We start from the raw sequence: 72,089 nt of genomic DNA, 5'->3' as shown, positions 1-72,089 counted from the left end.
TTCTGATTTCGCTACCATTCTGGTTCTCCGCCCTTGCTCTTGCGCAGTTCATTAATTATGGAGCGGTTGCTCCCTTAATCTGCTTGTTCTCCTTTCTGACATAATTTCTGCAGCAGTAACGAGTAGGAGGCTGCGTCGATCCTTTCCTCTCCGACCTTTTTGCACATATCTGCACATATGACACTGAAAAACAAATGCATGAAGGTGAAATAAAGGCTAAGGTGCAGGGTGGGAACTAGCTAAAGATGAGCTAGCCACTCAGGATCAGCAAGATTTATAAAAAGGATAAGAAGTCCTGAGTGTGTTCTCGTTTCCCTGATCTAATGCCCATAACAAGAAGAATTTCAGTCAAGATTAGGTTCAAGTAAGGTGGAGTTAAGTCTACCCAGTGTAACCTGATCGGCTGAGAACTTCTGGAGAATCAAGTGAGATATGTCAGGGTGTTCCAGGTCCACATGTGTGTCTTTCGCCACTGCTAAGGTCACTGAATAAGATAACTAAAGCACGAGGTGGTCAGTGATCAACACAGAATAAGGTCCTAATTCCCACAAATTTTTGACTGACTCAATAAAAACTGACTCAAATTGACCCAAAAGAAAAACAAAAGAAAGAAACGAGTTAGTAAACGACGAAAACCCTCCCCCAGACTTACTTCACAACGTCCCTGGTGTGAAAATAAATCAGAGAGAAGGAGAAAACGAGAATAATTTTTTTTTTTTTTCGAGATACTTACCTGGCGCGGAGCAGCCTGACAGAGCAAGACGCGGTTGCTCCGGTAAAGGATGCTCTGGAATGAGAGCAGCCAGCTGCTTGCTCCAGTCAAGGATCTCGGATTTTCTGATTTATGACCTGAGACTCAACAAACTAAAAACAAAAATAAGTAAAAAAGAAAATCCTAATGTTAATGACACTCACCAGTGGGTTACCTCCCACCAAGCGCTTGGTTTAAGTCTCTAGCTTGACTTGGTGACTGGGATCAGTTGGGTTGAGCAGGAGGGCTTGTTCCAAAACAAGCTCCACAATCAGACATGTTCAGCTCCAGAACTCTGCTCAACAACCCTTTCACAGCAGCTTTCCCCTTCTCCTTCAGCTCATGTGTGAGAATGGCTTTGACTTTAGAGAACGGTTTAGAGGTACCCTTGCACTTTACCTCATACTCAATGGAGTTCCCATCACACTTGAGAGGTATCAAAGTCATTGTAGGATCCCCCTTAACCCTTTTCTTCTGGACTTTCTGTTTCACCCTTGAATTCCCTCTGGATTTAGTAGGATCAGTGCATGTTGATCTTCATCAGATAACAGCCTGCTCTCACCCTTATCACCATGCTCCTTCTCTGGAACAACCTTCGGCTTTTCTACATCAAACACTGAGATGCAAGAGGCGTGTGATGAGGAAGATCTGGTGGGTACAGCCTTGTAGAAAACTTTCTTGTTGATGTTGGAGAAGCAGAATCTCTTGTTGGGCATATCGATGGTTGCTCCAACAGTAGCCATGAATGTCCTTCCAAATATCAAAGGCATCTCATGATCCTTGTTCATCTCAACAACTTGAAACTCAGCAGGAACAATGCATTCCCCTACTTGAACATGAAGGCTGCGGATGGTTCCATATGGGACTGCTCTGGAAGAGTTTGCAAAGGTCAGGGTCAGCTGAGAACGCTCAACATCAGCAATACCCAAATCGTCTACAATAGCCTTTGAGATGAGATTCACACAAGAACCAGAGTCACAAAGAGCGTCCTTGAAGGTTGTTCCTGCGATGGAACATGGGAAAACAAACTTTCCAGGATCATCAACCTTAGGCAATACCTTCAGTGCTGGTGTAGACAGTGCTCTGGTATAGGGGACCTTGATCTCTTCTTGAGTCTCTCTACAGTTTTTAAAGAACTGGAGCAATGGACGAATCTGCAGAGCATCTTCGAATGCAAGTTCTTTAGGAAGCCTTCTCACCATCTTGTTAAAACCTATCAGCTGCTCTTCACTAATGGGATCCATCAGATGTCTATGTGGAATTGGATAGGGAACCTTAGGAACATAGACTCGGACTGGTGGAGTTTCAGCAGGTTCGCTAGGAGCAATCACTTCAGAGCTAGCAGACTGCTCTGTGTTCTCTTCTGCGACTAGAACAGCCTCAGCGAATGGCTGCTCTACTGCATTACAGTGCTCAGTCCTAGGATTTTTATCAGTTCTTCCAGGGAGCGTCTCTTGTTGCCTCTTGACACTCTCAACTGTTTGAGCAAGTTGAACATCGATCTTTCTTATATGGATCGCAAGATTGTCATACTTGTTATTCAGCTCAGTGAACATGTTACCCATCCTGGTGTCAATTTATGTGGTTACCTGATTCAACACCTTGGCCTGAACCTGCTGACCCTGCAACAGCTGTTGCATCATCATACCCAGACTTTGCAGCTCATCTGGTTGACAGTTCTCGTTAGCTGGAACAGCTTGCTGATTGCTCTGCGGTTGTCGCTTGTTCTGGTTCTGAATCTGCCCGGCTGTAGCTTGCTCCATGTTGAAGACGTGCCCTTGGTTGTTTTTCAGTAGCTGACCAACCTTGGCAGTCAGCTCATTTATTTTCTGGGTATCAGAACTGTTCCCTTTCTTGGAGCAATCACTCTCCTCTTTCTTATTAGCTGAGCTAGCAGCCATGTTTCAATCAGCTTAAACGCTCCATCAGTGGTTTGAGTCATGAAGTCTCCATTGCTCGCAGAGTTTAGAGCACCTTGGTATTTCCAGTCCACTCCATCATAAAAATGTCCAGGAGGTAATCATCATCAAATCCATGGTGAGGACATTCTCTGCGATAGTCATTGAAGCGCTCCCATGCGTCGCAGAAAGGCTCATCAGTGAGCTGTCTGAAGGAGGTGATCTTGTTCCTCAATGCAGCTGTTCTCGCCTTAGAGTAGAAATGGCTGAGGAACGCTGATCGGACCTGTTCCCATGAAGTGAGAGAGCCGGTAGGGAGAGAGTTCAACCACCGTGCAGCTTTTCCATCAAGAGAGAATGGGAATAACATGCACCTGATGTAATCTGGTGGAACACCATTCGCGCGAGTGAAACTGCAGACTTTTTCGAAGCTCTCAATATGCTCCATTGGAATTTCTGTAGAGAGACCAGAGAACACCTTTCGCTGTACTAGACCAATCAAAGCAGGCTTGATCTCGAAGTCCTGCCTGGTACAGGGTGGAGGAACAATGGCAGAGCGCGTAGTAGGAATGTTACGCGGAAGGTTTCTCTGCCCGATTGGAACAGTCTGCGCCTGTTGTTCCTGCTGCGCGAGAGCAGCCTGTTCAGCAGCATCCTGCTGAGCTTGGATGGTCTGCTGCATTTGTTGCATCTGCTGCTGCATGAGTGCCATAGCCGCAGCGAGATCATCCTGATTGGCGTGATCACCCATAGTGGTGTCGGTTTGCCTTGGTTGTTGACGATTTGTTCTTTCTAACCTTGCTAGCTCCTGGTTGGTAAATGTAACTAACTCTCCTTGTGCGTTTCTCCGAGTATGTTTACTGGTCATGCACCTGGAACATTAGCTGCAACAAAAAGGATAAGGCAAGTTAGAGGTCTTAGACTAAATAAATAACCGAAAAATAGAGGTAAAAAGATGGTCCCCGGCAACGGCGACAAATTTGATATTACGTGTATACGCACACCAATTAACCTAATGTGCACACTACCACAATCGAATGGTATGTCGATGTAGCACTTTAAGATCGAATCCACAGAGACCAACTATTACACTTTATCTTTATGGGATCAATATCAAGCTAAAACAATATGGGGGTTTTAAAGTTGAGGTTTCGTAACAAGCAAGTAATAAGATTAATTAAAGAGTTCAGATGATTAAAATGCTAGCCTAGGGTGGTTTGGTCGGGTGTTAAACAGGTGTGAGCCAAACAATTATTCAAGTTTAATTAAGAGCAAGTCTAGAACTCGGATCACTCAAGTAGAACAGCCCACTGTCGTGGAACTGCCCCCTATGCTGATCGATCTTGATACCTAAACTCTCGTTTGGATCAAGATGCGACAGCAAGCAATAGAGATCAAGTCCGATATGTTCACAAAACACCCTAATATCTACTTTCGCTGATTAGGGATGCAATGCTCATTCAAGTTATGTCTAGCAACCTATAACACTTTTGATGAATAGATTAAACTTAGAATCAGGCACTAAGTGGTTAACTTGATGCAAGCCTTAAGAACAACAGTGAATGAAGACAATCGATTTATAACTTATTTATGTCAAGCTCACAGATCTAACACCCTAACACCCTAGACTAAGCAAGCTGACTACTCAGCCATAGCTACAGAGAACACAGAGATAACAGATGAAGAAAACATGCTGAATATCAATTAAATAAAAGAGATAGGGTTCAAGATTCTTCTCAAGAGTGTAGAGATCCTTCTCCCTTTACAATAAGCAAATGCAACAATGGAGTTTTTGGGTCTGGTTCCTCTCTGTAAACTAGCGTCCAATGATAAGGAAAAATAGAAAAGAAGATATATCAAAGCCACAGGCGGCTGGGAGAGAAAATAGAGAGATTAGGGCAAATCCCGAAATAGGTTGTAGTTTCCTTAAAAATCTCTGCCGCTGGAACACTCACTCAAAACAGTCACTCGGGTTGCTCCGCTATCCGGAACAGTCATCAAGACTGTTCTGCGTGAAAATCACCAAATTGCACTGTTTGCTGCCTCTTTTGTTCCAGCTGGTCCATCTCCCATCCAATGCAACTCCAGACCTGTAATGACTCGAAAAGGACTAGGAAGACTCGATAAAGACTTGAAAACCAATTGAAAAGCATATATACAAGATGTATAAAACACCATATATCATAGCGTAATTAACTGATTTGAAATTTCAGGAAATAAGGGCAACGAAGGGTGGGGAGGGTGCACAGCCAAAAGAAAACAAGTCTGTGGCTGCCCGCATGACACCAACGGCGGGGATTGGCTTTGCGCAGGTGGTGTGCATTTTATTATTGGTGTACACATGTACATATTATTTCTGGTGTACACCTGTTGACATAGGTTACTGACTCCATCTAGAAAACGAGTGGCGACAACGGTGGTGAGTTCGTTGAGGAGGATCCTGACGGTGGTGAAGAAGCGAGGACGGCAGACAAACAGCCCCAATCTGTTGACTCCGTTGAAACATCAAATATGGAGTTTCCAAAGCCTGTGGAGGCGGTTGGAAAAGTTGCTCCTCCCAAAGTGGGTGGTGAGGCAAGTGTTAAGGAGATCAACGCGGAATTACAGGAGACGGAGGACGAAGAGAGATATGACAGTTGTAAAGACGACATGTCCACTGATAGCTAGATACAAGAGAACCCACATGATCTGTGTGGTGAAACAGATGCGGACTCTGAAGATATGGGCAGTGGTGGTAAACGGCATCGCATGAGATCCAGCAAGATTTCTGGAGTGTACACCCTTGACCCAAGGGTGAAAAAGTTGTTTAAGAGCGAGGAGAAGGTTGAGTATAAGCTCATTGCCAAAACGAATCGAACACAGTTTAAGAAGTTTGCCAAAATTTTGAGGGAAAAACCCGAGCAGTAAGTTTATAACTCTTTTTAAGGTTATATACATACGCTCGTGCATAAGTTCCTGATTGTTGGTTAAATTTGCAGGATGTGGGATATCGCTACTGGTCACTCTGTGTGTAATCACTTCTTCCTTGAAATTGCTGAACCGGGGAAATGGATGTCTGACGAGGTACTATTAAGCTCTGCATCGTCGTCACATTATACCTTTAACAGTCACCTTATGTAACTAATATTTGTTACATATTTTTTTGGGACAGCACATGCATGTGCTAATGAACATGTTGTGGAGGCGTCGCGGGATTTATCTACAGAAGGAGAGGATGGTGATCTTGGATCAGTACTTTATAAAGACCATTCAGTCAAACTGAAGTGCCTTAAGCGCAAACAATGATAAGTTGCAGTTCGAATGGGGGAAAAACGTAGCACAGTATGTGACAGGAAAGAGCAAGGGGCAGAAAATGAAGTTGTGACTTGGCCGCGATGTCGACACCGTGTACACCCCGATGAATTGGGGTGGAGATCACTGGGTTGGTCTCTGCATTAAGCTGACTGAAGGTCATGTGACGGTATTTGATTCCTATGTTCCTCATACTGAGATCGAGGTTGCGGAAGGACATATGTGTTCGGTTGTACAGTCGTTGCCTTATATATTAGAAAAATATGTGGGGCATAAATGCTATAAGGTGAAGGAAGGTCTTCGAATTTACTCTTGGAGCCGCGCAAAAGGCATTTATCACAACAAAAGGGGTGGCGACTGTGGGCCATGTGCTGCCAAGTTCATAGAGATGCATGATGCCGGCTTAACGGAGGAAATGAGTCGGATTACCGACAAATATGTTGACAGATTTCAAGAGCAGTATGCAATGGACTGCTATGAAGAATTCGTGGGCGATGCTAAAGTAAACAATGAGTAAACTTGAAGTTGTTTTCTTTGTCAGAATGTTGTTCGAACCCAATGGTACTTATGTTTGTGTGAACGAAATGGAACTTAATGGTATATTTATGGTGTGTTTGTGTGATTATGCGTTTATGATCATCGAGAAACAAAAAAGTTTATCGGTATTGACTTTGGTATTTCTAGATATGTACACCTGAGTTAAAACGCTGCACACCAACTACATGTGTTGACTTTGGTAGACCTTGTAACCCTCGTACACCGTTGCTGTAATGTTGTTGTAACTACGTGAAGGTATACATCATTGAACAAAATGATTGCGAATGTTATTGTGTTATAATTAGAATTATTCGTGATGTTTGATTGTATTATATAAAGTCACATCATTGAACAAAATGAAGTACATGTATTGTCGGTGGTAGACCTTGTAACGTTTGGTGTACAATATAAAGTGAAACGTTTTGTTTGGTCTTTAAAAATCGTACACCATTGGCGTAATGATGCACACCAAGTCTGACATTTCACATAAACCATATGTATTGACTTTCTTTGACCTTGTAACGGTTGTTGTATTATATTATGTAAAACGCATTGTTTGGTTTATAAATCGTGTACACCGTTGTTTTAATTTTGTACACCGAGCCTTATCTTTTCATGATAACTGTATGAGTAAAGAAACGATAAACTGATGTTGGAGTTTGTCTCCTAGCTTTGATGGTATACGTCACTTTCCAAAATAACAGCTAATGTTATACTCGAGAACGGAATTAGAACAATGCTTAATGTGGTAAATGCATTACCACAAATAATAATTACTGCCAACTGTCGAAGGGCGGAAAACTCGTGGCGCAACGAAAATCCCGGAGGAAAAAACCAACCTCTTTTATCCAGAAGCATCGGTTACACATGTCTTCAGTCTTGCTTAACTCCATCTGCCACAGATCCCAATCAAAATCCAACGTAGGTGCACAGGGGCAATTATAAAACAAAGGTCGATCTGTTGACATGAACATGAACTTCTTTGTTAAGAACCCCTCGTTAACGACCGGCACCCACGGAACATCATCCATTCTAACAAGCCATCCAATTGTACCAACTGCTTCTCTCGTAAAACTAGCAAAGTATTCCTCATCATCCCATTAGAGTTTGCGAGTCATTGCATAGGTATACAACGCTCGTTCGTATCCAGCATCCGCTGCTCTCTTCATCAAAGCAAGACCTTTTTCGTGGCGTTGTAGGGCGTAGAAATACTCAACACCCTTGATGTAAAGAGTACTTGGGTTTCCGACATCGTAGCATCTTCTCAACAACGTATCACGCAAGCCTGTCCACCAAGGGTATCTATACAGATCAAACGAAGAATAGACGTCAGGCGTGTTTTCAGCGTTGTGCAAATGATGTCCAAAATTCAGTAATTATAGTGAGCGGACGGCGGCAAGCGAAAGGTTGTCTATTTACGATGGTCACGCCCGTATAAGTCATTATATCGAGGAGACGCATTGAACCTATACCGAGACAAACGAAATAATAGATTTTTTATTGACCTTTTAAAACATGATTTGACAGTGTTAGGTTTCAAATGTAGGTGGGACAATAAATTCTCGTATTAACCTCACACGTTTTCTCTACAAACCTGTCTATTAAATTTCTATAATCCCTCTCATACCAACCATAAAACAGACCACAAAAAAACTCCAACAAGTGACCCCAATAGTATGGAAGCTCACGTACTCCCAAATCTTCCCCAGGAAATTGTGTGCAAAATCATTGAGCTTGTCGGAGAGGAATCATTTTACAATCTTGGCCCTTTTTTGCGGGCTGGAAAACGTGGTTACGCCCTCGCACACGAGCCTTCAGTCTTGAAGAAGTGCGATGTTAGTGAAATGGAGGACGGGTTCGTCACATGTCAAATACGCCAAGGTTGTCAGTTCCGTGAGTTTCATCTCAAATGTGTCAGTGCTGGCAACAAAAAGGCAATCTACTATGAAGGTCTCCTTACAGCACAGAGCATAGGACTTGAGGAGAGAATTAAAATATTGGAACCAAATGTCCCAATGCATGGATTCTCAACCCTAGCTGTCGCCATATTCAATGCTTGTCTTGGCAACGACAAGGAAGCGAGCAAAGTGTTTCAGCTGTTCGCAGCATATCACCATGACCTTCGATCGGATAATACTTGTGAAATGGGAGAATCCATAGAGCCTTTGGAGCGGAAGACCTGAACTGCAACAAATATGGGGAATCTTTCAAGTTCCCGGATGATGGCGTTATCAAGACACCCAGGTGCGTGTATGGCCATGATTACGCAGACAACTTAGAATGTGATTGCAAAAACTGCAGGCTATTTTGGATTTGCGTCAACATTGCAAACATCCTTTAAATATTATTGACAGGGAAATCTCTCTGGTTTTCTCCTATGTCATTTATGTTTTAACATCTGCTGTTTCCTCCCAAATATAGTTCCTCGATCCCAATACTACATATAATTTCTGTTGGAAGAATACCTTTGCAAATTTAAATAACTAATTCATAACTAATTCATAGGTTATAACACGTTTACAGCAGATGTTGAGATACCAAAATACAAGCTTGCATGACAAATTAAACATCTCTTCACATATTTAGAAACCCGTTAATGATGTCTTCCTCTATTTCTGCATTTTTGCCCAAATCACTCTGGAGGTGTGAGATGGTCTTCTTCAATTCCATGATAGTCCGCTTTTGTTCAGAAATTTCGTCTCTAGCTTCAATCAGAGCTTTCTTTTGCCATCTGAAAGGTTCTTCCTCATCGATCCATTGGAAAAACCCACAATCAAGTGGACTCTACAAGATAAACGAAATGAAAACCCCTTCGATAAATAACAACACAATACTACTATTCTACCTTCCAGCGTTCACACCCGTAGAACCTCCGACCAGGATTTTTGTCTGTCCAAGATTTACATTTCTTCGCCGGCAACGCACAGAAACAACGCACATCGGTTTCATTACCCTTTCCCTTTCCCTTTCCCTTATAGCTCGATCTGCCACCGAATTCCATTTCTCTTCCCAGTTGGAGAACAATAATGAACACCAAAAAAGGACTGAAATCGAATTGGAGAAAAGAATTTTGGAAAAAATGTAAATGGGTCGGGTTTAGGGTTTGGACTGGGCCGGATTTTTGGGCAACCCGGACCGAAATTTGAATTTACTTTAATTTAAATTTTGAAATAAAGTGCACAGTGACGAGCACTTTCTCCAACTTCGACCTAATAATATCTCCCTTTCTCCTTTCTCCAACTTCGACCTAATAACATCTCCCTTTCTCCTTTACCAGCAAAATTCCCTCGATGTCGACTTCCAGCAGCTCGGATGGTGCCTCGTATGTGGACATGCTTTAGGCTGTGAACGACTCCAACTTTGGAATCCCGGATCGTTGTCCTTGCGGAAGCGCAATTATCATTCAGATCTCTACAGAAGCGGCAGCCATTCCGAAGAAATACTTTGTATGCAAAGATTTCAAGGTGAGTTGTAATCTTTTATGTAATTGTTGGCTTTGCTTCCAAAGATTTAAAGGTAAGTTGTAATCCTATTTCCAGAATGACGGGTTGCACAGAAAGCAAGAATGGACCGCCGCTATCGAAGACGAAACCCGATGTTTGAAGAAAACAGTTGACGACCACGAATCCAGGATACGTAGCTTAGGTCGTGTTGAATATCGGATCGATCGAATTGACGAAGATGCCCAAAAAAACGACGGTGAGATTGCAAACCTTGGTTATCAGATCCACGAGATGGAGAAAGTCTTGAAGAAAAACACTGAGGAGATTGCATTACTCAAGGAAATTATTGAGAAACTTTAATATAATATATTGTTGCATCTATTTTGTAGTATCTATTCCGGCAGACATATGGTGTGCAACTTTTATATATGGTGTGCAAGTTTTTTATTGACGTAATTGTATCCAACGTTTCAATTGACATAATAGTATCCTAAATTTCAATTGACATAATAGTATTCTCTTCGAAGGATTAGAAATATTTGTCGGTGTGCAATAATTTAACAACGGTGTACGTAGGATAGAGTAGTGTGCATGAAGATTACCACCATCCAACAAGTCTTAACGCCACGTTTCAAAGTTTGGATGATCGGTGGATGCCTTGAAGTCGCGTAGAAAAAGACCAACCTCTTTTATCCAGAAGCACCGGTTACACATGTCTTCTGCCTTCCTATTGTCGATGTCCCATAATGCCCAATGTCCCTCCAATAGAGGAGAACAAGGACAGCTGTAAAATATCGGTGCGACTGTTGATATAAAGACGTGCCTCCTTATGTGGAAGTAGTCGTTATGGTCCCAATTCCACAATCCAGCCAAGGATCTTACCAGTAGTCCGATCTTAGCGACGTAGTCTCTTGAAAATCCCCTGAAGTGGTCGCCATCATCATCCCATAATTTGCTTGTCATGGCGTAGGTATACGAGGCTCGCTCGAATCCAGCATCGGCTGCTCTCTTCATCAAATCAAGACCCTCAACGTACATATTTCGCCTGTAAAAATACTCAACGCCCTTGATGTAAAGTGTACTTGGGTTTCCCTGGGCATAGCATCTTCTCAATAGGTAACGGAGCCTAAAACCGTTAAGCGTCCACGGGTATTTAAACAAATCGAACGAAGCGTAGACGTCTTCATCGTCTGCCAACGAACGCATAGCCTTGCAAGTAGCGCGGAGTCTGAAAAGATCTTCGAAGGAGTTATGTGCCACGCGTTTAACGACTAACCCCTGGACCTCAGGCGGGAGGCTGAGTATAGGGAATTGTTCCATTTTTAGGAGATTTCTGTTTATACGTTACGACAAGAATGTGTCACCGCTTCCAAAAATTGAATAGGGTCAACCCAATTTATAATCGAGGTTTGCATAACAAACAGAGATGAAATGATGTGACTAGCGAAGGAGTATCATAGGGATGAAACGAAATGATGCAAGATAAAAATACTTAACCGTTTAACGGGTATGAGGACAGTTAACCGTTTAACGGGTATGACAATTGTTTACACCAACTTTCGTTCTTCGATACCACTTACATTGGGCCGATTGATGCATCGGTCTTACAACAGAAAAGTACAGATACATTATTGTGGACTAAAACTGTGTTTCCGTTTGACTTTCGTATTAAAGTGTATCCATATATACCACGTACTATAAATAACTAAACGTGTACAACTTATTCTAAAGGGTGTACAACTCATTGTGTAGCTAAATTGCAGACACTATTTTTTTGTGTTTATATATTATATTTATTCCACTATATGGTTAATTTTGATAGAGGTACGTTATGATCGGCTATGAGCAGCAGGTGTACGGGTTTATGATTGAAATCTATGCAGGTATACCCATCTCGGTAATATGCTTAATTATGATTGATTTTAAAATCTTTAGTTAATTATGATTGCTTTTAAAATCTATGCAGGTATACCCATCTCGGTAATATGTAATACATAAATTTAGTTCATATTATCAAAGGTGTACATTTTTTTGTTGTTAAAGTGTAGAACATATTGTAGCACACATATAAATCTAATACATAAATTAAGTTGATATAAATCAAATATATATAAATCTATTGCCATATTTCTGATCACTTGGATTCTCGACTTGACTCGGACTCGCTCATGTGATGTTTCTCAAGGTACTCCTTATAGTCTTCAAGATCAACCTTACTATCGGATTCCTCATCGCTCCCTCCAACCCCCTTCAGAACAGACCCGTCACTGTCGTTAAAAGCATCATTGTCATCCGCCTGGCCGGGATCTTCTTCCTCTCCGTCTAAGTTCTCAAGGAAATCTTCTCCGGTTCGGGCTTTCTTCTTCGGCCGGTTCCCCGATTCGTCAGATTCGGTTGTAGAGCCATCGGTACCACCCAACGTCTCACATTCTCCGCTTCGGGATTTCTCTTTCGACCGGTTGCCTGATTCATCAAATTCATCACCCTCTTCAACATCTAAAGCTGCCTGCATTATGTCGTCAATGGTTGAGAACACGTGAACCCCAAGCTCTGCCCGTATCTCCTCGCGTAAACCATCTCGATACATCATTACCAAGGTCTCCTGTTGGTGTATTTCAAGGAGTCCGGATTTTAGGAACAATGTATTGTACTCTCTAACTGTAGAATCCCCTTGCTTCATTTTAAGGTTGTGTGTTCATAAACAACCGAACCATTCGTTCTATTTATATGTTTGTGGGAAATAAGTTAAACATAGTTAGGCACTGTTTCGTGTTATACAACCGTTGTATATTGGATCCCACATACATTACAAATCACCCACCGTAAATGACACAATTGTTCCGATAAACGACCCCACATACATTACAAAAGATATATTATATAACATTACATCAAATTGAAGATAAGATTCGATCAGCGACCCCTCATCAGTAAATTCTTAAGCTCTTGGATATCCTTACGCATTTCCTCAACCTCAAATTGCAGCCTACGGTGGAGCAAGACCTCCTCGCGAAATTTACTTTTCATCACATCAAACTCTTCCTCGATTGCGTCATGGCAGGCACGTCGGATGTGCAAACCATCGTCCTAGAAGGAAAATAATATTTATGTGATTGATTACCGTTTAATAATTTCGAACTATTGATTAGCGTAACAACCATTCTAACCTCAAAAACTTTGCATACATAGTAGTTTCTTCCTCTCTCGTCAGTTTCGACCGTTATAGCACCACCACACGTACATTTCTTAGGAATGCAGTAGTTGGCATACATGCAAGCAAAGAGCCAGTCAGCATCCCGTTTGTGCTGCTTCATCTCCGCATAGTAAGGATCCGCCATATCCGTCATTTTTCCAATCGGTCACTTAGTTTGTGGATATTAAAAATATTTTGAGAAAGTTCCTAGTAGAGTGCGAGGGAGGCACAGCTCCTTAAATAGGAATTAATTCAAACCGTTATAATCTGTTCCAACCCATATACAACGGCTATATTCGTTTAAAATGACTAACAACGGCTATATTGACAAGTATATTGACTTTTACAATTTAGTTACAACGGCATCTTTCCAATGAAAATACATTTAATCATTATATACTATAAAAATCTTACTTTCCATTTATCATTGTACACCGGTGCTTTAATCAACCCCGGTTGCTGGATTAAGTTTTGGGCCTAACTTAATTTGGGAGTTAAACACGTATGGCCCAAAGATTATGTTTTCGTTGTGTTGGTGGTCCCTTCATCCACCTTTTTCATTAATGAGGAAGACAGACCGACTTGACAGGTGCGCTGCTCGAAATCCACTATCTCCTCTCGGAAACTGTATTTGTTTATCCTTCGTACTCATCTTCTAGATCCAATTTGAGAAAAAAAATTGAAACCCTCAAAATGTCGACTTCGTCATCTGCCTCCACCCATCGCAGCCGTCGTGAATACAGCACCACAAGTTCAGATTACCGCTCAAGTTCCTCACCTGAGCCGGCCGAGGAAGAACCTCGTTTTATGACATTTGAAGCGCGGCTACAAGCCAGTCGGGGGTTCTTTATTGCCGGCCCACCGGTGCCAAACCCATGGTCTAATCGTCATTTAACTGAAGTAAGCTTCCGTAAGTATCAACAACTTTGCTTACGAGGGTTTTTAGTCCAGGGGATGTTAGTGTTAGATGATCCGGGATTTGCTGAGGCTCGCTCAATAGTAGAAAATGTTGGGTGGATGTACACTGTTTTGCATGTGCGGCCTTTCTGTCCAAGGGTGGTTAGAGAATGCATCTCTAACCTATACGGTTCGGACGCGGGCGTTTATATCAGGGGATGCCGTTTCATTTTCGACCCCGTTGTGATTAATCAACTATTTATGACTCCAATTGTGGAACAACCTCACACATGGGAGGATGGTGATCTGTCGCAGGCAATTGCGTTCCTCACCGGTGGTCGCTGTACTCACTGGGAGCCTTTCTCCCTAACACAGCTCCTCCCACAGTATCTTTGCCTCTACAAACTGTGTGAGTTAAACTGGCTACCTGGATTCCATGTAGATGCAATTCTAAAAAAGCGTCTTCGTTTTCTCTTCGCGTTTGTAAGAGAAAAGCCGATAGACTTTGGTCGATTGGCTTATGACCAGATCATCGAAATGTCTCGTCAGTCTGATGCGGACAAGAAAATTGTTCTCCCCAACTTGATCTATCAGACTCTCAATCTTCAAAGGGACATTTTGGCTCTTCCAGGTGATGAACCCCTAATTGGTCAGCCTCAAAATGTTAGCGGACTCGAGGCGGATCTTTCACTACGTAGGGGGAGAAGAGGTCGTATCCATTCCGATGATTGATAACTATAATTACATGTAATAGCTTCGGTTTCTGTCTGCAGTTTTTTGACAAACTCTATACTACTCCAAGTTCTGTTTTCGGCTAGTACACTAAGTACTTTTTTCCCTCTGTGTTGTTACTTTATTCGGATATAATATCTACTTTTGTTATTAGTGTTATGCATCTATTTATCAACTATAGGTGTACAACAAACATGTGCTACAACCATAATATATTTAGTACAAAAATCTCGTACACCTCAACACTAGTTCCGTACACCATATCCAAACAAACACAGGTTCATCGGTGTTCTACAATACAATACATTCCAAAATGAGGTTGGTCGTTTTTATCAAAATACAGACTTTCTACATCCTCTATTCAGGGCTTAACTTCCTTGCAAGTGATCTTCTTGTGACATTATTCGAATATAATATCTACTTTTTTTATTAATGTTATGCATCTATTTATCAACTATAGGTGTACAACAAATATGTGCTACAATCATAATATATTTAGTACGAAAAGCCCGTACACCTCAACACTAGTTCCGTACACCATATCCAATCAAACACAGGTTCATCGGTGATCTACAATAAAAATACATTCCAAAATGAGGTTGGTCGTTTTTATCAAAATACCGACTTTCTAGATCCTCTATTCAGGGCTTAACTTCCTTGAAAGTGGTCTTCTTGTGACCTTCCTTAAAACAGTTTGAGCACTTGTTCGGCTTATGTTTTTTGCTCCCCCCCTGATGTAAACAATAAAGTTGGTATAATTGGAGAATTTACTATACGTTACTGAAATTATTGTTCAAAGTCAACACCACAGTCTTACCGGTATCTCTCCTGCTGACAGTTTACGTTTGATTCCTGGTCTTCCCTTCGTTCGTTTGGTCGTTGGTGGATAAAGATCAACCGTTAGTATTTCGGCTGGCACTTCAACATCCTTTGGATCCGGAACCGGAAGTATGATACCCCTAACTGTTTCAGCCCATGTCTCTTTGAGATGGTGTTTGCAAACAAACATGGGGTACTGCATATTACGACAAGAAGCAGCAGCAATGGCATATCGGCATGGCAAACCAAGATTTTGGAATTCGAGGCAAGTGCAAGTTCGTTTATCCAGATCAACCGTGAAACCAAAATTAGTTGGCCTGTGCGTAACTTCGAATAACCAAGTCGAACATGGCATAACTAGAAGGCCCGTTGACAGCACCAGCTGTTCGACCAGTATCTTTTGAATATTATCTGGAACATTTCCCTTCATCTTACTGATCTCGGTGCGTCTTCTTAAATACCATGTACACAGCTTCCGGCGAATAAACTCGAACAATGCCATTATAGGACTATCACGAGCGGGCAGAAGAGCATTATTCAACGATTCAGCAGCGTTAGAAGTCATCACGTTAAATCTCTCCCCTTTGAAATGTGAACGTGTCCATAGCTTCTTGTCGATCTTCTCCAAATAATCCCAGCATCTCCAATCCGTCAGTTTAATAAGCTCCATTATCTCCTTAAACTCTGAAACTCTGAACGCATCCCCAGCTCTGCCAACCATTGCTTTCTGTTGCAGCCCCTTAAACTTATCATTAACGTTACGCTGGAGGTGTACGAGACAAATACCATGGTGTGCACGTGGGTACCATTTATCTTTCGCTGCGAAAATTGCTGCGCATCTATCTGATATTATACTTAATTCAGAAGCATCCTCTACAATAGTAGATAACCTCTCGAAAAACCATGTCCAAGATTATGTGTTCTCGCTTTCCACTACTGCGAAAGCAATCGGGAATACGCGGCTGTTAGCATCTTGTCCGCTGGCACTTAGCAAAACACCTTTGTACTTTCCAAACATGTGGGTGCCGTCCACCACTAGCACCTTCTCAGGTACTTCCATCCATCGATGCATGCTTTCAGGGACATGAACGCATACTTAAACCTTGTTTTTCCTTCTTTGTCTTTTTCTGTTTTAATATCGGTGATTGTTCCAAGATTTGCTAGCTTGAGTACATGGAAGTACTGTGGTAGCATCTTGTATGAATCCTCCTCTGTTCCTTGCGCAGATGCAATCGCTAGTTCTTTCGCTTTCCAAGCTTTCCAGTATGAGCATGTATAGTTGAATTCTGTTCGCAACATTTCCGGAAGTTCCATAGCACGCGGCCCAGAGTAGAGCCTCTCGTATTTTGAACGCAATAGAGCTGCAAGCACTTTGGCTGTACCATGTTTTTTATACTTCCCTCTAACGTCGGCTACGCATACATGATTCAGAATTGCCTTTTTAACCAGATAAGTTGGAGAATCACCGAGTTGAACAGCCACTACTCTCCACTTGCATTCTTTTTCGTAGCATTTCGCCGTCAGTCGGCGTTTGCAATGCCTGAGCTTAAACGTGCACACCTTAGCAATTGCGTAGATAGCCAACGTCAACTTGCACTCCGCTTTGTGCTTGAACGTCCTTCCCACGTATATGTCAGAGTCCTCCTTGCTGAAGTCAATGTCAAGAGGGTTGCAGCTGCTTCCATCCATTTCATTATACACACCATCTATATCATTATATCCATACATATCTGGTACTTGTATGCCTTTCATGAATGCTTCTCCACCCTGAACTTGTCTAGTTGCGGTGACAGGAGGATCAACATCGTCCTCATCTTCGAGCTCACGGTTGTGCGTGTTATATTGTTTTGGGGGAGTTTCGAGACATATGTCACCACTTTCAACGGCCTCTGTTGCTTGATTGGGCGCACAACCAACGTCTGTAGGAGTACCACCACATTATCTCCGGCTTTCGTCAATACTTCTTCACCCTGAAATGCGGCCGGCTGGGGAATAGGAGTGTCAACAACAGCATGATCATCATTATCTTCAGTCACCCGGGTGTGTTTGTTTTTAGATTGAGGGGGCGTCACAAGAACAACATCAACACCTACCTCGGTCTCTGTTACTTTTGTGTCCAATCTAGAGGGTGATCCAAGATCTCTTGCTAGATCGGTGATTTCCACAGAAGAATCGTTATTTTTGGATATATATCCATCTCCACGTGATCGTTGCTTCTTACCATACGCCGATTTTGCAGCCCATGTGCCACCAATACCGCCAGGACGCCGAATACCCTTCCCACCAGACTGTCCACCACTTCTTCCTTTGCCTGGACCTTCTACAAAATCGTCGTCGTCGTCCGTCACGCAATCGTTTCTACAATAATCATGCCAGCCATTGTAGTCGTAATCGCTATCATCGCCTTCATCTTCTGCAGCAACATCTTCGTGAGCTCCTCTATTATTTCCATTCTCCACTGAGACCTGTTCAACACTTAGCGTTCTCGTATCTTCTATGAGAAAGATTTGTTGAGGCAGATTATCTGGCGCCGTTTTTACTGCGCCTCCTTCTTCGACTTTGCCTTCCTTATTCTCTCTATCATCCACTGCCAAGTCATCTCCACAAACATTCCCCTTTTCTTGCTCGCAATTCTCTGAATTAGCCCCATTCCCGTCGTCAAGAGTTTCTCCGCTTTTGTCTTGGTCCTTTGACGTCGCAACCATGCCGCCAGACTGAGAGTTGCGTTTGTAGCGTTCTTCGATTTGCTGAACTTCCATCAAAAAAGCAACATCTTCATCAGGAGGTCGAACAGGTGCATTCATTTGGACCCGTATTACTCGTTCCGACCTTAGAAATCTCATTTCTCCTCCGACACTTTCTCTTAACGTTACGAAGAGATTGACGGATTTGTCTGCCCGGTGAAGCGCCTTGAAAATCCTGAAATCTTTGTCCGTTGCTATCTCGACGGGAGAAGCCACTAGGCCCACCATTTCACTCTCTCCATCATTCAGCCAATACGACATCTCGGCTAACACTTCCCTTCCCAAAAGCCCATACGCAGCTACAATACACGTTTTTAACTCCTCAGCACCTCTAATTCTGGACGAATCGACGGCTCTACCCATTCTATCATTGTCTATCTTGAAATCCCAAGCTCCATCGTCAAACATTATCCACCTCCCAGCCATAACCACAATGCAAGAATTACACAGACCTACGGTCCAAGCATGAGCACCCGTTAGTGTCATTTGCCAAATAGAGGAAGCACACAATTGTAAAAACAAATACAGAAACTTCGAGCTCAAACTCTGTACCTTCGCCGGCGTTGGTCCTGATTTCCTTACTACCTGTGCCACCACTACTTGACCCGACGTTCCGACCACCGCTAATTGTTTCCATCCTTTTCAGTTATGGTGGATAAGCATCGACGGCCTCAGAGGATGGGAATATCTTCTTATCGTAGGGTTGCTTCTTTTAGTTGTACACCAGTTCTTAGTTGCTTCTCACCATTACCCAGTTAGCGTTTTATAACATATTAGTTTAATTAATATTACCACAAATATCAGAAAACAGTGAACGGCGGGAAAAGGAATGGTTAATATTACCTTTAACCTTTGCTACCGGTCACCCAAAAAAATAAAATAAATAAATCTCGAACTCACACGTGCGGAAACTTCTGGGCCGCTTGGGTCGCTAAGTCTTAGGGTCGTTTCGTCTGGGTCACTTTCAAGAGTTTCATGGGTCACGGCCCAGAACATTACGGGTCATAAGGCCAAATTCGTCACCGATTTATTTCTCTCCCCCCTAGCGGCCCGTTTCGACAGTAAAAACTTCCAGCGACCCACTTGGCCAATTAAAAACTTGAAGTGACCCTATGTCACAAGCGACTCAAGTTCTTCTATTAAACATTGCCGTTTTCATTAAAAACGTAAAAATACATTAAGATTTAAACATCTATCTTAAAAAATAAAATATAGATATTAACTAAATATAAAGTATAAGAAAGAGAAATACTCAATATATAGAAAAATAAATAATAAGTAAATATTATAAATATATAAATATATGAATTATATATACAATAATAAGTAAATGCACAATTTTAAAAAATGGAAAGAGTACATTAAATATTAAACATCTATCTTAAAATGTAAAATATAGATATTAAGTAAATAGAAAGTATAAGAAAAAGAAATACACAACTTAAAAACAATGGAAAAATTATATTAAGATTTAAACATCTATCTTAAAATATAAAATATATATATTACGCAAATAGAAAGTATAAGAAAAGGAAATACACAATTTAAAAAAAATGGAAAAAGTACATTAGTATTTAAACATCTATCTTAAAATGTAAATTCATCTTAAATTATAAAATTATTAGTAAATAGAAAGTATAAGAAATAGAAATACACAATATAAAGAACAATAAATAATAAGTAAATATATATTATAAGAAACCAGAAGAATGACCAGCTTTTGCAAGTTATTTGGAGGATATCAAGAATTTGAAAGAGAGTTTCATACGATCAGAGATTATTCATGTGCCAAGAACGCAAAATACGAAGGCGGATAGCCTAGCACGCAGTGTCAGGATTCAGCTGTCTTTCGTCGTTTACATGGATCAACATCTCTCAGCTTGGTTTACAGGGTCAATATGAGTCTGTAATGTTGTCGACAAAAAAAAAATAAAAATATAAAAATAAAAAATGGAAAATTACATTAAGATTTAAAAATATATCTTAAAATTTAAAATATAGATATTACGTAAATAGAAAGTATAACAAATGGAAATATACAATTTAAAAAAAGGGAAAACGTACATTAAGATTTAAACATCTATCTTAAAATGTAAAATAGAGATATTAAGTAAATAAAAAGTACAAGAAATAGAAATACATATACAGGAAAATAAATAATAAGTAAATAATATAAATATATAATATATGAATTATATATATAATAATAAGTAAATACACAATTTTTTTTAAAAAATGGAAAAAGTTCATTAAGCATTAAACATCTATCTTAAAATGTAAAATATATGATAAAATTAAATACACAATTTAAAAAAATAGAAAAAGTACATTAAGATTTAAATATCTATTTTAAAATAAAAAATATAGATATTACGTAAATAAAAAATATAAGAAATGGAAATAAACATTTTAAAAAATTTAAAAACTACATTAAGATTTAAACATCGATCTTAAAATCTACATCTATCTTAAAATGGTAGTAAATTATATAAAAATAGAAATACCACATTAAACAAAAAAAATAAAAATGTATAGTTTTACATCAAGAAAGTCCCTATAAAACTCATTATTCCATCAACATCAACCTCACACTATCAAAGAAAACTTCAAAGCACTCGAGCAAAAAAATGGTTTCACCATCAACTCTTGCCGTCCCAAAAATCTTTAATGACCTTGAAGGAGATTTTTTATAACAACGAACTTTTTGTTAGGTGGATTCATTGTTGGGAAACCCGCAACTTTCAAAAACCAAATTTATTCATGGGAATTGAATTGCTTTTCATAGACTCAAAGGTATTCTTACAAATTTAAATTAATCTAATCCATAATTTTATTGTTAATATTCGTACTAACTCTTTTATGATCAAACCATTACAGTTAATAATCATTCAAGCGTTTATCCCGAAACACTTCCTTCTTCGCCGAATCAGGTATTGGTTCATGTTGGTTTAGTATTGTTTTTGGTTTATTAACCGGTTTAGGATGGTCCTATTGTAAATATAATTTAAGTTGGTTTAGCATATATTATGCTTAAAATAACTTAAATTAAATAATAGTAATATTATGCTTAAAATATAATTTTAGAGAGTTTTCAAATATAGTTTACAGAACATTATAGGTGATGAATTTAATTTATTAAATTTGTTTATTACTTAAAACTAAGTTTTTTTAAAAACATACTGAGTTATAAATATGAGTATAACATGAAGACAAAAATATAAATATTTGATTTTCAAGATAAGAAATTTAGCTTTTATTCAGTTACTCAATATATAATATCTTAAAAAACAATTTTAAATATACATAATTTATATATATAGATTAATCTTCCAAACTTAAACTAATATATTATATATGAATAATGTTTTTAAATAAAAATAATTTCTGATTTTAAGAAAATAAAAACAACAAATGGTTATTTTCAAATAATGGATGTAATTTACATTATACTATCATTTAACAAGTATTAGATATTTTTTGATATATCATTATTTTCTATTTCCAGAAAACAATAAATTGTTAAACATCAACACAAATTCAAACATCACAAAAAATATTTACATAAACATTATAATATAATAATTTAATCAAAAAATACAATTAAAAAAACAATATTCAAAAGAATAGTTACATACTTAATATTTGAAAATCAAAGATATTTTTGCTAAAATTGTACTTACCTGGCCAAGGAGATCGACCATCTTTTTACGGATCGATAGATTGTTGAGCATGTGGTCGATCCGAAAATACTCTGCAGTTTAATTAAACATCTAAAACATTTATTCAAATACTTAACATATAGTTTTGCTAAATATGATAACTAGATAGCCAACAAAATTACAAAAAAATATTTAAATAGTAAAAAATATGTTACTTTAACGTGTTATAATAAAAATAAATTTTAATTATGACATGCATCTTAACATTTATATAAATATATATCATAACCTAAATATAAATAATTTAACAACTTAAATTAGAAAAAAAAATTAGAAAAAATAAAAATCCCGGGCATAGCCCGGGTTAATCCCTAGTCTTATTATATCTCTATAATATTATTTGACAAGTCAGTTTCCTATGTGTCGCTCTCGCGTTAATTCTTACGGCGGTTGATTACAGAGATACCCTTAATAAACTAAAAATATTATATCTAATTGCCATTATTAAATTTTTATTTATTTTTAATTTAGTTTTCCTTTCCTTTATTATCATTCCAAATAATATATATAATAAAAGTAAGCATTAATTAAACTATAAATTTTTAAAAATGAAATATGTATCAAGAATAATTTGATTTCATAAAGAAGGAAAGTTCACAATAAAAAAAAAGGAAAAATAAATATTTTAAAAACGAAAATATATCACATACAAAATTTGATTTCATAAAAAAGGAAAGTTCACAAAAATAATCATAATATTAGAAATATATTTCTTTTAAAACATAATCTTAAATAACATAATATATATTTTAAAAGTAATAAAAATCTAATTATAAGAATAATTTTAGTAATAACAACAAAAAAGTAGATGTAATATAATATACCCAAATAATAATCAAACCGACTAGACACTGTATATCTAAAATCACATGTCTAATTAAAATAACATAATATTATTTATACAAGATCATACATATAAATTATAAAATAAAATAGTAATCAATATTGTAATATATTTATATGTTGATATTTATATCCGTGTATGAGCACGGAAAAATCACCTAGTAAAGTAGTGTTCTCTCTTTTCTCTTTCGAGATACGTCAGATTCCACGTAGGAAAGTCGAGTTACCCCAGCACGACACCTGTCATGGAAGATCGAAACGCACAGTTTCATTTAAAATTGATAGTGAGTTAATGATATTTGGGTCCGAAACCAGAAAAAATAGGCCCATAATGCCTTCAACTCTTCCCGACATACAATTTAGGGTTAATCGGCTCTCGAACTCTCGGATTCTGTATACAAACAATGGCGGTTCTGATATTGCCTAAGACTCGATGATTCATCGTTAATCTTCCCGTTGGACTCTGATCATGTCGTTTTAGTCTCCCTGATTCACCTCAGAACCATTACAAGTCGCATTGATTCAAATCATTAACCAAAACTTAACTCTTCCTTTTCATTACAACCACAATCTTGAATTCAATGAGTCTTATCCATCTTGCATGCGACGATTCTCCCCTATAAAAAGGGTAGGCTTCATTCATGGCTGCCTCATCTGTCATGATCTCTGATTTGAGGCTGACTGTTGATCTTCTAAGGTGGAGGTGTGGGTGGCTGCCGTAGAGTTTTCAAATATGGTTTACAAATTTTTTTTTTTGTAATCTGGTTAAATTAAGGGACGTTAAGAGGGGGAAATCCGGGAGAGGTGGGGGAATCTTGCCATTGAGGAGTATCGTAGCTTGAAGAATCACACGAAAATGAAGACTTTTTAATCAAAGAGATGGACATGAGGAGATGCAAGAGGAAGAACATGGAGATTGGGAGGCGGTGGTCTTCCTCTCCACAATCTTGCTAACTTGAAGTCAAATAACGGTCACAAAAATGCTTTCATAAGAGACTCTTACTACATAGTTGTTAGCTACTCTTTTCTGATGCGAGGATTGGGAGGAACCCTTGCTTTAAGATGATGATATGATTGCTACAGTGTGTATGTAGTAATTTTTTATGTATCTAATATGTGTATGTAGTATGTAAGATGATTAGAAGAAAGTAGAGCATATCCTAATTAGTAACTGACTATGTCAATGGTGTTTAGAATCAGAAGAAGACTATTTTGGAGCTCCTTATGATGAGAATCTGACTAAAAGCTTGAAGTAAAGATTGAAGGAGTTTTGTTTCTTTTGCGATGATCTCTTAACTTTTCTCTTTCCAGAAAATAAATATGAGTTCTACAAGAATGCCAAGTATCTGAGCAAGTTTAGGAAGTCAACGAATCAGAACATTTTTTGTGAGAAGGATGAGATGAAGCAGTGGTACTTTTAAGCAGATGATCATAGTAAACAACTTTTGTGTAGTTTTATCCTAAAAAAAACACGAAACGGTACTGAAGCATACCATGGACTTTATAATTTACACATGCTTTTACATTTTATGTCTTTTCGTTCTCCTTAGAAGATCAAGAGCAAAACAAAAGATGGCTTTTTCTCTAATCTGGTTACGTAAAAACTTAATGTTAACAACAGTTTTATAATTAATCTAGCTCTCAGATTATTGTTTTTATCAATCTCAAAAAAATTATTATATTTTTTCTCTGTTTTTCAATAAATGTTGAGAGCTCTGCGAATCTGTAGAGATCAATTAGCAGTTGTAAAGAAGAGTCATCTTATTCACGTTTGATATCGTGACATCACTTATATGTAACGACATGGAGTGATTGGTTGTGATTTATCTTACTTTAGTTTTATTTATTTTTAAATCACTAATTTTTACCAATCATGATGTAGTTTTACTTTTAAAAATTAAAGTCTACATCAAGTTTTCTTTTAATTTTACCAATCATGCTTTAGCTTTATTTTTAAAGCTACGATAAAAAAAATAAAGCAAAAATTTTCCTTATGTATTTTAGGCAAAAATGCTACATCATCTTTTTATAAGCTGTAAAATCTGTAAAATAAAAAAATATCTATAATATCAAATAAATTATATAATCATAATAAAACTTTTATAAATATTTTTATTTTGAATTTGAGTGTTTTTTTAATTATTAAGATATTTAAATAATATCACATTTTAAATTACAATAAATTTTGATAATTTATAAAAAAATATTAATATAAATTATTTTAATTCAAATAAAATAATAATTTTATATATACAACACATATTTAATATATTTTATTTTAAAATATCTACAGCCTATAGCTTACAGCTACAACAAATTTAACTACAGCAAAGTCTCTGCAGAAAAAGTCTACAGTAACAATTTTACAGCTACAACCAATTTATCTACATCTACCACTAAATTTTTAAAGCCACAGTCAAACCAATCATCACAAGTATGTAACCTACAGCTATACACACTAAGTTACAGAACATAGCCGACCTATATATGGCCAAATACTTCTTCAAGGTTACTAACATCCAACTTGAATAGAAAAACACTTAACTCAAGATTTGTATATATAAAAATTTGTAAACCGCTTTTAATTCAAACCAGTTTTCATTTATAAACCAGCTTCTGCTAACAAATTCATGCTAAAGCACAAGATGCATCATGTAAAGTTCGAAAACAAGATGCATCATGTGTCGTTATTCGATTGTTTCTTATAAACTTCGAGATCTGATATTAAATATGTAGTGTACATATTAAATAGGATAATAAGTACTTTTTTTGTTAAAATGTGTGAAAATAATAAAAAAAAACATATATAATTGTGGGATTATATTGACAATGTTGAATGTGTCATTATAATTTTAAAAATAAATAATAAAATACATAGATAAAATTGATGTAAAACAAACATGAGCCTAATACTATTTTAGTTAAATTAAATTAAAGATTTAAAATAAAATTTTAATATTAGTTTATTTACGTGTCCGCCCATAGGACGGGTTTACCCTAGTACTTTTGATTTGATATACGGTATTAGAGGTAATAGCAATACATCTATAATAACATAATCTAATACTTTCTTAGAGTTTTGTTTGATATATAAATGTAATGTTCATGTATCCCATAGAATATGTAAATTTATTCGTGTATACTTGATTAAAATTGATTTTTATATATCTTCATCCCAGATTCAATTTTAAATATTTATTAAAATACTCTCAAATCTAATATTTAGGATATTCAAGTTAGTTATGTTTTTTAATACTTTAATTATTTTATACGATGAAATAGTAATGATTTAAACCCTATCTAAAAACTAACAAACCTTCAAAACTCAGTATATGTAACGAATATATATTTAATTAGTTGATACACACTTACAAATATCCAACAAAAGATTTTTCTGAACCAAATCTAATATACTCAGTATATATTGTACTCTAAATATATACACAAAATAATTAAAGTTATAATTTTTTCTTTGAACAAGAAGTTGGACGATTGTGACTAAATACACTAATCGCATTAATTTATTTAACCGATCATCACTCACTTATCTTTCCCGTTAATTCTTAGATGAATCGCCTAGCCAAGACTAAACTAAAATCACAATGGGGTGATTGGTTGGGTTGTAAATGTAGAAAATTTACTTTATCATTTTGTCTGTAGGATTTTTGATTTAGCTTTAAGTGATGTAGCTTTAAAATTTCCTACATCTAAAAAAATTGGGCTTTAGAAAATAAGATGTTTACAGCCATTTTTTGTGTGTTTTTGCTGTAGCTTTAATTTTTTGGTTGTACCTTTAAAAACTAAGATAAAGCATGATTGGTAGTATTTAAAGTTGTAGATGAAAATTAAAGCTAAAGTCACTTCCTACAGCCCAACCAATCACCCCCAATGACTTTTTCCTAAAGGAATTACTTTTCTAAAAAATCTCAAACAAAACTTGATGGCCAATTGAGTTTAAAGTAATACATAATTATATAGTACATTTATGGACTCAAAATTCATTTTCAGAAGAGATTTTTTTACAATTTAGAAATACACATTCAACATATATTGACAAATATATAACACTAAATGTTAAACTACATATTCAATCAATTTATCAAGTAAAGAATTTTTATTACTATATAAATGAAATATAACCGCGCTTAGTGCGGATTCTAATCTAGTTTGGTATTACAAATTAATTAAATAATATAAAATAAAATAAATAATACTAATCAATTTTTAATGGCAGACAAAAATTGAAATTAAAATAAAATAAATAATACTTAATTATACTTTGTAAATAAAACATGAATTTCTGATATTATCTTATATTTTCAATAGTAATAATATTCTATTAATCTATAATTATGTATTACAATTTATTAATCTATTGATTTGTGATTTAACCACAATTGATCCGATGACCCAGTATGATCTGGTTTAGTGTTTGGGTCAGAGCTACTTTGGTCGGACGCAAAGATGCTGATGATCTTAAGGGTTATAAATTCTCTTCAATGATTATTTCAGAAATTTGAATATATTCTTTGTGATACAAATCCACTTTTATCAAGCATTTACTCCACAGCTTATTTATCTGTTAAGTATAACAGAGTAACAAAACTATTTGTCTGAAATTGCTAACAACTGCAGTTTATATTTGTAATATTGACATAAAATCACAATGGGAAACCGAAAACAAACTTTGTTCCAATAGAGATATTATTATACTGACCAAACCTGAAAACAGAAACGGAGGACTTTACCAATACTGGTACTAACAAACTTGAATGTCAAAGTGCAGAGAGAGAGAGAGAGGGGTCAAATCATTGATATCAATCTCTAAACCAAGGCTCACCGAACAACCATCTTGATGATGTATGTTATCTGCACGTTAGGTTATAAACAACCAAAAAATCTGCTTTGAGACAAAACAGATGCATATATATAATCATATAACCAATGGTGTACAAGATAACAAATTCAAAGCGTACCTGATGGAATACATTCTCTCTCTCTCTCTCTCTCAAACAGCTTTTGGCTATTGGGTACAATACAAACTAAAGAGGAAAATGCTCCATATCCATCGAAGGAAAATCTGTTTGCGCCATTCTGATCCCTCTCAGTAAGCTCTTTGCCTTTTCTTTCTCCTGTAAACAATGAATGCCGCCATCTCGTCACTAATTAAGTGTAATAATAGTAAGTATATACTCTTTCCATTAAAAGCACTTACAGGGCCACTGTAATCGAGAAGACGAGTGCAATACACTTCTGCTTCGTCAAACTTCTTGTTGGTCTTCAAATGTGTAGCAAGGAAAACCAAAGCCTCAAACATGTTAGGTCCTTCTAATCCCTCAGCATCCATTCTCTCTAAATCCTTCTCGAAGTAAAATGCAGCTTCTTCATTACGTCCAAGCTTCTGGTGAAGCTTCGCCAGCTGGTTAAGAGCTATTCCTTCCGTGTCACCACAGTTCACAGCTCTTTTGTAACACTTGATGGCTTCTTCTAGCATGTGAAGCTGTTCGCTTTGATAACATTTAGCCATCGCTATCCACAGCCTAGAATCGTTCGGAAGAAAGAATATGGATTTGCGGAAATAGTGGAGCGCATAGAAAGGCATCCCCATCATCTCGTACGCTTGTCCTAACCCATACCAAGCTCGGTAATCACAAGGGTTTACATCAACGGCTCTTCGATATGCATCAACGGCAGCAGAAGTGTTCTTCATCTCAACGTATTCATGGCCCATAAGAGTCCACGCAGACAAGTACTTCTTGTTCAGCTTCAAAGCTCTCCGGAAGTACATTACTGCTTTCTCATGCTGCCCCTTTAAACTGTAGTAATTGCCAACGATGCAGCAAGACTCAGGTCTGTATTTATCAGTCAAAAACACCTTGTGTGCAAGGAAACTCAGTGCAGCGCATGCCTCTTTTGCATACAGAACATTGGAATACAAGTCCATATCTTCCACACGATAGGGGTCGTTTCTCAGAAGGTCTTCGAACATGATTTCAACCTGGTCAAACTCCCTAAGGCTATACTGAGCTTTTGCAGTTTGAGCTTGGATGTAATTGCTGAAACTGAAAATGCCTTGCAGGTATTCGTACTTGGCCAAGGACTCACCGTGCATTCTGAGTTCTTGATAAGCACTGCCTAGAAAAAACTCCTTCATCCAGTGACTGTTCAGATTAAGGCTGTTCAAGATCTCGATCGACGTACACAGAGACTGAAGCTCAGACCAGGCACTCCAGTTCCATGGATAGCTGTTCACAGACTCCACGAGGCTGGCACGGGCAAGACTTTCATTCCCTTTTTCTTTAAGAACCACACCATACAAGTATAATCCAAAAGAATCAATCGCTCCAGTCCTCTTCAGGGCTGACAGTTCCCTCTCCAAAGATACCAGCTCACGGTTTATGGCATCACTCTTACCCAAGGGGCCTTCAAGCTCTATCATTTCTTCCTCTTTCCGTTTTTCTCCAGCCTTCATTGGAAACCATAACAAAGTGAATGACATGTTATATACAGTACAATTGGTTTCAACGTAAATAGTATAATAAATTCATAAACATTTGCAAAATGTCAGAACAACTCTGTTGCATACCCTAAGATCCCTTATATTCGTACAACATACTAGTGACTGGTTGGTTTATCAAGGGGAGTTTATAGTATAAGCAGCCTACAAGGAACACTCACAAAACATTGGATAGAGCATAGTACCAGATAAAGGGCATAGCAACGCAAGAAAAGAGACTTGTTGCTCATCTGATCACGAAGGACATGTGAAGCACGCCTGTACTCTCGACAATCGAAGTAGGACTTGGCTAAAAGGTAAAGGTCACCATCAATCACCTCGTCTTCTTCTTGGGGTAGAGGAGTAGCTGGTGGTTGAGAGAAGCCAGCGGAAGGTTGTGGGGTTGAAATGGTGCTGAACCTTCTCCGGATGCTAGAGCTTCCTCGCTGGAACCTCGTATTGGAAGGTGTAAAGTTAGATGGGTCTTGCTCTATCCCCACGAGCTGCTCTCCTGCCCTGCAACGCTAACCAAGGAGATGTCGGACCCCAATGAATTACAATTTTGAGTAGTGAAGATCGAAACTTTAACTCACAATATCAAGCACACATCTAAATTAGGGTTTTGAAGAGAGGAACCATTTAGCGGCGGAGTATAGGCAACGGTCACTAAGCTGTCGAATAGCCGCACGGATCTCGTTGCGACAACTCTCTTTCGAGACCATACTGGAAGCTGTGTTCAGTTGTAAGTATTAGAAAAGGAAAGAATCGAAGAATCTGGTCTTCTACGTCCCCATCCCAATCATATTTTGAAATCAGAGAGAGAGATGTTTACTGGCCCGATTGATTCAAATTTCGGCTTCAAAGTAGAAAGGCCCATTAGTTGAAATAAGCATGAAAGTAACGCGTTTTACAAAATGGTTCATTTACATAATTAATAATTGTGATTTCAGTGTATCCGCATCATATCGAAAATTTTGGTTGGAAGACTTAAAAGGGATTTTATCGGAGTTAGTATCAGAGAATCAAGCTGCATATATCCCTGGTCGACATATTACTGATAACGTAGTTCTTGCATATGAAGCCTTCCATGCCGAAAGTACAAAAGAGATGCTCAACAAATTTACACGGCGGTCAAAACAGATGTTTGTAAATCTTATGATGGCCTGCAATGGAAGTTTGTTGAAGAGGTTCGACGTAAAAAGGGCTTCTCTGAATGGGAGTCCTTACGGTAACTTCACAGGTTCACGTGGTATACGTCAAGGTGATCCTCTGTTTATTCTGTGTGCGGATGTCCTGTCCTCACTCATTCATCAAGCAAAAGTTGATAGAATCATTACACCATTACGGCTATCCATTGGAGGACCGGCTATATCACATCTGCTTTTCGCTATGATTCACTCTTTTTTCTCAAAGCAGATCTAAATAATGCTGAAGCACTCCTCAAGATATTCCAAGTATACGAACGAGGATCAGTTTAACTCATAAACCTTAATAATCAACTATAAAGTTTGGTTCGAAGATTTTTGATCATACACGTTCAAGTATTCAAGCCATGTTGAATATTCCAAATATTGGAGGTGGAGGAAAGTATTTAGGTCTCTCCGAACAATTTAATGGTCGGAAAAGTGAGACTTTCAAATACATTAAAGACAATGTGCATACAAAAATTCATGGGTGGCAGACAAGATTTTTATCGACGGCTGGGAAAGAAATATTACTAAAAGCTGTTGCTTTTGCAATGCCAATTTTCTCGATGAATGTTTTTGAACTTCCGATGCAAGTAGGTTTTGAACTTGATAGCATGATATCAGGATATTGGTGGGGATCAACAGAAAATCAAAGGAAACTTGCTTGGGTATCTTGGAAGAAGATGACCTTCTCTAAACAGGACGGTGGAATGGGTTTTAGGGAACTACATAAATTTAATCAAGCGTTACTTGCTAATCAAGTTTAGAAAATTATGCATCGTCCAAATAGTTTGGTTTTCAGAGCACTAAAACACCGTTATTTTAGAAGAACTGAGATGTTACAGGCGGGGAGAGGTTGCCAACCTTCTTTTGGATGGCAGTCATTATTATTTGGAAAAGAACTTCTTGTAAAAGGAGTACAACATTGTATATAGAATGGAGTCAACACTGTAATCTCTGATAACTGGATTCCTACGAATCCACCAAGATCTCCATTCTGCTCCCATACACGAATTCGATATTACCGGTACAAGTTCTTATTGATCAAGAAACTAAACAATGGAATCAACAGGAGCTTATGGATCTAATTGCTCAAGAGGACCATCATTTGATAAATAAGATATGTCTACCTAGTGACAATCTTCATGATTTAATTGTCTGGCCTTATACAAGAAATGGTGTATACTATGTGCGCTCAGGATATAGGTATGCTAAGGGATCATTAACATCTAATAATCAACTAATTCCCCCTTTATATCCTCATCCTGATATATCTAAAGCAATATGGAGTGCCGATACAACACCTAAGATCAAACACTTTTTTTGGAGACTTCTTTCTAAGGCTTTGGCAGTTAAAGAAAATCTCAGTTTCCGGCATATCTCGGTTGATCTTACATGTAGTCGGTGTTGTCAACATGTGGAGTCCACTGACCATTTATTTTTTCAATGCTACTACGCACAGAGAATCTGGAGGAGAATATGTATTTCGACATCAGTCCTTTGTAATACAACAACAACGGTAGAAGATAAATTGTGATTCATTTTTGACGTGTAAAGTGATGATTTCATTGATAGAGTGACCCGACTAACTCCTATTTGGACGCTGTGGCGACTATGGAAAAGTCGTAATGGACTCACCAACTCTTCTAAGAATATATCTGAAACACAGTTGGTTGATTTGATTGCTAGTGATACATATGAATGGAATGAAAGAACCTTGATTACTTCTGATCGAGCTAATGTAATAGCTTGGATTCAACGATGACAGCGTGAAAAATGGAACCCTCCACCTAGAGAATGGGTGAAGTGTAACTATGATGTGTCTCATCATGAAGGTAATACAAACTCCGGAATGGGATGGATCATTCGAAATAGTACAGGTTTGTGTCTTGACTGTGGAATGGGACAATTTCAAGGAAGATCTAACATCATGGAAGCAGAGGGTTCTGCTCTAATATGGGCTATGCAAGCATGTTGGTCTCTAGGATACAAAAATGTTATTTTCGAAGGTGATAATTTCAACTTGAATCAGCTCCTTGATTCGACAGAAACCAACCTAATGATTAAAGTAACAATCAGGACGATACAACAGTGGAGGATGCAATTTCAAGCTGCAGTATTTTGATATAGTCCTCGACAAACAAATGAATGTGCTGATACATTTGGCTAAACATGCCTTCTTTTCTTCTTCTTTATGGTCTGTATTTATTAATTGTCCAAGGTTTTTAGAATCTTGCGTAATGATACTATATTTACTTATTAGAAAATGCATTATAATTTAAAGACTATTATGATAAGTTTATACCTTATATCAAATTACTTCTATATGACAAATTTTTCATCAAGATACATATATTATAAATATTTTTAAAAATCTCTTTAACACACCACAATCATTAATAATAAATAAATCTAATAATAATTCTTTGAGATCACTGAAAATTTTATTTTTAGTTTGTAAATTTATACGTGATTAATATTTGATTATGCATATTTCAGTTTTTTTTTTTATAACTGAGAAATATTTTTGGATAACCACACAATATATAACAATTATCCTTTTTATTTTAAAAATAAGTTTTCTTTTTGATTTTTACTCTATTAATTTTTAATTAGTTATATAATATATAATAAGTAAACTAGATTTTGACCCGCGCTTTAAAAGCGCGGGATAATTTTTATTTAATTTTTTAATAGAAAACTTCAAATATATATATATGAAGTTATCAATTTAAAGTGTATTAAAATGTTGGGCATTTACCTATATCCGAATCTGAACCTGAGCCCGGTCGGAAAAGCCCTAACTGAAATTCGAATCGAAGTAGCAAAATATCTGCGGATATTGAATTAAAAAAGATTGAATATTCAAACCGAACAGGTAATATCCAAGCTCAAACGGATTTCCGAAAATAACAGAGCATATGTATATTTAACCTTGTATTTTTAGTTTACTTCTCTTATTTTATTCAAAAATTTATATTAATTATGTAAATGGCTAAAAATCATATAATATACATATAATTGCGAACAAAGTGATTTGCTATTCATTTAAAATGCATGTTAAGCTTCTTGTTTCATTCATTAACAAAAGTTGCATTCAAATTATCAAAAAAAAAAAACTAAATTAGTATTTTTCTATTTTCAAACTTTTGTTGCCAAACTTGATACACGTTCAACCTATTAAAATTTTAAATAATCAGCTAAGTTACCTGTAATTTTTTAAGTATAAGCAGTAAGAGTGATGAATAATTTGATTATTTTTTTCAAAATCTAAAATATTCGAACTCAATCCAAAATAACTGAACCCAAACTAAAAATACCCGAACAAATATCTAAAAATACCTAAACGGATTCTAAACGCATGTACCGAAGTATCCCAAAATCTAAAATACTCAATCAGAACTCGAACGGGTATCCAAACGCTCATGCCTAAAAACATTATGGTCCCCCATATACTATTTTAATTAAAATAATTGAAATTAGTTAAAATTTTAATTTAATTTTTTATAACTTTCAAGTTTAACTTTTTATCCTAAATTTATGAATAAATATGCAATTTTATTTTGTGATGTATATCGTTTATGTTTGTGGAAAATAATTTTAAATATAACTGCCAAACTGTATTTATATTTCTAGGTCTTAGCCCGTATGACTGAAACTGTTATAATATTCTTTTTAAATATATATATATATATATATATATTTGATACTATTAAATTAATTTATATTTTTAATATTATAAAACTGAATATGATGATATATTTTCACCTTTTTTGCACTGCTCTATTTTATAATAAATTTATTATAAATTTGATTTGATATGTTTGTTTAGCCTATTTGTATTTGATTAATATTTTGTTTCTTATTTGATAGAATAATTATAAAATATGCATGCAGATTTGTATGTAGTGGTGATAACTTTCAAAAATTTAATCCAAGAGATTCTACTTGTCTTGCTATGGTGGTGACGTGATTCGATTATAAAATGCAAATCTGCATGCATGTTTTATGTGTTTTAAAATATTTGTAACATAATGACATGTTTGATCATATTAATTTTGTATGTTTTTAAATAACATGAATTTTGGAGATGAAGTTTTCGAAAATGAGATATTTTTGTTCATAGAAATCTAATTTAAAAATGTTATTAATAATTTTTACTTCTATAAATTAAAGCTTATAACTTTAAGAAACTATTAAATTTATAATATATTAGTCTTATTTTTCATTAAAAATATATGTTCATATATCATTATTATTCATTAACTAATAAATACTAATATCATTATATATCTTATATTAACTAATAACTTTTTTAATTTAAGGAGATTAAATTGCTTATAATGTGCTATTATCAGATGCTATTAATACCCACTTTTCAGAAGAAAAAAAAGTCAAAAAATTGGTTATAATGTATTTTTATAATTTGCGCTTTGATCAAATGATTATCTTATGAGTAATGGGGGCAGTGAAATGTTATTTAGTAATTTTGTTTTCTTCTTAACCCATTTGTATTTTTTGACGTCAAACGGTTGATATATTACTCAAACTTGAAGTGGTCTAGGGAATCAGATCGGAATAGAAAAACCATTTATTTTAGATTGTTACAAAATTTATGGATTCAATCTGGGCCATAAAATCTTTCGAAATATTTCAAAATGCCTAAAAGGTCTAATAATAAAAACTTCTGAAAGTTAGTGTCTCGGATTTTTTTGATATAAATCATATTTGATAAGGTTAATGCATTTTCATAATCATATCTCATAAATTTAAGATTTGTTAACATATATTTGAACATAGAAAATCCCAAAAACAATTGATAGTTAAGATTTTACAAACGAATATTTTTGTTTGCAAAATATTTTTTTTGTTTCCTTTTACTATTCACATTTTCTGTATAATTATAATTTGAAGGAAATAAATTTACATAATCAAATGTGTGGCAATTTATTGGGATTGTTGTTAAAACTGGTGGAGAAAAATTCTATCACATATTTAATTTCTAAATTATTTCTTTTGTGGATATATTAAGAATATATTCTAAAATAATAACTTATGAACAAATGTGTTAACATAAATATTATAAAAAAATTACACATATATATATGATGCATATTTTGATGGGGTTGGTATATATTTAATGTTTCAAGAACATTAAATATGGTTTAAGAGGCATTTTACTTACCCAGTTTTAGTGGTTATCGACAATATAAAAAACTGAATGGTTTTGATTTTTTTTGTATAGAAAACTGAATGGTTTTTTATTTTATTGTTATGATTCTTGATTTTCAAAGTGATATCTCACTCTGTGGTTCGTATTAACTGTATTCAAAATATGTTCTATGCTATGCAAACTAAATTTAATAAATTGTTATGATACAAATACGCAAAACTAAAGTATAGCTAACCTGTACGTAATGTACTAACATATACCGTCATATATTATGCAAAAATTTAATCAATGAAATAAATATAACATGCATCAATTCAACCATCACCATAAGTTCAACATGGTCTTCAACAATGGAATGTCTAATCATTCAACCATCACGATGGAATGTCTAATCATTCAACCATTCAACATATAACGTTCACGTTGTAAACTGATATATATCGATTTCAATTAGACCAGAATTAGTTAATGATTTATACGGTTCCAATCAAATAAAACAAAAACGTACAAACCAGAAGCAAAGTAATAAACCTCAGTTAAGCGGATTCGTCAGCCGTCTCCTAACACCCATAACCGCAATCTTTCAAGCTACCTCCCTCCAGCCAGCGTTGTGATTCATTCTCAGCTCGTTCTCAATCGGTCACTCCGGCGGCGATAGCTTACGAAAGCGTTGGGGTTGTGGAATCCACCGATCGAAAACCACAACCACGACGGAGCAAGAAACTACCCAACTTCGCAAAACTCTGATTTAGCCTTCTCCTCGACTTCTCGCTGTCCTCAACAGAATCCTCACATGAGAATAAGAAAAATAAGATCAAACCCGCCTCTGAAAGATGTCTAAACTTCATCTCAACCAATTCACCTCACCTCACCTCACCATGGTCGTAAAAGAAGAGCAAAGGGAGATCGAGCGAGCCAAAACACCACACCAAACTCGATCTATGATGGTTAAGATATGCTTTAGTGATTTGATTGAAAAGGATAGAGAAATAAGGTAATATTGTTGGAGAGGAAAACCTTTTTATCGATGAAAGGGAGAGATAATAGGGCAAATACATATTTTGTTGGAATAAAAGGGAAAACAGAATTTAATAAAAATCATAGCTTTAAAATATTTCAGTGGCATGACTCTGTAAATACTGTTGAAACAGGAGGGTACCTCAAAAAAGGGCCTTTTGTTTTAATAGTATTGACTAGATATTGACCCGCGCTTTAAAAGCGCGGAATTTGTTTGATGTTAAATTTATATATCAAACAATGTATACTTCGGTTGTATATAGTAAAAACATATTATGATGCGTAATACTATTTCATAGTTACATATTTGAGATTTTACTTTATGTTTTGAGTAAGTGACATCAATTCTCATTAGTTTAATAGTATATATATATATATATATATATATATATATATATATATATATATAAATTATTTTATTTTTAACTAAAACACCAAGATAGATAATCATCTATATGCACTTTCAAAATTTTAAATATGCAAAAAATATATAGTACATATATCATATTTATGTTTTTAAGTATAACTTAGGAATAAAAGTGAGATTATAGATTTTTTTTATAACGTTATAGGACAACATATTTTTATCTTAACCTTAAAATTGCTCATATTTTGTTTATAATATGTATATAGCATTAATTTAAAATGTTTAGATTTTTTTTAAAAAAAATTATACTATATGAATTAATTTATTAAGAATGGACTAAACAATAGGCCAGAAAAATATTTGTCAATATTTTTATCAATATAAACCAAGATGAGGTGTTATTAAGGATCCAACCGCTTTAGAACAGTCCAAAAACGAAATTGGCCCAAACCGATATCACTGTTTTGATCTTCATCGATCGGAAGACTAATTGCTTTCTTCCTTTGTCATTTTCAGACAAATTCATCGGTTAATAGAAAATAAAAAATAAAAAATAACCTTCATATGGAGATTAAAGAAACCAATCGGCTCTTCCACGATTCAACTCAAGAGGCATCTCCAAGGTAAATCCGTTCCTGTAATTCCTTCATTGTTGATACTCAGTTGAACTCAAAGCCCCAAGTTTTTTTTTTGATTTATTTTGCATGTCCTCTAGGATGGCTTAAATGGAATGAAATAGGATGAAATAGATTCCGATCTGAAAAATTAACAGTCAGACATTAGTGAGCTCTATCGATTTGGTATTGAAATGAGCAAATCTCCAAAGGTTTGCCTTTGTCCTAGAGTAAATTGTTTCAGATACCAATTTTAAAGTTTTTTTTCTCTTGCAAGGATTAATGAAGTTAATATTACTTGTCTTATTTTTAAAATATATAATTGTTTTTAAATATTAATGTCTTACTTTTAAAATATATAATTTTTTTATTAAAACAAAATGTATAATTGTTTAAAAAGGTATATATTTATAATTTAAATATAGTCATATTTATCCGTATCAAATTTATTAGCCCGTTTTTATTTTTAGTTAACAAAATTCGCGGTTTCCTGTTTTGATTGGTTTCTTATTGATATGTTGAAGATACGATGAATTTAAATGATTGGTTGTATTCCATATTGTTATGTAAATATCTATTTCAGAAGATATTACTTATTTTTTAAATAAGTTTCTTTAATATCCAAGTATATTCCATATTGTTGTGTATAGATGCTCTTCAACGTGGTTTTATTTGCGGATTTTTATATATATATATATATATATATAATTGCAATTAATAAAAGATTTGAAAATACATTTGGCGAGAAAAAGAGTATATTTGTATACAAATCTATGACTTCTGATAAAATTATTTATATAACTGTTTGAAATTATTTACAAACCTAACGTGTTTAGCCATAACAGGATTCTTATGTTGTGTTTTATTTTACAGTTTGGATGTACTGCAAATAATTCAAGAATCAAGATCTATAAAAGAGGAATAACATAGATGCCATGCTACATGATACTTTAAAAAATAAGTTAAGTAAGGACTATTCAATCACCTAATATTAGAACTGAATTAGTAATAACTTTCCATTCACCATCTCGACAGTGTCTCGAGGTGTTGCAACAATGATTATTTGCAACTGGCATGGATTTTCACACCCTAAAACATGTAAAAAAAAAGGCTGAGGTGCATATATTATAAATATATAATAGACGATAGTTCCATAATCATAGGGCTTACATTTTCGTCTATTAGAACCATCTGAAGAGAAGAACCAAATTGGGGATTGCATGACTTCCACGTATGAAGCACTTTCACATGAACTCTCTATGCAGATTTGAAAGGCTTAACATCACTTAGATTGCTGGTTTTGATTATGGAACCCATAAGTATAGATCACGGTAGACAGTTTGGAGGTTTAGAATGGTTATATTTGTTGTGTTTGAAAGGCTATTTATATACTTCATTATTTGGCTTCTAGAAGTGTGAATGCTCTCAAAAAACTTAACTCATAGACAGCAAGCTATCCTTGATCATATATTCAGAATACACGCAGAAATATGTATTAGAAAGCATGTAAATTTGGCTAACAACTTATAAAAGGTTAGATGTCAGGAATAAAACACTAAAAATAACCAAAATACCTACTTGTTTCCAGCCAAATATCCAAATACCCAATTTTCATGTTAGTGTTAGGTATTTAGTTTTACATTATTTAAATTTATGTATTGTATATTATTTTTAGTTTTGGATTTTAAATATTAAATATTATATTTGGATTTTTAATTTTTATATAATTCAAATGAGAACTTAACCCGTAATGATCTGAACCGAATTTTAACTAAAATTTATAAATATTCAAATCGGGTATAAATCTCTATTAAAATACCAATATCCGAATACTCTGATTCGAACCCAAACGTTTACCTTCAGCTTTAAACATACTTAATTAATTATTCATAGCATGATTAATTGGACCGTGTTAATTCTTTTAACCTATGCTATTTAATTAAGCATATACTTAAGATCAAACAGTCATATAAGAAAATAAAAACATCATATATGACAAAATACAAAAACGTTCGGTGGTTTAGTGGAAACAACGCACTCTCCTGGTCCCATACCATTGGTTCAATCTATTCCCAGCCCGTTTTTAATTTGTTGTTTTTTGTTTTTTCCGTTAATGGTATAAACCTAATTTCTTTATCTTCTTCTCCAGTCAAATTAAGTTACGCAGAAAAGAGTTTTACAGCCGCCATTGTTTTTTGGTGTAGAATCCATAGTACCGGATTTTAACCTATAGAAACCAAAAAAGTAAAAAAAAAAAATTGATGATTTTGATTTAGTGGCCGATTATGAGAAAGATAGCGGTTGTAAGTCACCATGAATCTCATATCGAGATTTCAAGAGTAGAACTGGGTTTTTTTCAAAAAAAAAAGAGAGTAGAACTGGGTTTCTGCTACTGGGTTAAATCCTGAAAGTTTGAGTATCATCAAAAATCAAAAATAATAATGTACTGATTTCTGCAGGAAGAAAGATAAAAAAACGTAGATATAGTGGATAGGGACAACGGCAATATCTCGTTTGTTGGAATAAAAAAATTTCAAAAAATACATAATTTAATTAAAAACATAGCTTAAAAATATTCTAGTGGCAGATATCTGTAAATATTGTTGAAACAGAATGGCACCTCAAAAAAGGGTGTTCTGTTTTAATAGTATTGACTAGATTTTGACCCGCGCTTTGGAAAGCGCGGATTAGTTGTTATAATTCAGTTGTGTTTTTGTGTTTAAGTTTAAAGATATATAAAATTTGACCGATTATATATGTTTTGGAGCTTATATGCTTTTAACTGATTAATTACTTTTGGATATTATGTATGCTGTGTTGGTTCTTGGTAAAGTTTTAATTTATTCTAATTTTTAATGTTATAGAAAAAATGAATATAAATGTTTATGGTTGGATGAAAATATTTATATTTTATGTTGATTATTTTAGTTTGTTTATTACTGCACTCCTTAAAAATTTAATTTTGGTGAATCAATTTTATACATGTGTTTTTCATTTGGAACAATCAGTAAATGAAAATAATTATAACAAAAATACTAATCATACTCAGCCAAATAAGTATATATTTATATGGTTTGATATCATATTAAATTTACTATATACTTTTTAAAATGGATTCAAAACGAAAAGTCCATCTCATTAATTAATATTGGGCTTATAATTCATATAATTTAGATTTATTGACCATTGATTATCTATCATTTGTAAACTTGAAGTGGGCTTCAGACAAATAGTTTGGCTAAGCCCGAATATATCCAAGAGAAAGTCATGTCTTGATTAAAAACAAAACGAAAGCTTTAGCGAGAAAGAAGAGACCAGAAAGTCATGTTTTTATTAAAAAAAAAAACAGTCCTGCATAATTCTTTTACCGAGAAAGAAGAGACCAGAAAGTGCTGTCTTTAAAAAAAAAACAAAAGGTCTCTTCGTCCAAATCGACGATTCTGGAAACACCGAAGAAAATTATCAATCTTACAGATCGTATAAAGGAGGTCAAACGGTTAAGGATGGATTGAGAAGATAAAGGATCAAAGCTTTCCAGAAAGAGATCTTTCAAACGTGCCTCCGCTTGACAATCGATAAGTTTTTTTTGACAGATTATAGATTTCTAATATGATCAGATTTTTTTTATGTGTCTCCTTTGTGATTGAAGCTGGCAATTTTTGATTACAGGACAACAATTGTAGATTGGAGATCCAGGAACATCGGTAATCACTGTCTTTTGCATGTTTATTTTAAAATTACTACGATTCTAAAGCATATTAATTTAGTTTGGATTTTTTTTGTCAACAGTTTGGAGTTTAAATCTCTGTCACATAAATATTTTATAAAGTGGGCTTTCAAGCAAATATCTTTTTGCCCATACGACGACTAACCATATTTTTTGGTAGGAAAAAAGGTTGTTAAGATAAAGACTAATACTACCAAATCTATTTCCTCTTGAATCAGTTTTGCAGATCAAAGTTATTAGGGTTCTTTGAATCAGCTTTGCGGATAAAAGATGGTTGAGTTCGTTTATGGTCTCATAAAGCATCTGACTCATACTTTATCACAGGTAAAAGGATGATCAAGATTTCAAAGTATTTCCTTACAATTTGTTCTTGATACTTTTAACAATACTATTTCACTATTTTGTTATAGATCGACACTGCAATTACAAAGGAGATAAATCTTTACTATTACAAAGACTCTAATTTGAGAGAATTTCTAGCTACCGTCCATAGACACTGCTATTCCCTTTCCATGTCAGGTAAAGAAGCATCTCTGTTGCTTTTCAAATCGGTAAAGAATTAAAAAAGATACTGAAATGAGGTTATTTGTTGGTTGAATGGCCAGGAGTTGGCAAGGTGTGCTAAAGGATGAAGATACGTGTATTTTTTACACAATACTCTACATTCAGTAATCCAGTAGGGTGGAAAGCGTTTCCAGAGCACCTTTTTTTAATGATGAAGATAAGTTATTGTTTTGTTCAAGTATCTTAAACACTCGATGTTAGTAAACAGTATGTAAAAGACTTATAGATAAGTACTTCAACTTAGATGTTCCTCTTTGCTATATACAGGAATTATCTCGCAATATGCTACAAATACAACTTCTTTGCTGGGATGATATGACACAAAGTATGTAGTGATGGACATTGGACTCAGATCGTTCACAGAGGATAAAACACAAAGTAAGTAACACCTCTGACGCTTAGATGTTAGATATGATAAGTATTAGTACTCTATGATGCTATTGCTCGATATTGACATAGACATTATAATAGAATTATATAGTTTCTATGCGGCATTTGATAGAAGAATAAACAACCATAGATGGTCACTCTGTAAAACGTAAATTGTAATTCTATGCTCAAAACTTTTCCTAAAGTTCCAGTAATCTTTATTTTGTAGCGCAATCAAACACGTAAAGTTGTGAAATAAAAGCAAGTCTCTTCATAAAAAACATCAATATATAGTCTTTAAACTTCTAAAATTAGAGATTTTGGAAAATCTCTTTAAAAACAATATTTTTGGTTTGTTTCTGAGGCTTTCCATCCTCGTCAACAATCAAGATTTTCAAACCGTTTTTGGATGTGACTCTCGATATAGCAACATAGAGTTGCCCGTGAGAAAAAACTGGTCTAGGTAGAAATATTCCAACTTCTGAGAGAGACTGTCCTTGACTTTTATTAATGGTAATAGCAAAGGCCACAGCAATTGGCAGTTGCCTTCTTCTCATCTTGAATGGCAACTTCTTGTCTGAAGGTGTAATAGACAATCTAGGAAGCAGTATAATTTTCCCAACTTGAGTTCCTGTAATAACTCTGGCCTTCACACAAAATTCATACATATCTATAATCTGCAACCTTGTCCCATTCATCAGTCCTCCATCATGATCAATATTTCTCAACAACATCACAGGGCATCCAATCTTCAACCGGAGATTATGATTTGGTAAACCTGATGCTTTGATAGTGTTGAGAAATTCTGGAGTGAGAGCCTGATCATTAAAAGATCCTGTATCAGATGGATCAATGCTGTCCGAGCTTAAATAAATTCTTTCATCTCCTGCAATACAGACAACAATTTAGTTAATCATAACAAACAACCTACAAAATCTCTCGATTTAAAAAATAGAATAATTTAGGTACCTTCAAGTTCGTCTAACATATGCTGGTTGATCTGGTTCACATCCTCATTTGTAGGGCATAAAATAGCTCTTTCTTGAAAAAATTTGGGGTCTTTGTTCTGTTGTAGAGTTGTTGCATCTCCATATATTTCTTTGCTTATTGATGCTATTGGATCATCTGAATCTTTAATAAGAAACTCATCTGGAATAGTGATTAGTGCATCACCATCGTTAGGTTCACCAGCTAATCCATCTCCCACATCCAAAATCCATTGAGAAAACAGTTCCAATTCTCTTAACTCTTCGGTAGTCATATCAGTGGATAGCAGCCTCATATTCTTTGTTAGTTTCAGCACCTTGCAGTGTTTCCAGAGATATGATGAATTTAGAGACTCTAAAACTATTTCAGCCCTCGATGCAATGTGAATAACAGGGTATCACATATCTGTTGTCGCACTTGAAACCATTTTTATCAACAAAACGATCATTATCCCGTCTCATATAAACTGGGAACCCTTCTTTGTTTACTGTCGTTCTGTCTACATGCGCTTTCGGAAACACCTTAGAACACTTGCCATTCTCCATACACGGTGAATTCGGATTAACAATTCCACAAGGACCATGAATCATCGTGTCTTTCACCACTTCATAAAGCGCTGGCTCTTTGGATTTGTCTGGAATATCTGCTGAAATTATCTTGTCAATGTGGTCAGTCGTAGGGAATTTAGAACTGGGATGCATGAATAACAATATATGAGCATGCGGTAGACCACGCTTTTGGAACTCAACAGTATACATAGCTGCATAATAAGATAAATAAAATCTTCAGTATATTACTTAAAAGTGTTAAAATGAAACATGATTGATGTAAAAAAAACTTACATGCAACAGTTTTTTCCAAGATCTCATTATCGGTTAAATCCTCCATTAGAGAATCTAACTTCATTTTGAATATTCGGCAAGCAATTTCTGGTCTATCCTCTGACTTCAATTTCCGTTCAGACAAATATCTAGTAATCTCCGGCCATTTTGGATTGCATGTAAATGTGATGAAAAGATCTGGAAAACCAAAATGTCTACAAATGGCCATTGCATCCAGATAGTTATTTTTCATGTACCTTGGTCCTCCGGTAAAGGAAGCTGGCAGAATAAATCGGTTTCCTTGTTGACTCATATCTGTTCTGCCTTGGTTCTCAGCCTGCTTGATTGAGTCATAGCCGTCAGACCTCAAACATACTTGATTTTGCCTCAAATAACTTAATCTGTTAGTCTCAATGGTAGTGAATGCATCAACCAAAAATTGCTGGAACAATCTTTTTGAATGCAGCAGCGTTTGACACTCTCCATCTCTTTCAAACAGTCGATAGCAAAACCACTGTCTCATACTAATGTGATCCCTCTTTAGCTTCTCTGTAGCTGGTGTGGCTCTCTTTTTTATTCCCAGTCTGAAACCATCTTCGCCATAAGTAAAAATGGGCGGACACTGAAGTGCGAGATAAGACGGATGTATCTCACTTATTCTCTTAAGCCAACCTGTTTGTTTCTCTTGCAAAACAATATCACGCTTGTCCATCTCTAAATTAAAGTCACCAGGGATCAAACCAGCTACCTCTGACGCAGTTGGAGTATCATATGTCCTTCCATCTTTTTCACGATTGTTCACAATCCTCATATGGAACTTTGCAGCTCCTGAACTTCCAAAACGTTCCCTTGCAGACCGAAATTGCTTCACATAGGGATTAACATCGTCCAGCATATTTATAATAAGCTCGATAATTTTCTTCCTCAAATTATGCTTTTTTGCCTTGTCTGCAGCTTTCTTGTACTTACTGTAAACATAAATTGTAAAATTAATTCACCAAATAAAACCTTTTTATTAAAATAATCACTATTTCAATAAAGGTATAGGGGTTATACCTCATAACAGAATCTCTATCATCAACCTCTCTTTCATTGTCAACAATGTACAATTGTGAAAACTTTGCAGAATCACCTTCATCTGGTTTCATACTACCCATCAAGTGCATGTTTTCCCCATGTAGTTGAAACGGTTGAGGTCCATGTCCTTTTGGCATCGAGCGATCAACTTTTCCACCAAGAGAAGTAAAAGCAAAGAGCATATTAATTGCTCTTATATTTTCTTGGTAATACTTGCTCATGTCATCATCCCCGAACAATAGTCTCTGTATAAGCAAGGGGCTTTCTTTTAAAAGAGGCAACTTAACTTGTCCCTGGCCACAACAAAGAGAGAAAACTGGCTTCTTCTTTGTTCTTTTCTTCCTTTCAAGGCGCTCACCATACCACATTTTGGCATTACAATAGTCACATTTGAAAGTAGGATTACCCTCGTCAACATACTCTACACAATATATAGACATGGATGTTCAATATCAGTAATACTTAACTCTTTATTAATCATAATATTATAACTCTCACCAATTGTTTTTGTGATAGGTTGTGAATTCGGAGTTTTTTTTGGTTTTCCCCTTGCTTTCGCAGATCTTTCTAATCCTTGACATCATAGATTCAATGTTTGCTTTCTCTGATACAGCATCTCTATATAAACATTTAACTGGTTCGGAATTATCCACGAGTTTATCACTTTCTTGACTGCTTAAGTCGTAAAATTGATCATCTCGTCCTTCAGATGGAACTGCAACATATAATTTCAATCAAAAAAAAATATAATAATTGTTTGTTCATATAATACATGATTGAGTGGAGATATATACCTTCAGGGAAGCTGTTATCATTTGAAGCATACCCAACATGTGATGGATATGTTACTTTGGAGTTATTATTTCCAGTTACAACCGTCTGCATTAGTTTAGGAGTAGACCTGGCATCATCTTTTCTTAACACACTGTTGCGCTGCTTAGTACCAGATTGTAACACTGTTTTTCTCTGTGCTATTTGATCATTCACTGGTTTCCATAAGACATATTTATTATTCAATCATTATGTAAAAGTTAACCAACTAAAAATTAACTGAAAGTAGCAACATATACCTCTCAAATCTCGGTAAAATTTGTTCCTCTTTGAAGGTGGATATTTTGTTGTATTTAGCTGATCTGCATACAAAAAATTGACAATTCTTTTACATACCAGAAAATTATGATTTATATATACACAACCAAAAGTATAAATTTTTCATAACCCTTACTTTCGCAGTGCATATATGTTCGATCCGACATATGACCAGCTGCTGACTGATATACATTTTGAACCTTACTCCCAGAAAAGTTTTGAAGATCTCCTAAGATCCTTCCAAATATTGAGGTCAATGGTATAGTGGTTCTAGATATGTCCATCCTTGTGTTAACTTTCACAGTTCCAGAATAAGCATTCAGATTTCTCTTTCTTTTATTAGAGTTATATCCAGAAGTAGACACCACTTCGATTCCAGCTTGTGTGTTGGTTGCTAAACATCATAAATAATAATATGTTGTTAATATAAATATAATGTGTCTCACAAACTGGATTTAGTATATCTGATATAACTATTCTTACTAAACACTTTGTTGCGATTATTGATTCTCTTTGTAGCTGGAACATTAGATGTATTTGTTTTCTCTGTAAGGAAAAAAATAACAGAGATCAAATGATGTTTCAATATGAACACTGACTATCGTTCTTACTTTTGCAGGGAACATCTTGTGGAGGAGGGATAGATGTAGAGCGTTTCAGAGACCCGCCCAAATCCTTTTTCATAGGTAAGTTAGTCAAATCCCTTAAGACCCTGCCTGAAGATGATTGAAGTTTAGACATAGCAGTAGGTGTGTGCACTGCGTTAGCTTTTTCAGAATCATCAATACTGTTGCCTTCCATTGTTATATGTAATCGAGTGTTTTCTTCTTCCATGTTAAATGGAAAAATGAACAATACAGGAAACACGACAGTATTAGGTTAGCTATGGCGTTTTTTTTGTTGTTTAGATTCGGTGTAGATGCTGTTTAGATTTACCATTAAATGGGAAATTAAAATATTATCAATATTCAATATTATGCTCGGCAATTCATGGATGTAGGATTATATGTTACGCACTTCTGTAATCTACATATAACAATATTGAATATAATATAATCTGCTAATCACATATTTGGATTTTACAGTTAGGATGTATGGCTAAACTTCAATATAAAAGAGGAGCAGCAAGACATGATACGAACAAAAAAGGTATGAAACGAAAATCAAACTATACTATTAGAAATCGATTAGGAATGGGTAATATTATGGATAGTTAGGAGATTGGGAATGAATGCTGATTGATGATTGCTAAAAACTGCATTGGCACAATCGAAATATAAGTAATTGTTTTATAATTAACATAATTAAAAAACAGAATTTTTATTCATTTCAGAGATGCCAGATAAAATAAAAGGGTACAAAAAAGAAATTAAAAAAACAAATTAAAAGAAGCAAAAACATAAGCTGAAGTAAAACGCAAAAACCAAAACCTAGATAAGATATGAAAATTCAGAATCAAATCAGCCACTTTCGTTAATCTTAAACACATTTGTGCATTGCTTCTTCCTTGAAGTAGTTGAATTCTGGTGCAGGGACTTGGTTCTTTTCCACAAAATATCTTTGAGACCCCAAACTTTCATGGCTTCGATTTTTTCAAGTCTAGAAGAATTGTTGTTTTCATCAACTGAAATGCCAAATCCATAAGATTTACCAACGATTTCCACAATCTCAGGTGGTAACATTGCTTGAATTTCAACTTGTTAAATATAGTTACACTAATTTTATTACCAGATAGTAAAAAATAAATATTCATTTTAGGTAGCTTCTAGAAAAAGTAATATATCACCTTCTCCAATAAGCCTTTCACGACTTTTGCTGCCGAAATTTTCACAATAGATGTTGCAACAGAGTCTAGAAGAGTGAATTTTGTCTCACCGGTCTGATCCTGCACAAGCAATTCTAACTTGTACCTGGATATAAAGGATCAGCAGAATATTTATATAATGACAATACGTTATAATTAATTATATGTTATGTAAGGTTTAAAAGAAAAATATAACCTTGGTGTAACCTTTGTAACAATACGCTGACAAAATTCACACCACCAGCTTGGCACCTCTGGTTCATCAAATAAAATAGTTGGTTTGATAACCTTATTTTGGCAGTCAGCACAAGCATAATAATACCATCCATTAATGGTATCAACAGCATAAACAGAACAAATAACTCTGTAATTTCCACCCTACAAACAACACAAAATAAGGTTATAAAATTGATAATAAATAATAAATGATATTTCATAATCAAGCAAACCTTATCACAGTATTTCATCTCTTGAATTGTTCTGAATGGATATTGCGACCATTTCTGGCGCTTCTCATGGATCACAATCTTCTCATTTATATGTTGACACATTTCAACGGTGGTAGCATCACCCTGAAACCTAAAAGAAAATACAGCAACAATCAAATGGTGTAATGCAGTAAATACTGAATTTTATAATAGGATTAACTCACTTCTGTCTAAGTGCTTTAGCTTCTTTGATATCTGGATTGATCAACACCAATGTAGAATCAAATGCATTGGTTACTTTCCACTCTCCTGAAAGTCAAATAAAACATATATAAAAACGTTTTAACAAAGAGCTAACCACACGCCAACTATAGGAATGTAAATAAAAATAAATAATATCTTTATACCTTTGTAGTTAAAGTAGGGGTGTTCAATCCGGATATCGGTTCGGTTTCGGTTCGGTTATTTTCGGTTATCGGTATTTCGGTTAGTAAAATATAACTACCATTCTAAATCCATATTTACTTCGGTTCGGTTTATATACCGTCGGTTTTCGGTTTATTCGGTTTTATACCAAAAAACATAATTATTTTGTTTGAGATCATATTATATGAATTTTAGAGTCATATTGTGAACACCGTCATTTATTAAAAATATATTACATGTTCAAATAAATGAACAAAAAAATAAAAATGCTTCTACCATCAAATAAAATAATGAAATCTATAACTAAATCAAAGCTTGAAATTTTGAAAAAAAAATGAAACAAAACAAAAACATAAAAGAAAAGTTTTTCCACTCTTCCATATTTAGTATTCATTAAAGTCATGTTTTTTCAATTGAAAATTTTCCATTAATTATTGTCCATCAAATTTATAATCTTCATATTAATTTAGTGAAGACTAAAATAAAGTAAAAAGATTAAAAAAAAAAGACTTAGAAAATAAGATGTCTGAATTGCGATGTATTGTTATTTAGTTATAGTTCAAGTGTTATACAAATTAAGGTTTTTTATTACTATAAAATTATGGTAATAGTTATTAACACAAATTTAACTTATGTAACAAATAGATTTTCATGTATTGTTATAAAATAGATACATATTTACATGTTTCTACTTTTAATCGGTTTTGTTCGGTTTATTCGGTTTAATTGGTTATATACCAAACCATATCCAAATCCTACGGTTTTTATAAAATTATATCCATTCGGTTTATATAGTATATACCAAAACCAAACCATATTGTCTATTTCGGTTCGGTACGGTTCGGTTTTACCATATTGAACAGCCCTACGTTAAAGACTCTAGCAAATCTGATTAAACATATATCTCCACTGTTGGATTGTTTGACTTTTTCGGAAAAGATCTCAGCTGATTTACCGGTAATGCAACATTGGATGCGTTGGTTTCTAAAAATTTAGTTTAAAAAAAAAATTAGATTTAACAATAATAGATAACATACTGTTTAAACTAAAGTAACTAAACTTACTTGATATCTCTTAGATTAAACTCCACTTTGGTCACTTCTTTTCTTTCAAATTTAACAATATTTTGACCACGAAAGTCTAAGACTTCGCCAATCACATCTGTTATGCAAAAAGGTTTGTTATTTTGCAGTTAATATAAATAGACAAAATTCAAAAAAATCAAGTGCGACAACAAAATATAACTTACCAATAAGAAAACGCTCATCACAGAAACCATTTTTAATGTTGTCAAAATCATGTAGATGGATGAACATATTGTTGCATGTGAGATTACCATCGGTAATTGAAGTTTGCTCCATGAACTCCATTTTGTAAACATGGTTGGTAGGTCGGTTAAGTCCAGATGCTGGACGTAATGTAAAGTTAGTAATAACTTTCCATTCTCCAACACCACATTGTCTCTCCACTCGTTGAAGTAGTTCTTGTTTGCAACTGGCATGGATTTTGACACCCTAACACATGTAAACAAAAAATATCTTTAATAATTAATATTTTCAAAAAACAACAGTATAATAATAGAGTGTTTGCCTATATTTTCTCACATTTATGTCTGTTAACACCATCTCAAGAGAAGAACCAAATTGGTGACTGAATGAAATCCACGTATGAAGCACTTTCACCAAAACACTCCATGCAAATTTGATGGGAGAAACATCGCTTAAACTGCTGATTTTGAAAATGGTATCCATAAGAGAATATCACGTTAGGGAGCTCGGATATTTTGAATGGTTACATTCTGTTGTGTTTTGAGGTGATATTTATATAGCTGAATAAGAAGCTAAATTTCAAGAATCGTAACCATATTAAATTAGTTAACAGTCTGGAATATTCTAGAGATATAAAACATTCTGAGATCTCTTTAAGTTACAACAAAAATAAATATTTCTCAACAAAAACAACAAAAATAAATATTTCTCAACATACATATCTATAATCTGCAACCTTGTCCCATTCATCAGTCCTCCATCATGATCAATATTTCTCAACAACATCACAGGGCATCCAATCTTCAACCGGAGATTATGATTTGGTAAACCTGATGCTTTGATAGTGTTGAGAAATTCTGGAGTGAGAGCCTGATCATTAACAGATCCTGTATCAGATGGATCAATGCTGTCCGAGCTTAAATAAATTCTTTCATCTCCTGCAATACAGACAACAATTTAGTGACGCAAAGACAGTTATAGACTGAGTTTACAAAGGACACGATTAATCAAATATTAATGACGCAAAGAAATATATTCACATACTTAGGGGTCACATTAGTAACATTGTCATTGCATTTTCCACACCAAAACAGAGGGGTGATAAATTCCTTCCCAGATGTGATGTATCTTTGATTAACTTTATAAGTTTTAGTGTTGCATATGTCACATCCAAAGTAATACCAACGGAAATCGGTATCTACAGCATAGATTGTACACACAACCTTGCATTTCCCAATCTGAGAAGAATATATAGATTAAAAAACCAAAAAAAAAAATAGTTATAAAACCTTAAAATAATTAAAATCAGAGAAAAAAACAAACCTGTGTAGAAGTCAATAGTTCGGCCACGGTTTTATCATCATACTGATCCCAGGTGTCAATTTTGATCACCTTAGTCTCGTGACGAGCCATCTGATTGTTAGGATCGTTTGATTCAACAATTGACATGTTTGCTGTATCACACTTAAACCTGGCCATGTCATTGTTAATTAAAATATTATTTTAAAATGGTAAGTCATAAAATCTAAAAGAGCTACGTAAAAACGTTAAAGAGTACAAAATAACTAACATTTCTTTCAATGCAGCACTCTCCTCTATTGGTGGATTGATCAATAACTGAGAGGTATCAAAAGCATTTGTAATTTGGAGTTTACCTAAAGCAGATATATATATATATATATATATATATATATATATATATATATATATATATATATCATTATTTAATAATAAGATAAAAAAGATTAACTTAATTTATTTAAGAGCAGTAAAGGATATTTACTTCTAAATGATCCAATTTTTGCAAATCGGATCAAACATACAACCACTCCCAATTGTGCATCTTCTATATATGATTCCAAAGTATCAGCAAAGTTCCCCCAAAGACAACATGGTATGCGTTCATCACTACAAATAAATAGAAAATAGTTAAGTCAAAAATCTTTACGAATCATTAACTATAAAATGTGAACAATTTGTTTGTTATAACTTACTTTATGTCTCTGAGAGTGAATTCGATCTTCTTTTTCTCTTTCCCATTACTACATTGGAGAGTTAACTTTTCTCCAATATCTATGGCTTGCCCCACAACATCTAGATAGTACAAAACAAACAATATATTAATAAACAATAACTAAACATACTACAATAAAAAAAAACGTTTTAAAAATATACCAATCAAGAGATTGTTGTCTAGCTGTCCACTCAATATAGTTTCAAACTCCACTAAATCCAGAAACATATCGATATTATTGTATTCGTATGGTTTAATTGAGGTGAACTTCATGAACGACAGCTTATAAGGATGATTGGTAGGTCGGTATCCACCTCCTGCTGGAGTTATCACGAAATTTTCTAGATTTTTCCATTCACCCACACGACAATCCGCACCCAAACTAAGCAAGTAGTTTTTTTTGCAAGATGCTTGAATTTTGTTTCCCTAAAATAATGAAAAACAGAGTTTTATTTAGTAAAACTGTTTTATCATAATTTGTGTATCGTTGGTTTAATATTATATATTCTTCTATCAAAAGCAGATCAAAATCATTTACCTTCTTGTCAGCAAAAATGATTTCCATGGTTTCACCGTATTCACTGTGTTGTTTCCAGGTATGAAGGACCTTGACTTGGACCCACCATTCAGGCTTGTACGGCCTGATATCGGACAGGTAAGAGAGCTTTGGTGTAGCTTTCATTTTCTTAAGGTTTGTTTTTTTACCACAGTGTAAGGTTGGGGTATGACCAGTATTAGTTTATATAGGAAAGGAGTGGAAACACTCACGCCTTGAGAATTAGGGTTTGTTATAATACGAAATATACTTATCTTTTGATTCTGCCAATATGTTGAGATTTTGTTCGTAGAATATACTTTCAGAATATAAATTAGTTGTTATTGTGCGAATTTTCCAAGATATTAAGCCATTTAATTAAGGACAAAATTAGTTTATTAATAGAAGCCCATGAATCGTGGAACATAAATTAATATCTTTATTATCATTAATAATAAATATGCAGTGGCAGTCTACTGTAAATACTTTTAAAGTCTAAGGGGATATCAAAAAAAGGCTGCTGTTTTAATTGTATTGATTTAATTATTTATTAATGGTAACTAATCATATATTGCTTGTGGGGATCTCTTGCTGGCTAGATAATAGGATCATGGAAGAAGGTTTGACGTTATCATGAGAACTGAGAGTAGTTAATCTTTTGATTCTTGAATAAACTTATTGGTGTATGTGATATTTATTTATTTTGATTAATTTGTTATTATAAATATTTATAACTAAATATATAATTATATAATATTAGATACATATATAACTATTCATTAGAGGTAACAATGATATTAACCATGTTAATTTTTAACGTGAATTGTTAAAACTATTTCATGTTAAAATTTTGTGAAAACATAATTTCAAAAAATAATAATATAAATTATTCAAACAAATGATTTAGCTAAAACTTTAAATAATTAAAATATGCCAAACAAACAAAAATATTAATTACAATTATTGAGAGCATGACAAATGAGAGCATAACAAATAAACAAACTTACCTAAAATTATGGAGAACATGACAACTAAATTAATTCACTTTTCAGATAATAGTATAAATAATAGAGAATCATTTCAAAAAATCTACTTTAAAAAGTTGTCTGGACCTATTTATTTGTTATTCAACCTATTAAATACAACTAAATATTATAACTAGTCTATTTATAGCAACAATTAAATTATGTTACATTTTAGTAAACTCACATTTATTTCACTCAAATTTATTTACAAAAGATCGTGATTTTATAAATGTTTGACTAGGGTTGGGCAAATAAACCAAACCCGATAATCCGAACTGAACCCGATTCTATAAAAACGAATCTGAACCGATCCGAACCCGACATAAATACCGAATGGATCTTTTTTTTATGGTATTTTGGGTTGTGGGTATTATCCGAACCGAACCTGAAGTTAAATGGATACCCGATAGAACCATACACATTCAAAATCTCAAAAAAAAAACTTGTACCAAACATGATCTCAATTCCTAATATGTATCCAAAATACACTCAGATATTACTGAACATCTAAAATAATTATATGTTACATGAATGTTGATGGTTGGAGGTAACATTTGAAGTTTTTAGATTTTGGTTTTGTTTTCTTAGAATAATGTTTCTCATTTCATGAGAACTTGGTTTTCGTTTTATGCTTTCATTTATTTGATTTTCAATATCTATCAATAATTATGTTTACCTTTGGTTTGATTTTGAATGATCACATTTGATTTTTTTTCTTATTTTTGAATCTATTTATGTTTTGGTTACAAAATAGGTATAAATCATGTATTTCAAAACCAAAGAACCGATTTTAGTTATGTTTTGGTTACAAAGTAGATATAAATAAGGTACTTTTAAACCGAAGTACCGATTGAGACCCGAACCCGAAAGTACATCGGGTTGTACCGTTTCTTTGAAGATTTACTAACTCGACCCGACCCCGATAGAACCCGAACCGGTTCCAAAACGAACTTTCATATAACCCGAATGGGGCTGATTTTGATGAACCCAAAAAATTGAGACTTGATTGGATAAAACCGAAACCCGATTGGAAGCTCGAATACACATGCCTACATTTGACATAAACCATATCAAATGTTTCAAATGTTTCAAATGTTATTTATATGACTACATAAAATCTATACAGGTTTTTTGAATAAGAATTATACATTTTCTACATAATGTTATTTATTTAATATTAAGAACTTATTTATAAGAATTAATATTGTGTTTTTGGCAACATGATATATTATGCTAACTTATATAATTTTCACTAAATTCACTTTTATAAAACGAATGTACTATTATTGATACTATAATATTTATCACTTATCTATATTGATTTTAAACGGATTTATAACTGAATTAATTTAAGATTTTATGTTTATTTTTATACTATCATATTTGATTGTTGTGATTAAAACTCAATAAAATGAGTATCCCTTTAAAAAGATTTAAATATGTTAACTAATAATCCAACAAATGCAATAGATGAATACCAACCGATATTTTAAAAAATCTTTATCCTAATTTTTGATAAGTATAGCACCTCACCCAATTATTATAAATAGATATTCATACTCAAATTTTAAATCCCATACTTTGAAAATATGAATAACAAATGATAAAACATAAAAAAATCAAGGGAAATTTGCCAAAATGGAACAAAAAAAATAGCATGGTTGTCCATTTGTTATAATACCATCCTTAAGTTGTTTCTTTAGTATATTTTTTCATAATTCCAAAACTAACCCTTGATTAATAAAATGAAACACATTAAAAATAATGTAAAAGTTTAATTGAATTTTAAATGGTTTAACATAAAGGAAAAAATGCTTTAAAAATTAAAATTTTAAAGTTTAATCTTTTTTTATTAAAAGTTTAATAAAACTAAAAAGTTTACAAACATTTTAAACTTTTTATAAAAATAAAAATTGTCAAAATCTTCCATATAAAGTTTATTTAACATTTTTTATTTAAAACTTTTTATAAATTTTTATTTTTATAAAGTTTACAAAGTTTATTTTTATTAAAGTTTTATTAAAAATGTTACACAAAGTTTTATTTTTATTAAAAACGTTTTACAAAGTTTTATATTTTTTTAACAAACGTTAAAATTAAATGTTTTAATTTTTTTTATTAAAAATGCAATAAAAAGGAAACAAAACATTTAAAAAAAAAGTTTAATAGAAAGTTTAATAAAAAGGAAAAGTGCATACACGTTTTAGGGAAGTTAAAATATTACAAATAATTTTTGATATTTTTGACAAGGTAAATCGACCTATACACATTTTACAGAAGCTAAAATATTACAAATATTTTTAGAATAATTTTTAACTGAAACTTCCATAATTTTCGTCAAAATCAGGTTTTCTTATTCATAGAATGCACTTTCTACACTACGTAGAACCAAGACAAAAATTTCATATCAGATTCTACCTCATGTAGCGGTTCTAATAGTGTCTAGATTTCGCATTCCAAGAATTTTAGAATACCTAAAAAAAAAATAGAAACTGCATTCATAGAAAAAGTAGCTAACTTACAATTAGTAGAATTCACATTTTTCCTATTTAGAAGTAATTAAAAGTAAATTGTTCGTTTTAAAAAAAAAATAGATGAACTTGTTTAATCTGAAATTCAATTTCTACTAGCCCATTTTTCGTAGAAGACAAAATTTATTTTTAGTAGAACGTAATTTAAAATTTTAATTTATATAAGTTTTTTAACTAAAAAATATCATTTTAAGAATATGGGTGTTTTATCAATTGTTTCTACTTTTATTTTTTTATTTCTCATTTTTTGTGAAATACCATCCACTCCTATCTTCCATCCGATTTCTACACAATGATATACTTCCAATTATTCTTGCATCGTGTACAATCAGGGTACCAAGTGGAAAAAATTTATCCTGATAAGGAAAAGCCACCATAATTTTATGGTCCCAATGTTGATATGCTCAAAGCTTTCTGCTGGAAAGTGAGGTGTCCTCCAAAGTTAAAGCATTTATATGACAGTTGGTATCAGGTTGTACAACGGTAACAAAAAATCTAAGAGCAAGAGGAATACAAGGAGATACGTGCTGTGCACGGTGTGGTGATCCAGAGGAATCAGTAAACCATGTATTTTTTGAATGTCCCCCAGCTCGTCAAGTCTAGGCACTATCTAAAATCCCATCAAATCCGAACATTTTTCTGATTACCTCTCTTTTTGCTAATATGGACCATCTATTTTGGAAAGTTAACCTACAGACGGAGGATCATCAGTTTGCATGGATATTATGGTACATTTAGAAGTGTCGGAACAGTAAAGTATTTAGTAATCTTGATTTTGATCCCAGAGAAACACTTTGATTAGTATAAGTAGAATCAACAATCTGGGATGAGGCACATATTAGTAACAACAGGTGTGCACATGAAGTACAGGTTATGCTTAACTTAGGAGCCACAAGAAGATGGTGTGTCACAGATGGTTCTTAGAAAGATAACGACCTATTTTCAACGCAAGGTTGGTTAAGTACATTACCAGGGGTTGATGGTTTACTAGGGGCAAGGAATGTAAGGGCATGTGTTTCATCGCTACATTCGGAGATGGATGCATTAATTTGGACGATGGAATGCATGAAAAATTTAAAACAGTTTCAGGTTACGTTTGCAACGAATTGTTCTCAATTGGTGAAGATGGTTTCTGAACAAGAGGAATGACTAGCATTTGAAAGTTACCTGGAAGATATTAAGCTGTTGAGATGAAGTTTCGTCAACTCAGATATTGTTCATGTACCTAGGACGGAGAATACAAGGACAGATATTTTGGCACGTAGTGCTCGGCAACAACCGTCTTTCACCGTACACATGGATTCAGAGTTAACACATTGGTTTACATGGTCTATATGAGTCTGTAATCTTTTTGATGTAAAAAAAAAATATATTCATAAAATTATTTATTTCATTAAGTTTTAGAAATGAAAAGGGTAAAATAGACAAAAATATTTTATGCCAAAGAGACAATTATACATTTTTTTGTTTCGTTTTGGTAAACTTTCCAAAAATCAATATTTAAAATATGAAAGAAAAAATAAAGGCAACTTTAAATCACTTATGAATAAAACTAAAACAAATCCGCGATTTTTAAGCGCTGTCAAAATCTAGTATTTAATTAATTGATATGAATAAATCAAAAACAAATCTGCGATTTCTAAGAGCTGTCAAAAAATTTAGTATTTAATTAATTGATATCCACAGTATTGCATTGTTACAAAAGTATTAAAAACAAATGTACAAATATTAAACATGAAAAGCTTAACTTAGCTAATGAACAACACATACATCAACTATTTTTTTGTCTTTACTTTCGACATTTTAGAGTAATCATAATACTATGATTAACTCAAGACCGTGATTTGGCAAAGGTTATGCAAGTAGTGAAAACATTAAATCTAGAAAAAAATGTGCATTTAAATCGGCTGGAGGAGCCTGAAAAAGCCAATAAAAACCGTGTGTGCGCGCGTGGGAAGGAGGAGCCTGAAAAAGAGAGAGAGAGAGAGAGAGGAGAGAATTCAAATTGGCGCTCAAGATTTTAAAGTTTTAACGTATCTTCCCCCCAAAATTTTCGAATCCAATTTTCTTAAATCCCTCCCAAATCAATCAATCAATCAAACCATCGACTCTAAAAAAATGTCAGATCTGCCGCCGGAAAAAACGAACATGGAGCTATCATCATCGTCTTCCATGCCGGGGTCTTCTTCCTCTCTACACCATTCCTACAGTCGGAAACAGAAATCTCTGGGCCTTCTTTGTACCAAGTCAGTAATCACATTTCTCTATAGTTTTGGCTTCTTTGATTACTTCTAATCTTCTTCCTCCACAGTTTCTTAGCTCTTTACAATCGACACGGAATCGAAACGATTGGGCTCGATGACGCCTCCTCAAAATTAGGTTTTTCCCCCCTTACCAGTTTTTTTTGCGCCCTATTAGGATTTGAATTTCGATTTTGGAATTTGGTTGCAGGAGTTGAGAGACGGAGAATCTATGATATCGTTAATGTTCTCGAGAGTGTCGGCGTGAGTTTTGTTCCTTCCTTTCTTCACTGCTTTCGTTTTCTTTTAATCTCATCTCTTATGAACTTTAGGTTTTAACAAGACGAGCTAAGAATCAGTACACATGGAAAGGATTTGCCGCAATTCCCGCGGCGTTAAAGGAGCTACAAGTTAGTTAGTTTTCTTCTTCTAGAATTCAACATGTATCTATTTGATTTTGCGGATTTGAATAGTGTTCCTGATGATGCAGGAAGAAGGTGCTAAAGACACTTTTCACCGTTTTTATGTCAACGAGAATGTCAAAGTAGGTTAATTTGGATTTGCATCTCTGTAAGTTGTTTCTCTTCATGAGTTTAATGCTTCTGCTGAATTTCAGGGATCTGATGATGAGGATGATGAGGAAGAGTCTTCTTCTCAGCCTCTTTCTACTAGTCAGACTGATACCTCAAAGCCATCTCTTCCCGATTCCTCCAAAATAGGTACTTTTTGTTTGGAGTGTAGTAGATTCAGTGATGTACCTACCATGTTCTAAGTTAGACCTTTATGCCAAATAACAGAGATAGTATTCATGAGATATAATGTTGATTTGCTGACATTTTCCTTTGCTGGTTATATGCATGTGTGACAGATAATCGTCGAGAGAAATCTTTAGGACTTCTTACTCAGAATTTCATCAAGCTCTTTATTTGCTCTCAAGTAAGTGAGAAAGCTAGATATTTGTTTTTTACCAACTAAGAGTTTCCATTGAGTTACTTTATATATATATATATTCTTCTGAATGTATAGGCTACAATCATCTCCCTCGACGAGGCTGCAAAGTTACTGCTGGGAGATGCCCACAATACATCTATAATGAGAAGTAATTATCTTAGTTTTGTGGCTTTTTGGCTCTTTTTGTTTATGTTTGCTTACTCACTTGAGATAATTGATTACTCTCTCTGTAGCCAAAGTGAGGCGGCTTTATGATATTGCAAATGTCTTGTCATCCATGAATCTCATTGAAAAGGTAAACTAAATGCTGCAGTGTTTCATGAACCATATCAATGATCTGTAGATGTAAATTACCCTTACTTTATGTTTCTCTTGGTGACAGACTCACACCTTAGATTCTAGAAAACCAGCTTTCAAATGGTTAGGATACAATGGTGAGCCTACTTTCACTCTGAGCAGCGATTTGATGATGCAAGCCGAATCAAAGAAACGAGTTTTCGGAACTGATCTTTCAAACGTCAGCGTCAAGAGAAGCAAAACCCATGACAGTGCTACGGAGAGGAGTCTGAAGATGAAACACCATGCAATAGCGGAGAGTTCTTATAACAGAATCTTCGATGCTCACGAATCAAGACATGGATCAAGAGGTTATGAGTTTGGTCCTTTTGCACCAGCCACTGGTACATATCCAACTGCTCCTCTGGAGGACAGCTCAAAGAGAGCTTTTGATGTGGAGAATCTGGTTTCCGATTACCGTCCCTCGTACCAAAACCAAGGTAGCATATTATTATTACTCGCATCAATTTGATATTTTGACTAAATATTAAAACATGTGAAATTAACTTTTTTTGATGAACAAAATTTCAGTTTTGAAAGACCTCTTTGGACATTATATGGACGCGTGGAAGTCATGGTACAGCGAAGTCACCCAGAAGAATCCATCACAACACCATTAGATTTAGAGCTACTCTTCTTCATCTTCTTTTACCTGTGAACCATTTTATTTTGGTCTATAACTTAAAATGTTTGTCTACAAAATTCCCCCTATTTTAATTTACTTTAGAAGAAATTACGTGTCACATTTTCATTGGGACACTTGTTATTTTCTCTTTCAATTCCAATATAAGTAAGTGCTTACATCCATACTCCGCTTCGAATTCAAAAACCCTAAAATCCAAAGGTTCGTACGAGATCTCATCTTTCTTTGCTTGCTGTTTACTCTATGACGTGGCTGGTGTGTTTTAGGATTGCTATGCAATAGTGTTGGTCTTTGATGATTTTAGTTGGTTACATGTACAAAGATGTCGTCCCGGGAAGAGAATATCTACATGGCCAAGTAGGCCTGAGCGATCGGTAGACCGTTCGGTTTCGGTCCGGATAATTCGGATTTTTGGTGTTATGCTCAGAAGTACCATTTGGGTTTTACTAATTATCAGATCGGTTTCGGTTCGGATCGGATGTAACCAATGTTTAAAATCGTCCAAAAATATTTTTTTTAAACCTTAAAAATTGACAATTATTTTTTCAAAATATATAAATTGTTTACAAATCTAATTAAAAATTAGTTAAACTATCTAAATTAACTAAAAAGTATTCAAAATAACAATTAAAACAAACTAAAAAAATATTTTGAATATCCTAAAATATCTAAATCATCTTAAATATATAAAAACTTTAACATATTTAAATAATTTCGGATATCTTCGGATCCTAGTTCGGATGTCGGTTCGGTTCGGATTATAACCAAACACCAAAGTACTAAGCTCATAAGTCCCGTTCGGATATTTTTGTATAACAGTTCGGATTCGTTTTTGGTTTTTCCGGTTCGGGTCTAGGTAGGTACTTCGGGTTGAGTTAAATACGCTCAGGCCTATGGCCAACTTAGCCGACGAGGCTGAGAAATATGATGACATGGTTGAATTCCTGGACAAAGTTGCAAAGAACGTGGACACTGCTGAGCTTACTCCAGAAGAGAGGAACCTCTTGTCTATTGCCTACAAGAATTTGATTGCTGGTAGGAGGGCTCCGTTGAAGCGCACCCGCTCTATTGAGAAGAAGGAAACAAAAAAGGGAAACACTAACAACGTCTCCATTATCAAGGACCACAGAGTCAAGATTGAGAGTGAGATCACCAAGATTTGTGATCAGGTTTTCAACCTTATCGACTCTCACCTCCTTCCTAGTGCATCCACGGCTGACTCCAAAGTATTCTACCTCAAAATGACGGGAGACTATCACCGTTACCTCTCTGATTCCAAGACGGGAGCTGAAAAGATAAAAGCTGTCAAGCGCACTCTTGAGGTGTACAAGTCAGCCCAGGTTATCTTTCTTGCTCTTTAGCTTGTAGAATGATAAGAGAACGTCTTGTCTGACTAATGCTTCTTTTGTTATGTAGGCTATTGCTCTTAATGATCTGCCTTCCACTAACGTAACGTACCGAGACTGGGGCTTGCTCTTAACTTCTCTCTTTTTTACTATGAGACTCTCATATCAACCAAGGCTGCGCTTAAGACTGCAAAGGCTATATGTGTTGCTTCCTCTCATTTAGTATTATAGTTTATGTTATGCGATTATCATCTATTCTCCCAACTGTCCTGTTTGATAAAACTTAAAGCTTCTTTTTTTTTTGTTCTGACAATCGTTACTGTGCAATTATTGTATTCATATTATGGCATAAATGTGTTATGTGGCTAATCTTCATATGATCTAGTAATGGTTTATAGATTGCTTATCATCGCGTTTGGAAGATAGATACTGTAGTTGATTGTGATGATGATGTGCATAATTAGGAAAGTAGAGCCTACAATTTTTCCCTTACACTAATTATATATAGATGATGTTCTGATTTTGTAGTTTTGATTTTTTTTTTTTTTTTTTAAATATGATGATGATGGTAGGCTTTCGAAGCGGCCATAACTGAAATGCACGGAGTGAGAGAGGAATCATATGAGGAAACTGCATTGATCACGAATCTTATCCTTGACCGTATCACCCTCTGGACTGATGAACTCAAATGGTCATGAAACGCTCTTTTGCTTTTCTCTTTTTTTTTTTTTTGTTGAGTTTGTTGCGGGTTTCACTATATATGATTGCGTATCATCATATGATTGCAAAAGTTTGTATTAAGATCCCCACGTATTATTAATCTAAATTGGTTATCAGCCCAACTGCTACACCAATGGAGTATATGATTTTGTGTAAATAAATAAAATTAAATAAAAAAGGTTTTCAAGTATACTTCAATCTTCGCAAAATCAAACAATTCACACCATTAATCATAAAAAGATCACACGAATCCAAATGTAATAATAATGTAACAAAAGGAGATGAATATCAGTTCTTCTTGGTGGTGGTGGTTTTGTTATACTTGTCTTTGACCCAATTGAGACCCAACGAGGTTCCTATCTTGACTTTCTTCAACCCGGAACTCGCCACCGCTTTCGTCTTCCCCAATCCAGCCTCCACCTTCTCTTTGTATTTTCCCGACGCGCCAGCGCCGCTTTTACCGTCATCTGTCGTTTTTCCAGAAGCTTGATTGCTGTTGTCCCATTGATCCGCCCAAGAATTTTTCTCCATATTTTCCTGAGACGAGAGAGATAGAGATTTGATTTTATTTTATTAGGTGAGAAAATGTATTTATTTAAATTAATTAAATTGTGATTACATTTTTAGTTTTTATATATAGTATATAGTTGGTGGGGTAGAGATAAGATTATTTCTCTTTCTTATTTGGTCAAATATGAAGATTTTTTTTTTTTTTGGCAACATCAAATATGAAGATTACTTCTTCTATTATAGTTGACAAAAATATTTTGATTGACGTTTCATCAATCGGAGCTCTGAATTAAATTATGGTTAACTGAATATCTCTTATTAGCGTGTAATAATGACAATTTCTTAATTCTTGCGACGAAATAGTCCAATAAATGGTACTTCCTCCACTGTATGAACAATGTCATTTAGACGTTAAAAAAAGAACAATGTCATTTTTCATATTTTTTTATACAAATTAAAAAAATATATTTATATTCTTATTAATATATTTCTTCAGCCAGTAGCCTTTAATGTGAATATAATTATTTATACAATTAACGCATTTTACAATCAATATTAAACTTAAATAGATATAATTAAATTCTAAAATAACACTAGAAACACGATATTTTTAATGAAACAAAAAAATATTACTTAATGGAATTTTAATTACTTGAACATAATCAAAATTTTGATTTTAATTATAAAACTAGACTATTTATTTATATTTTTCATATAAGGAAAAAAAATAAAATATTTATTTAATAAAATGCAAAATATCTTAAACGACAATGAAATCACAACTAGTCTTTTATAACCAAATGAAACATCAACCTACTTTTACTATTTATTTTTGTATAGTCTAAAACTAAGGAAGAAATCTACAAAGTAAAAAATAATTTAATTAAAAAAAGTATACGAAATCTAAACATAAACATTTATGAAATTTTAACCTACGTTTGATAAAAATCAAAGTTTTGGTCAAATTCCAAATTGATCCCTCGGAGATTTTTAGTGAAGTCTGCTAATTACAAACTTCCAATAAAATTTATTCTTAGAAATTAAAATTTTGAATAAATGAGAAATTAAATTACTTAAAGTATCCTTATCCAGAAGTATTCCATATTTTTTTTCAAAGAAAAATAAGACTTCACTTAAAATATGCAGTGTACAAATATCAAACAGGTCAATTGCAAAATTAACATGTTTGTTAAATAACTGCATTTAAGATTTACCTAGCATAGTAAACTTGTAGAGAAGTTTGTTGTCGTATTTGATGGAATGGCATGGCGATAGACTTTGCTTCTACGACTGCCTCCCCAGCCGTTGCAAACACTGAGCGAGAACGGTAAAGGGCGCACAAACTATGTCGCTGCGCGGGGATTCACCAAGCTGGGGCAAACTAAGCCGTTCGTGGTTGGTGGGGCGGATTAGGAATGCGAAGGCCTTTACATCGAAAGGAGACCCGCCCACTATTACCACGAAAAAAGCCCTGCGCTTTTCCTTCGCTACCATGAATCACCATTTTTGAGCTCTTAAAGCTTTACAATTCAATTTTCAACCATTTTTTTCTCATTCTAAACCAACAACTCTTCATTTTCTCCCATTTCCTCTACATTTCCATCTAAAAAACTCTCATAACTTTCATTTTCATAATCACAAACTTCATATTTTCAAATACACCCTAACCATTTCTTCTTATTTATAATAATGCCATCATCATCAATTTTTCCAACCACCATGAACCACAATTTTTGAGCTCTTAAAGCTTTAGAATTCAATTTTCAACCAATTTTTTCTCATTCTAAACCAACAAATCTTCATTTTCTCTCATTTCCTCTACATTTTCATCTAAAAAACTCTCATAACTTTCATTTTCATAATCACAAACTTCATATTTTCGAGTTCTTCATTAATGAATCATCAAAGGTGCTTCTTTTTGTTCATATTTGGAGTTTGGACGGCTGAAAAGGTTGGAAACAAGCTTTACACTAGAAAAGGTAAACTATTTACATGATTTTCGTCAATTTTCAGATCTGTGTTACGGTAGTATAATGTTTTATATGTCTACGCCTCTGTGTAGACGTACGATGCAGTCTACTTGTCAACACACAAGTCAGTTTTGCAATTTACCAAATGTTTTTTTTGTAACACAGACTTTCCCAGTAGTCTTCGTCTTTACCTTTGACAACAAAAACAAAAAAAATTGGTAGATTTGCCAAAACGTCTAAGTAAAAGAGGTTAGTTTTGCATTTGACCGAAGTTTTGACTTTTCAAAGTAGACTTCATCGGATGTCTAAAAAATGTAGGCTATCCGAGAAGTCTACAAAAGGTCAGTTTTGCATTTGACCGAAACTTTGATTTCGTTTAATCGGTTCGTTTTGTTTTTGACTAAAAAGTTTAAAAAGTAATAATTTTTTAAAAAATTGTAGATTTCATATGCAGTCTTCTTATCTTAGAAAAAATGCATATTGCATGTAAAGTCTACTTTTTTATTTTGGTCAAAAGCAAAACTAATCTGTCGGATTTGAAAGAGACTTCACGCGAAGTCTACACACTTGTAGACATTCATTTCAATCTATTTGTTGAAAGTCAAACATAATCAATTGCAAAACTAACCTCTTTCAAAAAAATTCAAACATGTAGACTGCATATGAAGTCTACTTCAGAAAGTCAAATCCTTGGTGAATTATGGTCAATAGCAAAAACTAATTTTTTAAAGTGTAGACTGAAATGGAAGTCTACTTTTATAAAATCACAAATTTTTTCAAATATAAAAAGCAACTCGTAAAATTTGCAATTGCAAAAACCAACTCAAAAAGTAAATCTACTTGACAGTCAGTAAACTGAAAAGAACGGTCTACATCTCTGTAGACTAAATATTAAGTCTACATAGAAAAATCTATAAAAATGTGAATTTGTGTATTATTCATTAAGTTTTTTTAAGATTTTTTTTTCCGATAGTGAGTATAAGTTAATCCTACTGGTCTTGAGTGATTTTGAAAAGAAAATCTGATATAATTATGAAACTATCAACTTTTTGGTTTGACTATGTAGTTAAATAATTAGTGTAGATGTCTTTGTAAGTCTAGTTCTGTAATTGGAGGTTATGTGAAACTTATGTTGAATTTGTGGATCTTGAGTCACTTTTATGGGCGACTCTTGTATTACATTGTTTTAGAGTTGTGTTAAGTGATGAACCTATGTTAAACTTGGGGATCTTAATTTTTTTTTTTGTATTTTTTTAAAGGTTGTATTAAACAAGTCTGCTTTCTAACAGGTAGTTTGATACAAAAGAACAATCACCAAAGTGGTCATCGCTGAATATGTAAGTTATTACATAATACATCAGTTTGATACAAAGAGAACAATACAATGTAGCCTCGTACAAAAGTACAATACAAATGTCTATTACAAACATCTTATTCTCTCTCATGATAATGATCAAAAACTTCATCTATCTTCCAATTCTAGCCAAAAAAGTGGTTGCACATTCACCAAAGTGGCCATCGCTGAATATGTAGCTTGTGACATGCATGCTTGATCCTTATAATAAGCATGCTTTAAGACAATCTCGTTTATCTACAAAAGTAGATTAAACACACATATTTAGAGAATATTGATCTAGAAAGTCAAAGTAGCACCCGTATACGTAAATAGAAGAAGCCTAGTAGAAGCATTTTTTTCTTCTTACCCACATGATGGCTGTTAACCGTGTGAATTCATCAGGAAAAGAAGCTCTTCGCACCAGTATTTCAGTCATGCGACCATAATATACAGCCTGTAGTAAACGAGACAAACAAGGGCATTGGTGCGTCAAGGCCAATAAACACTCACAGGCTAAACAAAAAAACAACATGGATACAATTACATCCTTTTACCTTTGAGCAGCTTAGAATCAAGCACATCCCCTATGCTTGTGATCGAGAGAATGAAGCACATCCCAATTAATGCATCCCAAAGTTTCCTCAATGAATATACAAAGATTTATATTAGCTGAGATACAATCACTAAGAAAACATTGTCCTAACACAACGAAATAACAATAGCTCGAGAAAATGTATACAGTTACAAGTTACAACGATGTCCTCAGTCCTCAGCTGGTTTGGTGCAGTTATTCTCAATGCCAATCCTGAACGTACCTGAAATTGTGGTTACAATTTTTGAAACTGTCAGTTTTCTCCATAATCAATACATTAAATCAGAAATAAAACTCAATCTGAGAAAGAGGGTAAGAGACTTATCTTTGAATCCAACTCCATCTCCTCCCTCGTCTCTGAGCCAAATCCATATCCTCCCTTCTCTTCTCACTAGAGTCCATCTCATCCTTTGATCTCAAAGCTCGAACACACACACGGCAGAACTCCATTGAAGTCGAAGTTAAGCTCTATCTCCTCATCGCCGCTGCTCATCTCCGACTCATCACTCTCCTCACTCCTGAGACTCATGATGCAAAGTAATAAGACAAGAGGTTCTTGATACTGTATAAGAAAGTAGAGAGAGAGAGAGAGAGAGATAAAGAAAGAGAGATTACAACTGGAGAAGACGAGGAGAGGAACGGTGGTGACGAGGTGGACGGAGACAACGTGGATATGGCTGACGGATGGGAGGACGGTGGTGATGGTCATGATGGTGATTCGGAGAGGACGGCGAGTGGGAGAATAAGGAAGAGAAACTCGATAGGGTCAGACTGCCGGAAATCGCCTGTTCTAGAGACTTAAAGAGAGCAACATCGCTAGGTTTTGTGTTTCTTACCAAATTCCACAAAAAATGTATTTATACGTCGGATACTTGATATGGTTAGGTTAAAACTTTTATGGTTTAATTTTGGTTAAGTTTAATTATTTTGGTTTTATAAGTCTATTATAATTTTATAAGTCTATAATAATTTTTTTTTGTTCTTTCTCCTATCTTTTATTATTTAAAAAAATATGTAATTTTTTTTTAAAAAAAAATTGTTATCCATTCTTCTCGTAAATTATTGTTTAATAATGTAAATATATAATTTACCAATTCTTTTAAAAATAGTTATAATATATGATTTCGCATTTTTATTCATAAAAAACTATATTTAATTTAAAAATAATATTTTTTGTAATCAACTAAAGTAGACTGAAAACAACGTCTACAGTGAAATAGACTTTATTGTGAGTCTACGAAACTCTAAACCACAAATCTCTTGATAATCGAAATAGTCTCAATTAATGTATTAAATATCACAAATATCAAACACTAATTTGCAAATTTAAGTCAGTAAAACAAAAAAATCTTAATCTCAATCTAAAATCTAAACCTAAGAAATCTACCACTAAAAGACATAACACGTAACAACCTTTTGTTTATAAACCATGAACATTATCTAGCATATGGTTACCAAATTAGTATATACTCTATAAAATATTCAATTATATAAAATTTTAATTTATTTACTTCATATTATCCATTTTATTAATGATTAATTAAAATTATCACAACAATTATTTTTTATACATTTAAAAAAAATTCAATTATTAGATCAAATTATGGTATAGACTACAAAATAAGTGGTAGACTTCATAAGAGGTCTACATATATGTAGACTTCTTTCTGTTACGTATAGACTTGCGAATGACATAAATATAATATACATTCCTGTTCTTTTGTTTAGTCATAAGAGTTAAATACTATTTTTACTATTTTTTAAGTTGATTTTGTATTTGACTGAAAGTGAGATATACTTTTATATTTGACTTGAATATTTGGATTGGTTTTAGCAATTCTCCCATAAACAAATTAGATCTAGGCAATAAATAAATGCTGTCTCGAGAATATTCTTGCAATTGCTTATACATATAGATAGTCTCCAAAAATATAGATCGTGAAGACTATATGTAAATGCATATATGTACGTACACATTTCTTCGTCACACAGCTATCATAAGTTTCTTTGACCGTACGTACCAAATCGTCACGATCATAGATACAAGGCATGCTCTACCATATAGTCATATAGATCGCTTTTTTTTTGTCAAACAGTCATATAGATATCTATATATCATTCATATAGTATATGATCAGTGCCGTACGAAAAGTTTTAGGGGCCTAAAGCAATTTTTAAAAATAAATTTATTTACAACCGTAATGAAAATAATTTTCTAATATAATATATTATTTTCACCAAATACACAAGTCTAATACTGTAAAAGAATAAGTTTATAACGTAAATATGTTATATTATATCATACAGAAAAAAATACATGAATTTAAAAAATGAATAAATTAATTTTAGAAATTATTTTAAATTTTGGGACCCTAAAAACAATCATATTAATCGGAGACCTGAGGCGAATGCCTTTTTCAATACACTGTAGGCACGTCTCTGTATATGATATGAAACATGGTTAATGTTCTAAAATTCATGATACATTATCACCATCATTCGTTAACAGACAAATTCAGCATATTTACACAGAGACTCTCTCTCTCTCACACACACACACACACACCCATATATATATATATATAGACACACACATATTAGCATACAAATGGTTGTTCTATAATATGGTCTATAATAAATTATTACCTTCCTTTAAAACAAGTTTCATCTTGTGATGTATCTCATTGATCCAAGCAAATTGATTACATGGGAATCGGTATGATTTCACAATATGCTAACAACCATCATGTGTATGGAATTTAATTTCCTGAGTAGAATTTGAAGAAGAACATAGTGATGATACATATATATTTATAAAATTTAAATAAGCCAAACGAAAACACCAATTGAAAAGAGAGAAATCTAGAAGAGACAGCGAATAGAAGAACAAAGGTAGTCTTAACATGAAAAAAAAAAAAAGGAAGTCAAAAGAAAAACACACAAAGATAAGAAAGAGGTAAACAAAGACACTTGGTGTTTCAAAAAAAAAAAAACAAAGACACTTGATTTTATGATTTTCGAGTGAAGATCGCTTTGAAGAAGCGAAGGATCGGACCGAGACGCTTGATTCCCCTACTGGATCTCGTACGCACACGTGGATGACGATACAAACATATATGAGATGATGATGATGATGGTCAAGAATCGATCTAAAAGAAAAAGTAGAGAGATTAGGTAAACCCTAATCTTGATGACGATGATAATCAACAACTTCTTCTTTTTCTTGGGATTCTTGATCTTGGATTTCTGTGATTATGTTTTCCTCTTGGGTACTGGAACTTGGGAGTTGAAGAGAAAAAAGAAGTAGAAGAAGACGACGAAGATGATGATGAAGATGAGGAATCGTCATCATCACTATCATCATGATGTTGGGAATAAAAAGTGGAGGTACAGAGAAAAAGAAAGAAGTGAGGTTGTAATGATGATGAGGGATGAATGGAAGTCAGAGGTAGTGGAGTAAACTTATCATTACTACTTTGAACAAAATGTTTTCTAGCTTCCCTTATTTTTTTCTTTTTTTCTTTTGGACTTCCAAGAAATATTCTAACCCTATCTTATTCCTTGAATCTTTCTTTCTCTTGATTTATGACGAGAGAGAGAGAGATGGAGAGGCAGAAATGCCTTGCGACAACATTAACTTTTTTTCTTCTTCAACTCTAGTTTATTTCTTTATAGAATCTTGTACATATTATGCATACGACCAAAAATAATTCGGTAATAGTTTCATCCAATGGCATAGTTTTTAGCTTTACCAATTTTATAAAAACAGATAATTTTCTTTACTAGATTAATATTTTTTGATGATATTTTGCTATAGAATATTCTCATCTTATATATTAAAACAGAAGTGACAACCTTGATTCATGTATGATTTTTTAAAAAATGGACCTAATGGACTTATTCATAGAAATTCATAATATATTTTAATTCAGACAAATAATAAATAGAATTTTTAAAATATTATAATCATAATATTTTTGATATCTTTTCATTTTAAATATAAATATATTTATTTTAAAATTCTAACAAATCTGTTTAAAAAGATTTTTACAAGATTTTTATTTTCGAAATTAGTTTAAAATATTATTATACATTAATATATTCAGTTATATAAAATGAAAAATAAAAAAATATATGATATTTTATTTATTATATAATCATAATCAATCATATTAAAATAAAATTATTATATTGAGCTAAATATAATAAAATTGTATTAAATTTATATATTTATATATTTTATTTTCGTAATTATAAAATATTTATGTTCAAAAATAAAATCTAATATGTTGGTAAGATGGGTTAACATTATCAAACTATATAATACATGTATAAAAATTAACATGTATTTCTTTAAAGTTAATAATATAAAATCTTTGTAACTACTTTCATCATAATATATTTTCATTTTAAATATAATATATATTTATATATTATATTTTAAAAATTCTAATAAATTTGTGTAATATTTAAACAATAACTTAATGTATTTTAAGTTATCCTTTAGAAATGAAAATAAATAAATTATATCCTGTTTTATCTACTTTTGTAGTCATGATCATGTTAAAATATAATTATTATACTAAAATAAATATGATAAAATTATATTCAATTGATAAATTTTTAAATTTTATTCTCATAAATATAAACTATTTATTTAAAATATAATATGATGATAGAACGGCTTAGAATTAATAAACTATATAATACATGTCTAAAAATTAACATATTTTACACTTTTATATATACAATAATAAATTATCTAAAATGAATAAGCATAAAAATATTGGTAAAAAGAAATCCAGTTTTGAAATACGGGTCAGAATTTAGCATAAATTAAATACAAAATATTTTTTAAATATATTTTCTCATGAATATATTAATTTGCTTGATAACTAAATGCAAATACATTAAGATAAATATATAATATAAGAAGTGGAAAATACATAAGGTTTAAACAATTAATTAATTATAACATGTAAATTGTAAAATTATTGTATTTGAAATAGTTATATAAATATTTAAGTATATGATTAACATTAAAAATATATACCACTTA

The 72,089-nt window shown here is 33.8% G+C and overlaps 6 protein-coding genes, 2 long non-coding RNA genes, 1 other non-coding gene and 1 pseudogene across 11 annotated transcripts; 4 read left to right on the top strand and 6 right to left on the bottom strand.

Annotated features, from left to right (window-relative positions):
* Positions 1-2,780: 2,780 nt before the first annotated feature.
* LOC117129086 lies at positions 2,781-2,887 on the top strand. The gene has a single exon (XR_004452657.1). It is a non-coding gene; the product is annotated as a small nucleolar RNA R71 (small nucleolar RNA).
* A 12,654-nt stretch (positions 2,888-15,541) lies between these two features.
* LOC103874530 lies at positions 15,542-16,282 on the bottom strand. The gene has a single exon (XM_033275550.1). It carries the CDS (start codon positions 16,280-16,282, stop codon positions 15,542-15,544), a length of 741 nt encoding a protein of 246 aa, XP_033131441.1.
* Positions 16,283-22,165: 5,883 nt separating this feature from the next.
* LOC117132487 lies at positions 22,166-24,489 on the top strand. Its single transcript, XR_004456067.1, has 2 exons — positions 22,166-23,495; positions 23,565-24,489. It is a non-coding gene; the product is annotated as an uncharacterized LOC117132487 (long non-coding RNA).
* A 2,949-nt stretch (positions 24,490-27,438) lies between these two features.
* On the bottom strand, positions 27,439-30,520 carry LOC103874170 (anaphase-promoting complex subunit 8). Of its 2 annotated transcripts, none has more exons than XM_009152590.3 (5): positions 30,000-30,520; positions 29,570-29,887; positions 28,083-29,333; positions 27,844-27,999; positions 27,439-27,736 (listed from the first exon to the last, which is right to left on the bottom strand). In XM_009152590.3, the coding sequence occupies exons 1-4, from the start codon at positions 30,000-30,002 to the stop codon at positions 27,910-27,912; spliced, it is 1,662 nt and encodes a 553-aa protein (XP_009150838.1). In that variant the 5' UTR covers positions 30,003-30,520; the 3' UTR covers positions 27,439-27,736; positions 27,844-27,909. The 2 variants fall into 2 exon arrangements, with proteins under 2 accessions (XP_009150838.1, XP_009150835.1); XM_009152587.3 differs by having other exon boundaries at positions 29,570-29,879; positions 30,000-30,519.
* Positions 30,521-34,085: 3,565 nt separating this feature from the next.
* On the bottom strand, positions 34,086-43,663 carry LOC108871281 (ATP-dependent DNA helicase PIF1-like). The gene is made up of 2 exons (XM_033275547.1): positions 43,351-43,663; positions 34,086-43,288 (listed from the first exon to the last, which is right to left on the bottom strand). Exons 1-2 carry the CDS (start codon positions 43,661-43,663, stop codon positions 42,693-42,695), a joined length of 909 nt encoding a protein of 302 aa, XP_033131438.1. The 3' UTR covers positions 34,086-42,692.
* On the bottom strand, positions 43,233-49,205 carry LOC117132485. The gene is made up of 2 exons (XM_033286704.1): positions 48,356-49,205; positions 43,233-48,265 (listed from the first exon to the last, which is right to left on the bottom strand). Exon 2 carries the CDS (start codon positions 45,082-45,084, stop codon positions 44,113-44,115), a length of 972 nt encoding a protein of 323 aa, XP_033142595.1. The 5' UTR covers positions 45,085-48,265; positions 48,356-49,205; the 3' UTR covers positions 43,233-44,112.
* Positions 49,206-55,915: 6,710 nt separating this feature from the next.
* Positions 55,916-60,718, top strand: LOC103874205 (E2F transcription factor-like E2FE). The gene is made up of 11 exons (XM_009152626.3): positions 55,916-58,632; positions 58,698-58,765; positions 58,838-58,890; positions 58,959-59,036; positions 59,117-59,170; positions 59,243-59,345; positions 59,495-59,562; positions 59,653-59,725; positions 59,811-59,872; positions 59,960-60,353; positions 60,445-60,718. Exons 1-11 carry the CDS (start codon positions 58,505-58,507, stop codon positions 60,531-60,533), a joined length of 1,170 nt encoding a protein of 389 aa, XP_009150874.1. The 5' UTR covers positions 55,916-58,504; the 3' UTR covers positions 60,534-60,718.
* A 230-nt stretch (positions 60,719-60,948) lies between these two features.
* LOC103874561 lies at positions 60,949-62,524 on the top strand (annotated as a pseudogene).
* Positions 62,525-62,800: 276 nt separating this feature from the next.
* Positions 62,801-64,635, bottom strand: LOC103874222. Its single transcript, XM_033286712.1, has one exon. It carries the CDS (start codon positions 63,151-63,153, stop codon positions 62,911-62,913), a length of 243 nt encoding a protein of 80 aa, XP_033142603.1. The 5' UTR covers positions 63,154-64,635; the 3' UTR covers positions 62,801-62,910.
* A 1,352-nt stretch (positions 64,636-65,987) lies between these two features.
* Positions 65,988-70,852, bottom strand: LOC103874232. 2 transcript variants are annotated; one of them, XR_001957692.2, is made up of 5 exons: positions 67,646-70,852; positions 67,178-67,554; positions 66,993-67,078; positions 66,806-66,892; positions 65,988-66,693 (listed from the first exon to the last, which is right to left on the bottom strand). It is a non-coding gene; the product is annotated as an uncharacterized LOC103874232 (long non-coding RNA). The 2 variants fall into 2 exon arrangements; XR_001957693.2 differs by having other exon boundaries at positions 67,184-67,548; positions 67,646-70,851.
* Between the last annotated feature and the right edge of the window lie 1,237 nt (positions 70,853-72,089).

Source organism: Brassica rapa, chromosome A01 (assembly GCF_000309985.2).
Source record: "Brassica rapa cultivar Chiifu-401-42 chromosome A01, CAAS_Brap_v3.01, whole genome shotgun sequence".
NCBI lineage: Eukaryota > Viridiplantae > Streptophyta > Magnoliopsida > Brassicales > Brassicaceae > Brassica > Brassica rapa.
The sequence above is the reverse complement of the archived record's forward strand: the minus strand, read 5'-3'. Positions and strand labels throughout refer to the sequence as shown.

What these genes read in the sequence shown, in the direction of transcription:
- LOC117132485 (XM_033286704.1), bottom strand. Translation starts at nt 45,084, where the DNA reads ATGCTGGACGATGTTAATCCCTATGTGAAGCAATTTCGGTCTGCAAGG.
- LOC108871281 (XM_033275547.1), bottom strand. Translation starts at nt 43,663, where the DNA reads ATGAGGCTGCTATCCACTGATATGACTACCGAAGAGTTAAGAGAATTG. An exon ending in TATGTTAGACGAACTTGAAG is followed by an intron (nt 43,289 to 43,350) that starts GTACCTAAATTA and finishes TTATGATTAACT; the next exon opens with AAATTGTTGTCTGTATTGCA.
- LOC103874205 (XM_009152626.3), top strand. Translation starts at nt 58,505, where the DNA reads ATGTCAGATCTGCCGCCGGAAAAAACGAACATGGAGCTATCATCATCG. An exon ending in TGACGCCTCCTCAAAATTAG is followed by an intron (nt 58,766 to 58,837) that starts GTTTTTCCCCCC and finishes ATTTGGTTGCAG; the next exon opens with GAGTTGAGAGACGGAGAATC. An exon ending in TCCCGATTCCTCCAAAATAG is followed by an intron (nt 59,346 to 59,494) that starts GTACTTTTTGTT and finishes CATGTGTGACAG; the next exon opens with ATAATCGTCGAGAGAAATCT.
- LOC103874222 (XM_033286712.1), bottom strand. Translation starts at nt 63,153, where the DNA reads ATGGAGAAAAATTCTTGGGCGGATCAATGGGACAACAGCAATCAAGCT.
- LOC103874530 (XM_033275550.1), bottom strand. Translation starts at nt 16,282, where the DNA reads ATGGTTGGCAGAGCTGGGGATGCGTTCAGAGTTTCAGAGTTTAAGGAG.
- LOC103874170 (XM_009152587.3), bottom strand. Translation starts at nt 30,085, where the DNA reads ATGGTCTCGAAAGAGAGTTGTCGCAACGAGATCCGTGCGGCTATTCGA. An exon ending in CTATACTCCGCCGCTAAATG is followed by an intron (nt 29,880 to 29,999) that starts GTTCCTCTCTTC and finishes TTAGCGTTGCAG; the next exon opens with GGCAGGAGAGCAGCTCGTGG. An exon ending in TTCTCGATTACAGTGGCCCT is followed by an intron (nt 28,000 to 28,082) that starts GTAAGTGCTTTT and finishes CATTGTTTACAG; the next exon opens with GAGAAAGAAAAGGCAAAGAG.